Source organism: Protopterus annectens, chromosome 5.part0 (assembly GCF_019279795.1).
Source record: "Protopterus annectens isolate FY-2018-M chromosome 5.part0, PAN1.0, whole genome shotgun sequence".
NCBI lineage: Eukaryota > Metazoa > Chordata > Ceratodontiformes > Protopteridae > Protopterus > Protopterus annectens.
In genome coordinates this window covers 158,738,485-158,810,573 of record NC_056735.1, presented here as the reverse complement: position 1 = coordinate 158,810,573, position 72,089 = coordinate 158,738,485, and positions in this window count along the sequence as shown.

The window sequence follows — 72,089 nt, the reverse complement described above, 5'->3', positions numbered from 1 at the left end:
GTCAGGAAAATTCTGTGACTAGGACTAGCAGTTCCAGTTTCCAACTGGGTAATAATATGGTGATGCACTACACCACTGACTCAAATGAAATTGAAAAAATTATCTGTAAAAATTGGATATTATTACAAGCGTGTGGTAATACTTCTCGGTTATTCAATACTAGGCCAACGTTTATATATAGAAACATGACAAATTTTAAAGGACTACTGGAAAGTACAGGAAATAGCGGTGGTATTCCATTAACTAGAAGATGTGAACACTGTTCTTATTTTAAGTTTATTAACATGGAAAAGAATGGTGAAGTGCTGAGGAAAATAAAAGTATGAAACAGACAAAAATTGCTGAATTGCAATGCACAAAGGATTATTTATTTAGCAACCTGTTGCACATGCGATGCATTTTATATTGGAAAAACTATTAATTCAGTGTACAATATAAGACCATTGTGTAGTGTAAGGGAAAGATCACTGCAGTAACTAAGAATGTTGTGAAAACTACAAGGATATATTAGTTGTTAATTGAACCCTCTCTCTCATCCCTACCATATGTGCATAATAACCCAATGACACTCCTCAACTGGTAAGTGTACACTCCAAACTTTTGTTGGGACATATGTCTTAATGGTTTGTAAATATTCACGTTTGTTTCTATGCATGTGCCATGTTAAAATACACCCATATTGGTGGCCTGTTGCTATCAATGAAACCTGCATGCTCCTGTAATGGCCACTGTTGTTCCATATATGCATGTGTTCTGCTTGCTCTGCAACTGTGTTAAATCTGGTGTGTCAGGTTAATGGGAATATCTATGCATGCTGTTATAACTAATCCTGAATGCTGTTGACTGTTACTAACCCATATCTGTCATAAACCTGTGACAACACAGCTCGTATGGGAAGGCCAGTCCCAGTGGACCCACCTGTCCCACCACAGCTGGCCATGGCACCAGGCACCAGCACATCTGGGGCCCAGCCTGAGACCTCCTCCTCCCTAGACCCTGCGCCACCTTTGGGAAGAAATGCTGCAGGGGATGGGGCTTGCCCCCCCTCAGAGTGGGTGCGGAGGGGAACCTGTCACCCGTCAACATATCTGGGCCATGGTGCATAGGGAGCTTGATCTGGAGTATTGACAGCGGCTATGCCAGCTTGAGGGCCAAGTGGCACTATTAGAGGGTGAGCCTGCCCCTCCTGCACAGCCCCCAGCACAGCCACCTTTGGGGCCTTGAAGGTGTAGTGGTGACTGCCCATTGGTGGGATCCTCAGTCCCACTGTTTCCAGTTGGGGGCTCATGGGCTTGCGACTTCCAAACATCCCTCCCCATCCAAGGTGTTTACCCCCCACATGTGTCATATACCAGCCATGAATGCATCTTGTGTGTCTTGTCTGTTAACCTACCCACCCTACCTCCCCAAATATACATACTACCTCTCCCCAACATCCCACTGGGCCATCACCTACCAACATCCCACTCTCACCTGAAAAAATAAAAAGGGCAATTTGTTCCCACGAAATAATCTCACCCCATACATAGCTGTCCATTTTGCACATGTGTCTACTGGACACATGTAATCTGGTCTAATTGGCATCACAATTAATATATGTTGTCCTCACCTCCCTCCCAGGGGTTTGAGGGTCCAAATTTATCTGCAAATTTAGTGTATATGCACAGCTGTTGCTGTAGAAGAAATGGGCAGCTATGCACATTTCCTATACCCCTCCTGCACATGCCTAGCTATTTTCCCTTCTGTCTTTCCCTCTTTGTGCCCTGTTTTTCACCACTTTCCTATCAACCCCTTTTTCTTTTCTTTTAAAAAAATTAGCATGGGGTAAGGGGCAGTAAGCACTTTTAAGCAGAGGTAAGCGGGTTTGCGCAGATTTGCACGGGGGTAAGCTATGCCTGCACAGGTTGAAAAATTCGAAGCTAACTGACTGTAAGAAAACATAAGTGGCGGTTAGCAGTGCTTACCATTGTGCAAATCTGTGCAAACCCACTTATAACTGCTTATAAGTGCCTTAATCACTCTGTAGCCAACGTCCCTTGTTCTGCCCAGCAACAAAAAGAACTGCCTCGTCAAGGCTCGAACCCAGGACCCTGCACTCCATACACAAAGTGATTTACCACTAAACCATAGCAGATATACATAACCTGATGTTTTCACAAACATATCATCCAGCACAATCAGTCAACAGTACATGAAATGTAGTAATATCATACAACACAACCTCTTAATGCAAGAATTCTAGACAAAGTGTGCCAAAATGCGGGTACAAGTAGGGATATATTTCAATCATGGCTCTAATACACCTAAAATGTTGCTAGTTACACAGTTATATGTATAAGAACACATATTTTGAAGGAGATGAAGTCTGAATAACAAAAGTGTTGGCACTAGTTACTGCCTACAGTCCTGAGATCATCCATTTCAGTTGCCAAGAGAATGAGGTACAGGCCAAAAATATGAGCCGAACATGCATGGACGTATGGCCAGATAAATATCTGGAAATGTAGACAGATAGACAGCTATATATATATATATATATATATATATATATATATATATATATATATGCCACATAGGAACAAAATCCTGAACCACTCACTACAACATAACAGACCATATGCACTGTTAATGGGGATGGGGGCTCAAATGAGGGATACCTGGTAATTAGTGCTATGTTACCCCCCACAGCCCTAATGGATATGCTGTGCAATCCAATATTCAGCACATGCGGTTCTTAACTAAAGGACCCTCTACAATACAGCCACAGTGCTTTAACAGTAAGCCAATTCACCTGTAAATCTCAGAGCAATATCTGTAACATATCATGCAGAAAAGTCATTCTACCGTAGGGAGTGTACAATGTGGAAGGAGTACACATTACAATGGTTCAGATATGCACACACATCTATACACTGACAAATATGTTCAGGTATTTATATATATATATATATATATATATATATATATATATATATATATATAGATATATAATATATATATATATATATATATATATATATATATATATATATATATATATATATATATATATATATATATATATATATATATATATATATATATATATATATATATATATATATATATATATATGTATATATATATATATATATATATATATATATATATATATATATATATATATAGGTACATACACATATACACAGACAAAAGGTATCAGTCGCCATACATATGTAGAAGTAGCGTGGAAGTACCAGGTGCAAAGTATATCCCTCAGCCACAAGCCCTGTAACTGGTACATGTGAAATGTGTAGTGTGGCAACCATTCCCACAAATGAGAATTCTTACATTAAACATATACCCACTCACAATTCAAAGGACATGACACAACACGCAGGTATGCATACACAGAAAACCTTTATTTGTGTACTATACAATAATGTATGCCATTACTTACAGCACATAAAGTCAGGTTTTCTGTATGCATACACAGAAAACCTTTATTTGTGTACTATACAATAATGTATGCCATTACTTACAGCACATAAAGTCTGAAATATGTAATCAGTGATGAATGCAAGGCCCACACAAAGCAGTAGATGCAAGCAATGTGGATATATAACATACTATGCTGTCCAGGCCAAGTCCTTCAATTAGTACAACAGTAGACAAAGGATTTGCCTTCAAGATAGGTAACAATCAACAATTACTGATGTAGTTCAGCAGCCTCCAATTACACCCTGTAGTCAAGCCCTAGGGGGAAATGTATTAGTTGTGGTAATGTTAATGTATCTGTCACATGTATGGACCCTGACCAACATATTTTGTGGGAGTCCACGATATGACTGGGATGATAGCAGGAATGCTAGCAGTAAATAACGATAGGCCATTACCCAACAACCTCTAGCTGTATCACAGCAGGAGAAAGCCTGCCATATATGTGGAGGACACAGGGAGGAACACAGGGCCATACTTGCAATATTGCTGTTACACATTCTGGAAATTGCTAGTGTTACAGAATTTGTTGCAGCATACCCTTATGCAGGAATAAGACATCAGAAACACAAATGGATATAGCCATGTACTGACAGCACACAACATACAGACTGCCAGTGATATACCTAGGACAAGACCTGTGTAGTGCACAGACCAAACCAAACAGACAATCCACTGGCCATCATGTGGATAGGCCCACAGTTGAGAGCTATGCAGACAGACTGCATTCCATCCTAAACTACTATGTACATACAAACACTGCAAGACCAGCAATATACAATGCACATAACAACACTACTCACTCTGTCTGTAGGTCTGGAACCTCATACAAATGTGTAATTGGCCTGTGTCTGCAATTCCTGTTGTAAAAGGTATTGCAACCTGCTGTCTGTAACACTGCTGTCCACATACAAGAAGGATGTCCTCCATACTGGAAAGGTTAAGGGACAACGCCCACATGAGTCAGTGTTTTATAGTACTGGGTTGCCATGACAGTGGTTATCTGAAGTACTACACAGCAGGCTTCATGAAGTTAGCAACTGTTGCACACTGATTGGTGCAGAGCCCATCACCTGATCATGTGCATCACTTACAAAAGCCATGCTGCAATCCATTCAAACCAGCTCAATCACTCTAGTAGAGAGAGAGAAAGAGAGACACACACAGAAAAATAAAAAAAAGAAAAAAACCTTAAACAACAACAAGCTGTCACAGCTGTCAGAAAAAAAAAATGGCAGGTATGCAAAACATATATGTATGTAATTGAATGTAGTATGTGGTATAGAATAATAGGATATATGATGTGGAATGATTTATATGTGCTATCTGGGACATACCCACCAACCGTTTCAGATCAGCAATGAATGACAAAGATTTAAGCCATAATATGTGTGTTTGGTATGCTAGTGTGGGCAATAGCTGGTGGTGGAAGTCCTGCCTTCATGATAGACACATGGGTGTCAAAGCACACCATTTGCAGGACAGTTATGTTAATGTGTAATGCAGCATGCACAAATGTCATAGGTGTATAATAGGCTTACCAGCAATCTCTCACCATCTATACCATCCTAATGTTAGTCTGTGTTCATATGTGACACCTAGCTGTGTTGCAGTAAGGCAGAACAGTGCAGCTGTGAATGAAAGACAGTTACAGAATGTGGACCAGATGTCTGTATGCACCCCAAATATAGATAAATATCTGTGTGATATATAATTAGACAAGTATGTCTACAGATATACAGACACTCATATAGATATGCGTATATAAACAACCCACAAGATATATATAAATATATATATATATATATATATATATATATATATATATATATATATATATATATATATATATGTGTGTGTGTGTGTGTGTGTGTGTGTGTGTATAGTGGCACTGACAATGGCATGCAGGTGAAATAGTCTGTAACAGGCCAGCAAAGATAGTGTCCCCACAGGGAGCATGGCTACAAACACATAGCACCAAGCATGGCACAAACACATAGCACAAAGCTTGGTACAATACAACATATGTCCCAATGGTAGGTAAGCAGCCAACATACCAATTGCATTCTGTGAACGGTTTGCTGTAGCTGATATGGTGGGGGAAGACAAAGATATGTATTAAGAACTATGGTAACCCTGCTGTATGAGTTGCTCAGACCTGTTTCCATCTTTATGTCTTCCAGGAATGATGCCCCACACCCATTTGCCAGCTTACAGTGCTGCTGAAACAGAAGTCATCATTGAATATTTCGTACAGCACTATGAGCAGCTGTTTGGCTGGACAGCCCATGATCATCAGTAGAGGACCGCCCTGTGGACAGAACTAGTCCACAGGGTCAGTGATGTCAGTCTGCATAACCGCAGCTATGGCAGGTCCGGCATCATTGCAGCGACCTGCTTCGACATGTACGTTGGTGTGCAGCTGCTGTACAGGGGGACCACCTCACAATGGGGGGTCAAGCCACCCATCCACCCCTCACCCATGTGGAGGAGTTTCTCAGAAGCCTTATGGCACCTGCCAGCCTGCAGCACCAACTGGCAAGGCACATTGTGGAGGTGGGTGCCACCGACACACTGGCTGAGGAGCATGCAGGTAAGGCCCCAGGGCATTTCAGTACACCACTCCTATGTATGCATCTACATCTGTACAGGTGCAAATCTGAGATGTCATATACATAGTCTGTTGCTGTGTAGTAGTAATAAACAGATGGGCATAAGCTGTAGTATTGTGGACTCTTACTGTAGATGTAACGTAATGCTGCACTCACCCTTTATGAATGCTCAGCTGTGGCCACTGACAACAACTTTCTCACACTGTTATGTAGGTCCCTCCAGGATACCACCACAGCAGCAGCCTGTAGCTGGTGAGTATGGTTCATGTTCATGCATGACAATACACTGTGTATGTAATGGCTATGGGATATTCATTGCACACATCTAACTCACCTACCCATACTGCATGCTGTACATGTTCACGTTTTGTTGTGAAATGCACTGTGTCTCAGTAGAGACCATGCTGGGGTATTGGGAGGGTACAACAGACACATGCAAGATAACTAACATTCTCATTGTGCAATGTGTATACAGGGATGAGAAGTATGGCAGGACACATGGCCTACAGTAGGGACATGTGTGAAACAACACCCTCATGGCTGGATCTGCACACAATCAGGTTATGTAACTGTGGCAGACATAACCCTGACCCCACAGCAATAGTGACAGCAGTGTGTGCACTCCAAGGGATGTGCATATGAGTAGACCTTGCAACCATGCAGAGTTCTGGGACATGTGTAGGGCACCCCCCACAGCCATGGTAAGGTCTGGTGGTTGTCAGTGTAATAGTCCTGTACTGGTCATACATGCACTGCTGATGTTGTGATCTGTAAAGCAAACATCAGGCATTCACAAATGATATCTGTTCACATATCAACCCAGGTATGAGGTGCTGTAACACATAGGGGCTGTGAGCATTGGAGCTGACATTACTGACACAGTACTACATATGGAGCAATGGTTTGTACACCTGTGAGGTATGGTGCACAGTACAAGGCAGGGTGCAGAACAGGTTCACAATAACACTTTGTACATGGGTGCAGTGTTAACAAGGGGAAGGGCCATCACGTACCAACACAGCCCATGCATCACACACATGTATACTACCACTAGCATCAGGTCACTATAGTTGCACTGCATGCTGTTGAGCACCAGATGTAATGCATGCTGACAGAAGTGTAATGGGAGGACTGTATGTACAAAAGGTGTGCAACCCCACATGTAGGTGTGTGTGTGGGGGGGGTATGTGTGTGTTGATTGTGTCTGTAAGTGCAATCTAGTGGAGTGGAGTGGAGTGTGGTCAATGCACGTCAGATGTATGTGTACATGTGTGTCTGTTTGTGTGGGTGTTCATGTATGCACAGACAATAGTGGGATTGATTGCATGGCAGTACTTCTCCTTGGGATTGTGCTGTACATGTACATGTAGTGACACATGAGAAACCAGGACAACCTGTCTGATGTGTGAACACAGGACAGCTGATAGCATAACAAGGTCTGTAGCACAGAACATGGATTGGGAGGGAAAGTACATACCAGGTATACGCATCATATTGCTAGCAGCAGATAGATAACCGACTACCCATGTATGCAGCACTGCTAATGCAATGGGAAATTACCAGACCACATCAGTGAGTGTATCTAGGTATTACTGTTGTCCACATGATGGGTTGATTATGCAGCAGATGGGGCATGGACTGATCAAGACTGTAGTATGACACTCTGGTGTGTGACATATGTAGTGAATGTAGCAGCCCCAACCATATAGGGGCCATGTACACCATGACTGGACATACACAGGGTAATACTGGATGACGGCAGTGAGGCCATGTACAACCTACTCCTCCAAAGTCATAACAGGTCATGTGTTGTGATCTCACATGCAGGCATGGAGAGGAATAATATGTTAATGGGTAGTATTAATGAGAGTATGTTAGCAAGTGCCATGCAGGATAGGGAACATACGTAACTGAATGTGGGACTGTCTGTAAACCCAGGGAAAGCGAGGTAGTAAGGTGGACTGCCAGTGTGTGTGGGTGTACATGTCTGAGTGTGTGTGTGTGTGTGTGTGTGTGTGTGTGTGTGTGTGTGTGTGTGTGTGTGTGTGTGTGTGTGTGTGTGTGTGTGTGTGTGTGTGTGTGTGACTGTGTGCGTGTGTGACTGTGTGTGTGTGAGACTGTGACTGTGTGTGTGACTGTGACTGTGTGTGTGTGTAAATGTGTGTACTGTTATGCAATGCTGTACAGGTCTTAAAGTGTGTGTTTGTTTCCCCCACAGGTGGTGAGGTCAGTCAGGGTCCCTCCTGCATGCAAACTGAGGTAGGTGTCCGTACAGACACTGATGATGGTACTGTTCTGGCACAGGTGGGGTTGCCAGAGGCCAAAACTGCTCCATTATGTGTTGTCATCCTCCTAGCTACCCAAGCCTGCACACAGTTACAGTGCCCCTAAAAACCCCATCACACATAGTCATAGCAGAGGGATAGTTGGCGGTTGGTGCCAGTGACCAGGAAAGTGTGGTGTCCATGCCAACTGTGTCGGGTCAAAGTCAGCATAGCCATATTTCTGGCAGGGCACTACACCGGCAGATGTACTGTGGTGCTTGTGGGAGGGCCACTGGTCATCCTGCCCCTGGCAGAGGTGCCACAACTGGTACCAACAGGACCATATTTCAGACTGTAATGGAGGCACAGGCACATATGGACATGTACACCAGACAGGGCCTGAGGCTGCAGAGGGTTGCTTTCTCATCTGTAACTGGCAATCTCCATGACCTTGCTGCTGCCTTCTGTGAACAGACTGAGGTCATGGATAGATGTTGGGATGAGATGGTGGGTCTCCTTGACCATGGTATCTGCATGCTTGAACGTGTGGTGGGAGTGGTGCGACAGCTGCGTGGACATTGGCCAGAAACACCAGCAGCTGGTGGTCAACGTGGATGTGCCAGGACACCAAGCCACTCCCATAGTGGCAGTACCAGCCCCAGCACACCACTGGGGGTGCTGTCCACACCACAACACAGCAGGTCATCTGCACGTGGCCTTGGCCAGTCCCAGGTGGGACATGGTTCCAGCGGACACCTGTCATCATCAGGGGAGAGTAGCACCTCAAGGTCTGTACCTGCACATGCCCCTGGCAGACACAGTCAGTGTGTCCATGGCCGCAGGCACTGAACTGCACACCCTGCCAGGTATGGTCTGCAACTGTCCAAGCACACCTGTATAGGGCAGCCACATGACAGGACTGTGTGCATGCATACCAACACACTATGCAACCACACCTAGGGTGACCCCATACTGACACATACCACATCACCATGCCCCAATCAATGAACCAACCCCTCACCCACACACATGGTAACACATGTATGGACCACCCTTGGCCTCTGGCAAACCAGCAACACACTCTGTGCATATGGTGATACCTTTGCCACATCCCTGTCATCCATAACATCGATGCAGGGACAGGTTAATATGGTTCTGATGCACACAGTGACTGTTATAGAGTGCTGCAATGTACTGAAGTGTAAGATGTTGTCAGGGGTAATGTGTAATGCATACATGTCAGGTAGTGTAGCAATGCAGCTATGATGCATTTCAGCTGTCAGTAACACTGACTGTTATCTACATAATGTTATCTATTTGTGTTGTAGGTGTACATGTTTCGGCAGGAGGATGGTCTGCAGTCATATTTCACAAGGGTATAGCACTGTGGTGACATCATGGTGACTGCCCAAGGGTGGGGACCTCAGACCCACTGTTACAACGAGGGGGCTTGTGGGCTTCTGATATCTCAACACCCCCTCCCCATCAAGGTGTTTACCCCCCACAAGTGTCATATACCTCCCCTGTATGTTTCTTGTGTGTCATGTCTGTTAACCTACCCAACCTACCTCCCCAAATATACCTACGACCCCTCCCCAATATCCCACTCCCACCTGAAAAGAACATGAAGGGCAATCTGTTCCCACAAAACAATCTCGCCCCATACAGGGCTGTCCATTTCGCACACATGTCCACTAGACATTTGTATTCTGGTCTAATTGGCATCACAATTAATTTATGTTGTCCTCACCCCTCTCCCAGGGATTTGAGGGTCCAAATCTACCTCCAAATTCAGTGTATATGCACAGCTGTTGCTGTAGAAGAAATGGGCAGCTATGGACCTTTCCTACACCTTTCCTGCACATGCCTAGCTATTTTCCCTACTGTCGTACTCTCTTTGTGCCCCTTTTTCATCACTTTCTTATCAACCCTTTTTTCTTTTCTTTTAAAAAGGTTAGCGTGGGGGTAAATGGGAGTAGGCACTTTAAAGCAGTTGTAAGCAGGTTTGTGCAGGTATGAGTGGAGCTAAGCACTGCCTGCACAGGTTAAGCAATTTAGAAGCTAACTGAGTATAAGAAACTGTAACCAGGATTTAGCAGTGATCACCTCCCTGCAAACCCGCTTACCACTGCTTAAAAGTGCCTTAATCACTCTGTATGCAACAGGCCATGTTCTGGCCAGGAACAAAATAAACTGCCTCTGTAAGGCTCGTACTCAGGACCCTGCACACCATACACAAAGTGATTTACCACTAAACCATGGCAGATATACATAACCCTGATGTTTTCAAAAACATATCATCCAGCCCAGTCATTCAACAGTACAGAGAATTTATTCTAACATATAGATGTATGTGTGTGAGTTGTTGTGTCTTTTGGCTTTTCCCGGTTAGGGGTCACCACAGCGGACCTCCGGTCCGCTAATGATTGGTAGTTGATTTTTATGTGCCAAGTTACCAGCCCTGATGCACAACCTTCAACGAAGGTACGCCCATTCACGCATGTCTCCATGCAGAAAACGCTCTAGCTGAGAATCGAACTGGACAGCGTCTTACTGTGCGGCGACAACGCTACCACAGCACCACCACCGCGGGTAGATGTATGTGTGTGAGTAAATATATTAATGTCTAAACAGGTACAACATATTGCTATATGCAGATATATGTATATATATGTATATATATATATATATATATATATATATATATATATATATAGAGAGAGAGAGAGAGAGAGATATGTATATATATATATATATATATATATATATATATATATATATATATATATATATATGTATATATATATATATATATATATATATATATATATATATATATATATATATAGATATATATATATATATATATATATATATATATATATATATACATATGCATATACATATGCATATACATATAGAAATATATATGAACATATATATTTCTATGCTGTCAGCCTGGGGTGACATGCTCAACAAGCCACGATGCTTCGCTAGGGACGGCTTGCACCTGCCACCCCTGGGCTTTCAGATATTGGCAAAGGCTCTTGCTTCCCCCATAGTGCCATTTTTAGGCAAGGCTCAAAAGACAAACCCACCTCCATAGGTATCACAAGGGATAAGAAACTAAGAGTAATGCTACTCAATGCCAGAAGTCTAAACCTCAAGATGCACACACTTGAAACTCTCCTTAGCATGGAGAACATCGATATCTGTGCAGTAACAGAAACCTGGTTCAAGGCTCCCGAGAGCACCCCAGCACTAACAGGTTATACCTCATACCATGCTTTTTGGCCCCAAAACTTGGACCAAACCACAAAAGGAGGGGGAGTATCAATATTCGTCAAAGATACCCACACCTCCAGGTTGGTGGCACAGCACAAAGCATCAGAGACTATCCATGTGCAACTAACAGTGGGTAAAACTACCTTCCAGTTTATAGCCTGCTACAGACCACCCTCCCAAACCCAGGAACCCCACTCGGCCTTCTTGAGAACACTGGAAAATATGAAGGTCTCTCCAAACACCATTATGTTGGGCGACTACAACTACCCAAACATAGACTGGGAGCATTACTCTAGCTCCAACACCCTAGCCCAAAAGTTCCTAGAATTTATAAACTCAAATGTTAGGGAACAACTTGTTACCACTCCCACAAGAGGGGAAAACATACTGGACCTGATCATCACCAACATGGGGACTCTATGCTCCAGACCAGAAGTGTATCCCTCACTGGTAAGATCAGACCATAAACTAATCTCACTGGATATTCACTTCCTGACCCCACCCCCTGATCAGAAAACCACAGTGAAAAACTTCTGTAAAGCAAATTTCACACTCCTCAAAACCGAGGTGGAATCCTTCAAAGCCCCCGAGCCTGTGGAAAATACGGCCCAGGCTGCAGTATCCTTTATAAACGTATTCTATGAACACCTTCAGGAATGCATGGATCATGCAATCCCAAATAAAACCAAGACCCAATCCTCCAAAGGCAGACGTCCTGTCTGGTGGACCCCAGCCATAAACAAACTATACAATAGAAGGAGGAAGCTACTACATGATAGAGCAAAATCCCAAAAAGGGAAGGCATCTCTGATCAGTATTAGCAAAAAGCTATGGGCACTCATAAAATCGTCTAAGGCCAGCTTCGAGAGAAAAATTGCACAGGACACTAAGGATAATCACAAGGCTTTCTTTAGTTATGTTAGGAACCTGGGTGGGAATTCCCAGATATGCTCAGAATTACTCCAAAATGACAAAAAATACATCGAACCCACAGACATTGTCAACATCTTAGCTGACAGGTTCAGTGCAAACTTCTCCCCCCCTCCCTACCAAAAGGGCAAATATCTATCCCAGCAGAGTGCTGCCCCCCTGACATCTCAGATGCTCAGGTAAGAGCCGCCCTCTCCAAAGCAAAAAACACAGCATCAATGGGACCAGACGGTGTCCCGGGCTGCGTCCTACATGAACTTCAAGAAGAGCTAAACCCAAACATAAAATTACTGTTCAATCTCAGCCTTACTACAGGATATGTACCCAAAGAGTGGCGTACAGAAACAGTGGTCCCTCTCCACAAAGGTGGTGCCTCAACGGATCCTGGAAACTATCGCCCCATAAGCCTGACTATCTTGGTCTGCAAAGCTATGGAAAGGATCATCATGGACCTCATAAATAAAGATATTGGGGACCTACAGACACTAGATCCTACCCAGTTCGGCTTTGTTAAGGGCAGATCCTGCCTCTTAAACCTGGTCAATTTCTTTGAAACAGTCACCAAGGCCATTGACGAGGGGAAGGTGGTCCACACAGCCTATCTGGACCTCGCAAAAGCCTTCAATACAATACCCCACTCGGACATTATAGATAAGCTCACCAGCTTAAATATAAACCCCTATGTCACTAGATAGGTTGCAAACTGGCTCAAGGATAGAACCCACATGGTTAGAACTGCTGGAGCCATGTCAGACTCCAAACCAGTTACAAGTGGCGTCCCACAAGGCTCAGTCCTGGGACCTCTCTTGTTCGGTATATATTTCTCGGAGGTACAGGCCAACACGGAAGGACTGTGGCTGACCAAGTTCACAGATCACTGCAAACTGGGTGCCATAATCGACTCTCCAGCTGACACAAGCATCCTCCAAAAGGGCCTCATAGAAACAGACAACTGGTGGCAGAGCCATGGCCTCAAGCTAAACGCCAAAAAGTGTATAGTCATCCCCTTTGGCAAAAACAAAGTGCCCACAAATTACCACATAGGTGGTAATCCATTAAGTACAGAAGAAGTAATTAGGGACCTGGGGACCCAAGTTGATAGCAATCTCTCATTTGACAACCACGTGGCCAAAGTGGTTAGAAAAACATTTTATATAGCCCACCTAATCATGAAGGGATTCACATCTAGATCAGGGGAGGTCATTGTGCCTCTTTACTCATCCCTTATCAGGCCCATAATTGAGTACAATGCCCCTTTTGGGATGTACCTTACCAGACACCTGCAGCAACTGAAAAGACCCCAAAAGTACCTCACCAAGAGGATCAAAGTGCTCAAACAGATGCCATATGCTGCCCGTTTAAAGAAACTCCAGCTCTACTCAGTGGCATACCGCCTGCTCAGAGGCGATCTGTGCCTGACGTATAAAGCCATGTCCGACCCAGAATTAATGGACATGCTGTACCTCAGAAAATCCAAATCCCATCGAGCTACATGCTCGAGAGACGTGAACCTCAGCACTGAAATAAATAGGACATGCTGGAGGGACAGATTCATAACCCAGAGGCTCCCTTCACTCTGGAATAAAATCCCAGTCCAGGTTAGGCAGAGTCCCTCATTGACTCTCTTCAAGAGGAATCTTGATGAGTGGATGGGAGATCGTAGGTTTACCCCGGGTATCACGTCTGTGTCACTGTTAGACAGAGGCACAGTATACTAACCTCGAAAAAGGGCATAGCAAAATTAATTTAAAATGGGTGGTGAAAGCCAAACACACTCTGGCTAGGCTTATAAATACCCTAGGGCAGATAGTCTAGTATGAACCTATGAACCTATGAACCTATATATATGCAAATGCCTACATCTATGGATATATATGACTACATCTACATGTGTAAATATATACAGCAGATCATATATATGTCAGCAGACATATACATATACATATACATATATAGGTGTATATGGACAGACATCTGGAGATAATGGGGAAATGACGAAAACATATATGCCCTCATGCAACGTTAATGGGGTTGAGAGGCCCCACACAATATATGTCTGGTACTAATAGGTATACTCCCCCCAGCCAAGCACGCCCCCCCTGTAATACAGTACCAAGTGTTGCAGATCCCATAACCAGGGCCACACATGATATGGCCATCCCTAGGATACATATACACAGACACATATATTCAGATACAGGTATATATATATATATATATATATATATATATATATATATATATATATATATATATATATATATATATATATATATATATATATATATATATATATATATATATATATATATATATATATATATATATATATATATATATATATATATATATATATATATATATATATCCATACAGATATGTATACTGTCAATGTGGATGTTAACAACCATGTAGATGGGTATAACATGTACATACTGGTATACATTTGCCCCCATAGGTTATGCATTCATACACCCCTGTCTGTCCTGACACATAATAACAGCTGGTACAGAGGTTCCATAGCCACATACTACCCACTAGTTAGTGACATACATCTGAACAGCATCCCACTGCTTTGTCTGACATACATGACTGTCATGGTGGCCTGGCAGAAGTACATCTGTCAAGTATCTGGGCTTGACATCTCACTGGATAAGTACAGTAAGCTGCTAGACATGTAACAAAGCACAGTGCAAGCTACAGGCAGACTGACTCAACATTGGGGTACATCTCTCATGTAGGAATACACATGTACCTGCATAGAAAGCAGGATCTACAGGCATGTCACATCACAGAGTAACAGACACCTGTGTGAAAGTGCATAACCACAGCCAATGTGAACACAGCCACAGCCACATATGGTAAGCTAGCGTACTATTAAAGTACATGGACTATCTGATCTACACCATCCTCATATGAGCCACTCACACAAGAACCCTACATATACTGAGCCGCTAGACAGTGTGGTCTGATGCCTGTCTGTGGTATGGGACATGTGTGTATTCGCCCCTACAAACATGTAAGCTGATAGGGTGACATACAGTGGAGCAGCATGTAACATTAGATAGAACAGGACCAAGAACAATGACATGTACCACGGTCTCTACACAGGCCAAGGTACATATTCACTATACACACAGTGTCGACAGTTACCAGACTTACACATACCTCAGTACTGTACACACAACCACAGAATGCCCAGGCTATGTCCTCAAATATAACCCCTACAATACATAACATGTGTAGCAGTCTGATATCTCACTGGCTTGTTATCAGATATGCTGTCAATAAATATGGTGTACAGAACATATGCACCCCCTACTGCATGACATATGTACAAAGGTTCAGATAGTTGTGGCTGGAGGCACAAACACAAGGTTAATATTGACATGTCACTGTGATACCCTCATACATTTACTGTCGTAACAGGGTTTGTTGCACCATATGTCCTAAGAGGGATATGATGTCAGTAACTCTCCTGACTGTCACCATCTACTGACTGCAATCCTCACACTACCTTCTGCAGTTGAGGTGCTCTGTGGGTAACACAAGGAACACAAGGCACCGCACACTGCCCAGTCTGCACATGACCCCACAGATGGGGATTCCCCATAAACATAGCACTGATATGACAATCATTAAAACATGTAGGACAGCCATATCCACACACACCCTGTTAAACCAATATTACCCCAACTGCAGTATAGCAGCACTTACAGTCTGTAGTCAGGATAGGCACATCTTCTTCCTGTGTGTTGGCCTGTTTCCACAGTGTATGTTGTCAGAGGTAATTCCCCAATCCATATGTGATGCTGTTTGCCAAACAACAGATCTAGTTCCTGCTCACAGTGAATGAAATGGCCCAACACCAACATATGTTCCTAGAAATTGGGGTGTGTTCCATGCAATTGGCTATGGGAATGTTACCACAGCTGTTCCACATGCAATCAGGTAGAAGAGGGCTGTAATTCGTGCAGAGGTCATCAGCTGATTATGAGCTTAACTGACAATACATATGCTGCTGCCTAAGCAAAGCAGGTGTAAGTCTCCACATCCACCAGAGAGGGTGTGAGAGAGGCAGACAGAGGCAAAGATAAGTCAGGGTGGGTTAGGAGAGTAAAAGGTAAGCATGTTTGTGTCACACACCTACCAGTCCAGGGTATCAAACCCATGACTGACTATGTACTGATATCACATCTGTCATCCCTGCACAGTGGATATTGTGATATATACTAGGGACACCATATAAGAGATTTGCAAAACCCACTCAACATTGAGTCCAGTTGTTACAGACTCACAACCACCTCCACATAGGACACAAATGACAAACATTGACACATTAACACATACACACACACACACACACACACACACACACACACACACACACACACACACACACACACACACACACACACACACACACCTGTCACATCTAGGATTAGACCTCCTACCTAACTAGTTATTACACTTGCAGCACTACGCAATTATAGAACGCACCACTGAGATTACTGGAGTACTCTTTCCCCAAAGGTTTATTTCACAGTGAGTGACATCAGCAGGATTCCCAAAGTAGAGCATTTGAATTGTATTGAGTGTGACTAACCTAAATTACCTTAAGTAGTCTGTATACATTAACTGCTGTTCTGGCCAGAACAAAATTAACCTGTTTTTGCAGGTCATGAACCCAGGACCCTGTACACTACAGTCACAGTAGCTAACCACTAAGCCATCACAGCAATACATGAGACTGAGGTTTCACCAAAGTAATCCCACCATGGGCTAATCAAACCGAACTTGTGAAAGGAATGTATATAAAGTTGCCCGTAAAACACCTCTCCAAAGTCAACGTCATGCTACTCAAGGCAGAAGTGACAATGTTTGTGACACCCATGGAGACAGGAGCTGACAGTTCAACTGATGAATCCTGCACTAAGGCACTGTATGAGCACATCCACTTGTGCATGATTTCTGACATCCCACATAGAGCCATGAAGCTCTCCTCCAAAATAAGCAGGGCAGTCTGGAGGTCTCCAGCCATGAACAGAGTATACAACAGAAGGCAGACACTGTGGAAGGAAAATGGATAATCCAAGGATGCAAACAACTCCCTTACCAGCCCCAGTAGGAAGGTGAGATCCCTCATGGAATCCTCCAAAGCAGGTTATGTAACTAAAATTGCCAAAGATTCCACAGACAACCACACAGCATTCTACATTTATGTCCAGAATCTAACTGGCAATGCTCAGAAGTGCTCTGGGCTACAACAGAATGGCATTACATAGACTGCTCCCACGGAATTTGCCAATATCCTGGCAGATTGATTTAGTGCCACATTCAACCCCCTCTCATGCCCAAAAAGCCCATGTCAATATGAAATGAATTCCAATGCCCAGTAATCACGGCCACACAGGTAGAAACCACACTATCCACAGCTAAGAATACAGCATGCATGGGACCAGATGACATCCTGGGCTGTGTATTACATGAACTACAAAATGAAATGGCAACTCACCTAACTGTCATGTGTAATCATAGCCTCACATCAGGCCTGCTGCTCATTGAGTGGTGCACAGCTGCAGTTATCCCACTACACAAGGGGGGACCCACCTTGGATCCCGGGAACTACAGTCACATCAATCTGATGAGCCTGATCTGCATGGCCATGGAATGCATTATCATGGAATCTTTGAACGCAGATATTGGCAATCTGCAAACACTGGACTCCACACAGATTGGGCTCATAGAGGGCCAGTCTTCTCTCCTGAAACTGATTGGCTGCTTTGACTCAGTCTGCATAGCTGTTGAAGTGGGTAAGGTGGTCCACAAAGCCTATGTGGACCTCGCCAAGCCCTTCAACACCATCCCCCAGTATGGAAGCATAGATTAACGTACTAATCCGGCCATACAGCCCTATGCCACTCGATGATTTGCCACATGGCTTACTGACAGAATCCAAACTGCAGATGTAACTGACTCCAAATCCAGCTCCAGATAGGTGACAAGTGGAGTACCTCAGGGTTCAGTCCTGGGACCACTGTTGTTTGGCAGCTGCATCTCTGAAGTACAAGCCAACAGTACGGGACTTTGGCTAACAAAGGTAACAGATGACTGCAAAATGCGAGTCATTATGAGCCTGACTGTACTGCATGATATGTTACTGATACCAGCCTGACATCATACAGGTGGGATGGAGTACTGTTAACATCTTGTGCCCTTGTCCTGTAAGGTCCTGGTTATGGGATCTGCAACAGTTGGTAGTGTATTGCAGGACAGATGTGTTTGGCTGTGGGGGAGGAATACCTATTCATGCATGACATATGTTGTTCATGCCTGTCAACACCATTAATGGTGTATGTGGACATATATGTTTCTGCTATGTTCCCACTTTATCTACAGATGTATGTCCATACATACCTATATATATATATATATCTGCTTACATATATGTATGTATATATATATATATATATATATATATATATATATATATATATATATATATATAGATATATATATATCTTCTTTCGGCTTCTCCCAGTTAGGGGTCGCTACAGCGGATCACCTGTCCACTCACGATTGGCAGCAGAGTTTTACAGTGTCGAGCTGCCAGCCCAACCTTCGATGGAAGAGAAACATGCACACACACTCATGCCTAGGACCAATTTAGAGTGTCCAGTCCACCTACCGTATGTCTTTGGGATGTGGGAGGAAACCAGGGCACCCAGAGGAACTCCACGTGACCACAGACAGAGAGGACATGCAGACTCCACACAGAAGGCACCCCAGCCAAGAACTGAACCGGAGATACTCTTGCTGTAAGGCAGCAACGCTAGCTGCTGCACCACCGTGGCCGCTATATATATATATATATATATATATATATATATATATATATGTATATATATATATATATATATATATATATATATATATATCTGTATATATATATATATATATATATATATATATATATATATGTTCATAGGTAGGTACTAGGCTATTGGCTCTAGGGCCTATATAAGCCTAGCCAAAGGTACCCTGGCTTTCGCCACCCAATAAAATTATTTTCCTGTGCCACTGTTGAGCAAAGCCACAGAAGTGATCCCCGGGGTGAATTTCCTATCTCCCATCCAATCATCAAGATTTTTCTTGAAGAGCCCTAATGAGGAGCTTTGTTTGATATAGATAGGTAGTTTGTTCCAGAGTATGGGAAGTCTCTGGGGCAGGAATCTATCCCTCCAGCAAGTTCTGTTTATTATGGTGATAAGGTTTAGGTCCCTAGACCGTGTAGCTTGTAGGGATTGGGATTTCTTTAAGTGGAGCATGTCTAAAAGCTCTGGGTTTGACATAGCTTTGTGTGTTAGGCAGAGATCGCCTCTGAGTAGGTGATATGCAACGGAGTAAAGCTGCAGTTTTTTGAGATGGTCTGCATAGGGCATCTGTTTGAGACTGGTAATCCTCTTTGTGAGGTATTTCTGTGGCCTTTCCAGTTGTTGTAGATGTCTTGTGAGGTACATACCAAAAGGGGCATTGTACTCTATAATAGGTCTAATGAGTGATGAGTAGAGGGGAACAATGACCTCTTTTTTTTCTGGATGAGAAACCTTTTGTGATGAGGTGTGCCACATAGAAGGATTTCCTGACTACTGTGGCGATGTGATTATCAAAAGAGAGACTACTGTCCACCTGTGTCCCAAGGTCTCTTAACACACTTTCAGTGTTAAGTAGACTACCACCTATGTGGTAGTTCATGGGTACTGAATTTTTACCAAAAGGGATGACAATGCACTTTTTGGCATTGAGCTTGAGGCCATGGCTTTGACACCAGGCATCTGTCTCAGCGAGGCCCTTTTGTAGGATGTCCACATCTTTTGGAGTTTTGAGTATGGCTCCTAGTTTGCAGTCATCTGCGAACTTCGTTAGCCAAAGACCTTCTGTGTTGGCCTGTACTTCAGAGAAGTAGATAGCAAACAGGAGAGGTTCCAGGACTGAACCCTGTGGTACTCCACTTGTCACTGGTCTGAAGTTGGATTTGGAGTCTGCTACTTTCACAGTGTGGGTTCTGTCAGTGAGCCAGTTGGCAACCCATCTTGTGACATAGGGATTTATACCTAGTTTAGTGAGTTTATCTATAATTCCAGAGATCTAGATAAGCTGTGTGAACCACCTTACCCTCATCTACAGCTTTGGTGACTGCTATCATGTTTAGGAGACATGATCTGCCTTTTACAAACCCAAACTGGGTGGGGTCCTGAGTTTGGAGATTACCAATGTCATTGTTTATAAGTTCCATAATGATACGTTCCATAGCCTTGCAGACCAGGCTCGTTAGGCTAATGGGGCGGTAGTTTCCGGGGTCTGTGGTGGCTCCCCCTTTGTGGAGTGGGATAAATGTTGCTGTGCGCCATTCAGTGGGCACATAGCCTGAGGTGAGGCTGTGATTGAACATGGTACTTAGGTGGTGTGCCAGTTCATTCTGTAGTTCATGTAGAACACAGTCTGGGATGTCATCAGGTCCCATGGATGCTGTGTTCTTGGCTTTGGATAGTGTGCTTCTTACCTGTGCAGCTGTGATTACAGGAACTTTGCATTCTTCTGGTATAGAGATGGGCCCTTTAGGGGATGACAGAGGGGTAAAGTTAGCACTGAAACTATCTGCCAGGATGTTGGCAATGTCAGTTGGTTCTGTATATTTAGTGCCATTGTGCTGTAACTCAGAGCAGATCTGAGTGTTGCCATTGAGATTCTTGACATAGCTACTTTGTGATTCCTTTAGAGTCAGTGGCGATTTTGTTTTCATAACAAGCTTTGGAGGATTTTATGAGGGATCTCAGCTTCTTACTGAGGCTGACCAGGGAGTTTCTCCAATCATGGGATTTTCCTCTTTTTTGCAACAGTTTCTTTCTTCTGTTGTAGAGTTTGTTTGTGGCAGGAGACCACCAGATTGGCTTCCTTTTTTGGAGGATAGCATCTTGGTTCTGTTAGGGATTGCATGATCCATGCACTCATGTAAGTGCTTATAAAGTGCATTTGTGTAGGATTCAGCAGTCGTACCTCTATTGTCCATCAGCATGGGTGTCGTGAAGTTTGCCACTTCTGTCTTAAGAAGTGTGAAGTTGGCTTTGGAGAAATTTTTTTTACTGTGGTTTTCCTAATGGGGGGTAGGGGAGGGATGTGGATGTCTAGGGTGATTAGCTTGTGGTCGGATTTGACCAATGAGGAATTGACCTTTGGTGTGGAGCACCAGTTGCCCATGTTGGTAATAACCAGGTCTAGGATATTGCTGCCCCTGGTGGGGGCTTGGATAAGTTGATCCATGGCATTGGAATTTATGAATTCCAGAAAACGTTGAGCACAAGAGTTGGTACATGAGTAGTTTTCCCAGTTAATGGTGCGGTAGTTGAAATCGCCCATTATTAGGGTGTTAGGTTGTACCATGATATTCACCAGTGTATTAAGAAATGAGGAGTGGGAATCCTGGGGCATGGTGGGCGATCTGTAGAAGCTACAATTTGGATTGCGGTCTTGCCCAGAGTTAGTTGCACTTGGATAATTTCGGATGTATTATGCTGAGCAACTAGCCTGGAGGTGTGGAAATCCTTAATGAATATGGACACACCTCCATCTTTAGTGTTTCGGTCCAGGTTAGGTGGCCGAAAGGTGTGGCATGAATTATAGCCTGGTAATGCAGGGGTACTCTCTGGAGCCTTGAACCAGGTCTCTGTCACTGCACAGATGTCAATGTTCTCCATTTTAAGGAATGCCTCGAGTGAGTGCATTTTGAGGCTTAGACTTTTAGCATTGACCTCAGATTCTTCTTGCCTATACCTGTTAGGGTGGTGAATTTGTCATTTGAACCTTGCCTAAAAGAGGCACTATAGGGGTGGCTAGAGCCTTAGCCAGTATGCATCGTGGTTTGTTGATCATGTCATCCCAGGCATATATATATATATATATATATATATATATATATATATATATATATATATATATATATATATATATATATATATATATATATATATAAGATGGCTTAGAGGGCATGGTCCTGGGTTTGAGCCTAGCAGAGGTTGTTTATTTTTGTTGCTGGGCAGTACAAGGACAGATGAATACAGAGTGATTAAGGCACTTTAATGCAGTTGTAAGTGGGTATGCATGGGTTTGTATGGAGGTAAGCAGTGCTTTTCATACTCTCAGTTAGTTTCTAAATTGCTTAACCTGTGTAGGCAATGCTTAGCTCCAAGCAAACCCGTGCAAGCCTGCTTACAACTGATTTAAAGTGCCTTAATCCCTCTGTATCCAAAGGGCTATGTTCTGGCCAGCAACAAAATAAACAGCTCTTGCAAGGCTCACACCAAGTACCCTGCACACACTAGCCAAAGTAATGTACAACTAAGTCATGACAGATACACAGAACTTCAGTGTTGTCAGAAAAATATCATCCAGTCCTGTCATGCAACAGTACAGAGAATGTATACCAACACCTAGATGTCTGTGTTTGTAACTACATTAAAATCCAAACAGATACAACATATCTATCTATCTATATATATATATATATATATATATATATCTATCTATCTATCTATCTATATATATATATATATATATATATATATATATACATTTTGTTCTTCTAACTCTATATACATATATATCACTATATATGCACATATATACATGCATATGCCTAATTCGACATATATATGTGTCTACCCATATATGTCTACAGATACACAGCACGTTACATATGTGTACGCAGATATATATCTATGTAGGTATATACAGACATAGTTATATATTTGTTAGCAGATATATATATATATATATATATCTATATAGGTATATATGGCCATACATCTGTAGATAACAATGCAGATTAACAAATACACATATGTCCACATGCACAGTTAATGGGGGTTGAAAGTCCCCACACATTATACGTGTTGTACAAATAGGCATCCCCCCCACACCCAACCACATGCACCTTGCAATACACTACCAAGTACAGTCTGCCTTCCATAGGACATGTAATATGTGGAAGCCATCAACATCCCCAGGATACAGATACACCGACACAGATATGCAGATACACACACACACACACACACACACACACACACACACACACACACACACACACACACATATATATATATATGTGTGTGTGTCTGTGTATATACATACATATATATATATATATATATATATATATATATATATATATATATATATATTATATATACATGTGACTACACATACACATGCAGATATATGTACAGTAAGATACATATGTAGGAGGTGCACACAGTATGGAACAGCCACTATGCCTACAGTTAACACCTGAACAACTGGACACTGTATGGGCCACCCATACAAATGTCAGTCATTGCCTGCAACATATACCCATAGAAAGGTCATAGGAAAGACACCACACACAGGTTTGCAGAAATAAGAATCCATTAACTGTGTACTATAACAGTTCTATATGCCATGTCATATAGCTGTTCAGACACTGACAACAATATAAACAGAGTACTGCAACTGTGAAACAGTTGCACTAATACAGTAGTCTGGAAAGGTTCACAGCTGCTGCTGTCCAGGCCAAGCCCTTCAAATTGTACAATAGTGGAGATAGACTGTGCCACAGGATACTAAACAATCAACAGTATATACTGCAGGTGTGTAGTTCAGCAGCTTCTATCCACACTCTGTACAAACTCAGTAGGAGGTAAAGACGTTTTGTGGTCAAATGGGTTGTAACTGGTACATAACAAGGCATACCTGACACCATCATGAGCACACTGACAAACAGAACAGTCTGTATGGCAGGGGGCAGTAGGCTTGCAGTAACCTAAGTAATGTAAGTAATGTCAATATAGCTGAAGTATACAATACTGTTCATCCCGATAGCTTGTGGCAGCTCACCCCTGATACCCCACATTTTGTAACAGCCTAGGTCATTTATGGTGCTCCCCACCATGACTCAATAATACAGGCCGATATACCACTGTTACATACACTAGCCTCTGGAGTGCATAAGGGCATACATGTATTGTGTGGGTGATGCCCACACATATATGGCCCCAGCTCCACTGTATGTGTGAGGTATATGTGGGGGATACAATAGCAGTGGACTAATGGCAGCAATGGCAGTGTGATATACTGACAGCCAACTACAGAACAACAGCCAATAGCATGACATATGTGCAAAGCTTGGTATGTGGATGGAGGACAGAGGCTGGAATACAGGCACATATGTGGAACACTGTTGCCATTCACTAAGCAAGGTGCTGGTGTTACAGGATAGTCTGCAACATACCCTTAGTCAGGGGGTTGCGGTTAGAAACAGAAATGGATGTAGCTATGTACTGATAACACGCAACACACACATCTGTCAGTGTAATATCTGACACAGGACCTGTGTAGCGGATGGACAACACATGATAGACATACTTCTTGTCCAGCAAGAGGATAGGCCCCTCAGTAGTGAGCTATGCAGACAGACTACATTCCAAGGTACACTAGTATGTACACACACACACCCTGTAACACCAGTACTATGCAAAGCATAACCCAACTCTACTCACAGTCTCTCTGTAGTTCCTGATCTCCTACAGATATGTGGCTGCATTGAGTGTGCAGGTTCTCCTGTGAGAGTTATTGCTACCTGCTGTCTGTAACACTGATGCTCACACACAGGAAAGATATCCATCACACTGGAAATGTAAAGGGACCATGCCCACATGCTGTTGGGATATATATATATAGTGAGTTGTTGTCATGACAGTGGTAATTGGAAGGAGTACACATGTGTAATTATATATATATATATATATATATATATATATATATATTTATATATATATATATATATATATATATATATATATATATATATATATATATATATATATATATATATATGTATATAGCTGTTTGGATAAGTATATGTATATGTATATATATATATATATATATATATATATATATTTACACCATATGTCCTGGACATGGAGTGTAGCCCTACCCCAGCCCCTATAGTCCCACAGTCACAGTGCAAGGGGATGTCAGGTATGTATAGCAGGTATATTACTAGACTATTGTAACTGTCATTGGGATTGTCTTCACAGACATGGTGTGTGTGGAAGGTGACATCTGCTTACAACATGTGTGCCATTAGCTACTGACAGACATCCTAAGGAAATCATTGTAAAGTACTGCCACTAGCATGTATTTCCCCTGTGGAATGCAGCAGAGATATTGACCAATATATGTGGAATTCCGGACACACCCTGTACAGTCCAGAGGTATACACATAATCCCTTAGTGCACAACATGTGTATCAGGCCTGACAGTATGGATGTAGACAGCCATGTAGATGGGTATAACACATAACGACTGGTATACATTTGACACCATCGATTTTGGATTCACACACTCCTGTCTGGCCTGACACATAATGCCTGCTAGTACATGGGTGCCATGGACACATACAACCCACTAGATATTGGCATACATCTTTACAGCATCCCACTGCTCTGTCTGACATACATGACTTTTAAGGGAGTCCCGACAGCAGTACATCTGGCAAGTATCTGCACATGACATCTCACTGGGTAAGTTCACTAAGCTGCTAGGCATGTAACAATGCACTGTGCAGGCTACAGGCAGACTCGCTCAACACTGGCCTACATCTTGCATGGGGGAATGCACATGTACCTGCATATATAGCAGGCTTAATGACCGTGTCACAGCACAGGGTGAGATACACCTGTGTGACAGTGCATAACCACAACCAATGTGAACACAGCCACAGCCGCATATGGTAAGCTAGCATAATATTACAGTATATGGACTATCTGTTCTACACCATCCTCATATGTGCCACTCACAGAATGACCCTACATATACTGGGCTGCTACACAGTTTGGTCTGATGGTTGTCTGTGGTATGGGACATGTGTGTGTATATGGCCCTACAAACATGTATGGCAAAACTGGTACCATACAGTGGAGCAGCATGTAACATCAGATAGAAGGGGAGCTAGAACAATGACATCTACCACAGTCTGTACACAGGTTAAAGTATAAATTAACAATACACACACTGCTGACATTCACCATCACTACACAGACCTCAGTACTGTACAATCATCCACAGAATGTCCAGGTTATGTCATGAAATATAACCCCTACTGTACATGACATGTGTAGCAATCTGAAATATCACTGGTTTGTTATCAGATATGATGTCACTATTTATGGTATAGAGCACATATGCACCACTTCATGCATGACATATGTACAAAGGTTGACAGAGGTGTGTCTGACAGCACATGCACAGGGCCAGTATAGACATGTTGCTGGGATAACCTCATATATTTATCATTGTAACAGGGTTTGTTGCAACATATGTCCTATGAGGGATATGAAGTCAGTTACTATCATGGCCTTCACCATCTACAGACTGCAATCCTCACACTACCTTCTGCATTCCACAGATAGATGCACTGTGGCTAACACATGAATCCAAAGGCACAGCACTGCCCAGTCTGCAGATGACCCTGCAGACTGGGATCCCTCATATACATGGAACTGACATGACAGGTATTGTGACATGTATGACAGGCATATCCAGACAAACACTGTTAAATTAACATTACTCTACATGCAGTATCGCATCACTTACAGTCTGTAGTCAGGTCAAGCACACCCCCCCTGTTTGTTGCCCTCTTTCCAAAGTGTATGCTGTTAGACGTAAACCCCCAATCCATCTGAGATGCTGTTTGCAAAACAACAGATCTACTTCCTGCTCACAGTGACTGAAAAGGGCCAACACCACCATGTTGTTCCTAGGTATTGGAGTGTGTTTCCATGCAATTGATTATGGGAATGTTACCACAGCTGTTCCACATGCAATCAGCTAGGGGAGGGTTATAATTCATGCAGAGGCCATCAGCTGATCACAAGCATCACTTAAAATACACACGCTGCTGCCTAAGCAAAGCAGGTGTGGGTCTCCACATCCACCAGAGAGGGAGTGGGGAAGGCAGACAGAGGCAAATACATGTCAGGGTGGGGTGGGAGAGTAAAACAGAATCATGTTTGTGTCACACACCTACCAGCACAGGGTATCAAACCTCTGACAACTATGTAGTGCTATCATAGTTCAATGCAGTTATTGGATCCACCACATGGGTTACCTGCTGTGGAGCACTCAGAAAATATATGTGATGGTGAGTGACATCTGCAACAGGGATACAGTAGATATACAGTAGGTGACATACACGTGCCTGTTTGTATGAACAGCTGCCAGCATCAACATAGGCATGCTCACACAGGGACACACACACATTGACACACTTGGGAGGGCCAGGAGTGCAACTCATCACTAGTGGGATTGCCACAGCACATTGATGTGCAGGTATCATGGGCACCACACAGGTCATACGGAGGTCGTATGGGCAAAGACTATGATGAGGTGTCAGACATCAGGCAACATGCTTCAGTATGCCCTGGGGGGTTGTAGTGAGTGTGGATGTGGTCATACGCACTATACAACACACACACAAACACACAGGGTGCCAGTTCTGATATGCATGGGTGCATGTCTGCACGGTTGTATGGTAGTCAACTGTGCCAGCAGGCTGTACAAGGGTAGGGGATGGGTATACCTTGGCATCAGGCCACATGACAATGGTCTGCATTGTGTCTCAGGCCTGTAGTTTCTGCATTTGCCCACACAGGTGGGTATTGCATCCTCCATCCAATCACCTGGGTGACTATTGTGTGTGGCCAATGCTGTGCATCACTTGCCATGTATATTTTCCTTACTCCATGACATGGATGGTATCTGTGATGTGCACACCTCCCACATGCATGTACAATGACATGTGAAACTGTACCTGGGATGTCTGGTCCATGTTGTGAACACAGATTATCACTGGATGTGCCAGTCTTGCCCACTTGTGGCGGGAACTGATAATGGGCAGCAAGTTTACCCTGCACCTACATTGATATCATGCTAACAGCATTCCCTGATGTCAGTGTCATCTGTCCCTATAGGGCACGTTGTCAGGCATGGTTTGTCTGTTGGGAGTCACATATGAAGGCACCACGGATGGTGCAGGTGTTCATTTGGGAACATGGTGGAGGTGCACTGTCTGCATGTACATGCATATTGGACAGATGGGCAGGGTGACATGCCCTCTGTAGCACACTGCTATCACTGCATAGTTACTGTCAGTGGCCAATATGCAGTGTACTACCCACATATTGGTTGTTGCCTAGGCATGTGTGTGTGTATGACACATGAGTTGTGTGTGTGCTCTGGGTAATAGTGGGGTTGCTAACTGTGATTGGCTGGCCTTGATGTCACATGTCTGGGTATGTCTTTGCACCCCAGCCTCTCAGCTAATTTACATCTGTTATCCCTGTATGGTTGACATTGTGATATATAGTAGGGCCACCATAAAAGAACTGAGCAAACCCCCCTCCACATTACCCACACACTCTCAACCACCTCTACACAGATTACAAGTTAGAAATACACACCTGTCATGTTTGGGAGTAGAACCCCTACCTAACTAGTTTATTACACTACAGCACTACACAGTTATAGTACACACCACAGGCATTATTTGAGCATTGTTTCCCCAAAGGTGTATTTCACAATGAATGACATCAGCAGGATTACCAAAGTAGGGCATTTCAACTGTATTGTGAATGACTAGCATAAAATGCATTGCTCCCTACACAGACAGTGAGACACACAAAACATCCACAACTGCTATGTGTGAGCATAGAACCCTCCGACTAAGGCCTATATCACACTACAGCATAGAGCAGTTATAGGTCGCACCACAGGGATTACTAAAGCGCTTTCTCCCCAAAGTTGTATTTCACAATGAATGACATTAGCAGGATTGCCACAGTAGTGCATTTGAAATGTACTGCAAGTGAGTAGCCTATAATGCATTGCTTCATACACAGACATTAAAACACACACAAAACATCCAAAACTGCCACAGGTGGAGATGGAACCCTACCACAGTTTTAAATCACACTACAGTAGTATGCAGTTAAAGGACGCGCTACAGAGATTACTGAGCTACAACCTTCCCAGAGGTGTATTTCTAGGTGGGTGACATTGGCAGCCTTGCCAAAGTTGAGTATTTGAATTCTAAGGAGTGTGAGTACGCTAAAAAGCATTGTCCTCTACTCAGTCAGAGACAGACAGACAGATTCACACATACACAGTTACCAAGTCTGAGGTTGGAACATCTACCTAACTACATTATCACACTACAGCTGTACGCAGTTACAGGATGCACTACGGAGATTACTGGGTTGCACTCTTCCCAGAGGTGTATGTCTAGGTGAGTGACATCAGCAGCCTTGCTCAGTTTGATTATATGTATTGTACGAAGTGTGAGTAGCCTAAAAATCATTGCTCTCTACTCAGTCAGGCACACACACACACACACACACACACACACACACACACACAAACACAGTTGCCAACTCTGGGGTTAGAACACCTATCTAACTACTTTATCACACTACAGCAGTACACAGTTACAGGACACACTACAGAGATTATTAGGCTGTAACTTTCTCAGAGGTGTATTTTTAGGTGAGTGACATCAGAAGCCTTGCCAAAGTTGAGTATATCAATTGTACAGAGTGTGAGTAGCCTAAAAAGCATTGCTCTCTACTCAGTCAAACACACACACAAAGTTGCCAGGTCTGGGGTTAAAACACCTACCTAACTATTTTATCACACTACAGCAGTACACAGTTACAGGACACACTACAGAGATTACTGGGCTCTTATTTTCCCAGAGGTGTATTTCTAGGTACAGTCATGTTGCACAGCTGGCACGAGCACCACATAGTCTGTCATGCTGACAGATACTGGTGGCTAGTATCTGCAGTGAGTGACATCTGCACCTCATGTGTTTGGGGCCCTTTGGCTGTGTGCTTGGTGGGACAGGCCTGGATGGTTCCTTGTCACAGTCACCCTCTTCCACACATCTATGTCCGTCTACTTTTGGCTTATTATAGTGTGTTGTCCTTACATATATGTCTGTATTCCTATCCACTGTGTGTGCAAGGCAGGAGTGGTGCATACTGACATGTGTCTGCACTAAGAACTGCAACTGCCAGATATGTCTGGTCCACTGGTGTTCACAGACATGGCCTTCATGTGTTTAAGTGTGTGAGCATGTCCAGTATGACATTTCAGTATGTTGTTGACTGAAATTGCCTTCATTCCTCTAGGTGTGTGAGCATGCCCAGTATGGCCATCTGGATTGCATGTGTGGATCAAGTCCAGGTAGTTTGTACTGCAGTGCTGACCTTTGTCTTGTACACCGACAGGTAGCATGCTGTGTCTGCAGGGTATCCATCGGTCATTTAGCATTTACTGTTGCTACATTTCTGCATAGCGGGGGGTTGGGTACTCCATTTCAGTCTGTAGTCTTACCTATTGTACTGGCTAGAGGCATACCAGTGTACTACAGATCTTAGCTTTAACTACCTACATATTAGTTTCTGACTTCCTAGCCTTCACATCTTACATCCAACTGCCTGGCCTGCTGTAGTCTGTCTGTGTAGGCCTGGGGGGGGGAGTATTTACACATAGGGCTCATTCAGACGCCATAGTACAGCATTTGTTTGTGTTTGTCTACACCTATCCTGCTGGCTGTAACTGATGTTGGATATGTAACCCCCCCCCCCAACTGGCATGTGTGAGTCACTTACCTTGTGGGTGTCCCAGTACTGAGGGTGGTGCTGCATGGCTGCCTATGTTGGATGCACATAGTGCACTTCCTATACATGGTTGAGCACAGGTAGTGTCATGTTTGTCATCTTTTTTACTGTATGTGTGAGTCGGAGAGAGGTGTCATTTCCTGGGTCCCTACTGTGTCAGTGCATGTGCTATGTGTTGCCTCTTTGCCAAGGCCAGGGCATACTGGGCATGCCTTCTTCTGCCTACTGGGGCAGGCTCAGGTTGTTCCTCCTCCGAGTCACTCTGTGCCTGTGCAGGCCTTGGCAATGGTGGGGGGCTGTGTGGCCCTGCCCCATGCTGTTCCTGCTGCAGCTGTTTCCGCAGGATCATATTGTGTAGCATGGCACATGCAAGGACAATTTGGGTAGATGTAGTTGGTGAGTACTGCAAGGCTCCACCAGATGTGTCCAGATACCGGAACCATGACTTGAGCATCCCAAACACATGCTCTATTATGATTTGTGTTTGTGCATGTGCCTCATTATGGAGTTCTTGTTCGGGTGTGTGTGCATTTCTGATGGGTGTCATCAGCCATGGCTCCAGCGCATATCCAGCATCCCCCACTAGGTGACCATGTGGGATGTCCCCATTTGCAAATCTCTGGTACAGCTGCATCAGATTCCAGATGTGGGAATCATGGTAGCTTCCAGGGCAGCCAGCACACACATTCATTATTATGCCCTGGGCATCGCACATGACCTGGCAGTTGATGGAGGGGAAGCCCTTGCAGTTGATGTAGACCCTACCCTGCTCACCAGGTGGTGCTTTGATGCATATGTGCGTGCTGTCTATTGCACCCACTACCTCAAGGTATTCTGCTATTTGGTGAAAGAGATGCATATTACTGGCCAACGCCTCACGGGTGACGGGGAAATATACGTGCTCACCGACATGTGCTGACATGGCATCCAGGAACTGGTAGAGTACCCTGGATGCTGATGCCTGCGATATCCCCATCATATCCCCAGTTGGCCTTTGGAAGCTACCTGTAGCTAGTATTCTTAGGCCTACACATACCTTGGTATCCACTGGGATGGGTTCCCCTCTGTTAGTTCTGTGTGTGAGGCGTGGCCGGCACAGCTCAACAATTTGCTGTAGAAAGTCCCTGTCCACCCTATAGTGCTCCACTATCTTCAACTCATGTAGCCCTTGGTAGGTAACCCTTTGTCTGTACACTCTTCTCCATCTCCTCACTGTGGGTTGCTCAGCAACATTCTCATCCTCACCACCATCAGCCTCTTGCACATGCTGACTTATGATAGCAAAAGCAGCCCCTAACATTTTTTCTCTTGCTTTCGTTTTATAAAGTTTCCCCATTCGTATACACCGGTGGTGCAGAGTATTTGGGAAAAAACAAGGGGGAAAGGTGTTTGCATAATTTATAGTGGTGGGCTGGGCTGGGCTGGTCTGCTGCCTGTGTGATTGGCTGATTCTGATACATTTCACCTGTCAGCTAAGCTATTTCTCCTTGGTTGCCTTCCTACTGCTATTTTCCCCTCCTATTGCCTTCCTGTTTAGGCCTGTGTGCGTGCCGGGCAAACAGAGTGCTCAAATGTGCACAGATCTGCTATTTCCTGGTTTAACTTCTATTTTCTTCCTGTAACACCCAACGCGCTGCGCACACACCTGCTTACATTTTGTAAAGATTGCTAGGCAGGTTTAGACACACCCCTAGTTTAGCTGTGCTACGCTAGGAGCAATCCTGAGCCACAGGACTCCAATCCACTTACAGTATGCCTGACACACCCACCCATGATGTCACCTATATCCTAGTCTTGCACCCAGCTATTCATACTCTTACACTGATGGGACCTGTTTCACATGCTGGGGAAAACTGGGATTCACTATCCTTTCCCTCATTTGCATAGGATTGCCTGCTAATGCATAGTTATTTGTCTCACACTGAGCCTCCCCCCTTAGCAAACACTACTCACTGGCCATGTTGTCTTCTGTCTGCCATTGACTTGCATGGCAGAATACTGATTTTAGTTAGAATGCCCATTTTAAGTTTATTTTCTTACCCCCCCCCCCCCGATCCCTTTTGCAGGCCGCTGCCCTATGCTTAAACAGCCAAGATCGGCGAAAAAAAAAAAAAAGTTGTTTTTTCATTTTCTTTATTGTTTGCAATGCCAATGGCCTTATACTTGGCCATTGGCATGCTTGCTCAGTGATATGCAGCCTTTATTTAGAGCTGTCATAGCTCCGTTTTTGATTTTGCAAAAATGTACTTGGTTACTAACCGAGTACATTTCTGCAGATTGCACTAGTCTTGCATGGACCATTGCAAGCTTCCTGGATTGCAAAATCACCTCATTTGCATGGATTTCTCCTGCAAATGACATGATCTGCATACCAGGGCTTAGTCCATGCAGGATTAGTGCTGGATCGCACGGCAGACATATTACCTGCATGAGCTCCTGCACTCATTTTGCACTACATGCAAGCTTTTGGGAATCCAGAGGAGTACGTTTTCATGTGTTTTAGTAACATTTTAAATACATTTTAAATGTGTTGTAAAAGTGCTTTAAGACCAGCATGCTGAAAGCAAATGTATTGACTTACAGGAAGGGCATGTAATTACTGGCTCTGCTATTTAATTGTTAATTTGATTGAGTAACTTGGTTCTGAAGATGTCTGTTATGTCAGATGAAAGAGCTTAACTGATACTTGTGGATTTTATCTCTGTGGATTAAAAAGTGATTGCTGTGCTGCTAACTGACTGACTTGGTTTCTCCTGTTATTTGCTGAATTTTACCTGGTTGAGCACTGTGTGGATTTCAGTTTGTAGTTACTTGTTGTGGTTTATCCTTGGTGCTCTGTGATGTCAGCTGGCAGTTCACAAAAGTTGTTTCCTGATACGCCCTTGAACATACAAATGGATGGTGCTGGAAACTTGACTTTATTAATACAACAGTTAATGCAGTCAGTGTCCCTTCTTAACAACAATATTAAAGAACTGATCGGGAAACAGAATGGGTCAACCGATAGTGAGGAAGGGACTAGTGGTGGAAATGATACATGGAGTGAGGCTAGTGTAAATGCTATTAATGGGCGGAAAACTTCTAAATCAGATGCCGCCCATGTTAACAATTCTAAAAAAAGTTTGGATAAAAGTAGTAGGGGAAACTACAGGCGATTACACTTCTGTGTCTAGAATTCATGCTTGGTTTGACAACTTTGAGTGTGATATTCATCCTGCTTCTGTTTTTAATGAGACTGGTAACTGTATGAACATTCATGAGCAAATATTTCAACTTGAAAAATCTGTGTACCAGTTTAAATGTGTTCAGTTGGTCAACTACTTTCTTGAGGAGAGTGTTCGCAGACAACATGTGCCGAAAGGCTTGCGTCTGTGGAAATATCCTCAGGGGGTGGAGGTCAATTCTGTTTTACATATGGAACTAGTTGATCTTTTTGATCAGACTGGGCTTGAGTTAATGAAACTGCTCATTAAAGATAATGAGAAATGGATGGGGCAGTATAAGCACGATATTGATGGACTGGTCAACTCTATCACCTCTGATGTTCAATTTCTGGATTATAAAGCCAAATTCAGTCAAGTGTTTCAGATTACTGAACAAAAATTGGTGAATGTAAGGGTCTGGAAAGATAAGAAATTCAGGAGGTATGACATCAAATATAGGAGGAAAACAATGTATCCACCACCTAGGAGAAGGAGCACCGATGAGAAAGATGTGGATAGTGGAGACCGGGTAGAACAAACTGAGTTGGAAGGGGGGGTGCCTTTTAGGCTCAGAAGCCCCCAGATGGTCAGAGAGACTGGCGGGGCAATACCATAACAACAACAGGGACAAGGACAATGGATACCAGAAGAACAACAACAGGAATTATAACAATTATCAGAAGTCCAACAGGTGGACTTAAATGTTGCAGTTGATATATTCAACACACTTGATTCATATTCAGGTACTGTTGACATTACAACTTTTTTTAATTTTAACATCTATAATTTTTCCTCTTTGACTATTGGGCCAGAACATCATAATTTGTTGCTTAAGGGGTTTAATTTTATCCCTGGGAACAAGGCTCATGTGGAGGATATTATTTTGGACCATAAAATGTTTGGTCGAAAGTTGAATTTAAACATTATGTTTGACAATGCTAATCTGAATAATGGTGAAACTAATAACTTTAAGTGAAATAGTACATTCAATCCACCACAAAATAGTTTGGTTTATATATATGAAAGACAGTGTGAGAGGGATATTAGAAGTACTTTGGACAAAAAGACAAATAGATATTATAATTTAACAAAGGAAGAATATTTATTGTTAAATGATTTAAAAAATAATAAAAGTGTTCGCTATATGAAACCTGACAAAGGCGGTGGCCTTGTAATAATGGGGGTTTATTATTATTGTGGCCGTATGACTGAATTATTGAGTGACATAGAAGTCTATGAACAAGTTTTGCTCAATGAAATTAACTTGGCATACAGGTCTATTAAGATTGTTTTAGATGAACTACTGTTATTTGATCAGATTCCTAGGTCACTGTATGAATATTTGCATGTGGAAAAACCTACAGTTTCAAATATTTTTGGGATACCTAAGATTCATACTAATGTAGGAAACCCACCGATGCATCCAATTGTTTCTGGCAAGGGCTCAGTTACTGAGCCACTTGCCAAGTATGTGGATGGTAGGTTGAAGCACATTTTTGAATCATTTCCACATGTGCTTAAGGACTCTTGGGACTTGTTGAATAAGTTACAACCAGTTATTATACCTCAACACTCTTTACTGGTTACATGTGATGTACACAGTTTGTACACTGTAATACCACAGGATGTGAGTTTAACTTGGTTTAAAGATATAATATCATAATTTAGTAGACTAGATATGAGTGAACAAGAAACGGTTGTTTCTTTTATAGATATAGTATTGTATAACAATTTTATAAGTTTTGAAGGTGAATTTTACAGACAAAACCAGGGCAAAGCAATGGGTGCAGCCTGCGCCCCATTATTTGCAAATGCAGTGATGTTATGGTGGGAATTGCATTTATTGTTTAAAACACCTTTATTTAAATATTGTCTCACATATCATAGATATCTGGATGATTTCCTTTTTATTTGGACAGGTACTAATGAACAATTGAACAATTGAACATGTTTGTAGATTTTATGCAGAAAAGTACTGAATTTCTGGAATTTTCGTATGAATTGAGTAATGACACTATTAATTACCTAGATATTAATATAACTGAGAACAGGGAAGGTTCATTGGTCACAAAAGTTTTTAGGAAACCTACTTACTGCAATACATTTCTACATTTTTCGAGTTGTCATCCTATGTATGAAAAGAAAGGTATTGTGAAGAGTCAGTTGATTTGTGTTTCTAGGCTTAAATCAGAGAATTCGGAATGTTTAAGGGAATTCTCAGTTTTAAGAGAAATGTTCAAAGAAAGAGGGTACCCAAGTGACTTGTTGGATAAAATCATTATTGAGGTCTGAGCAGGCAGGCAGAACAAATTTGCACCCATCGTTAAGTTTGGTTTTAGCTGTCAGGAAAATTCTGTTACTAGGACTAGAAGTTCTAGTTTCCAGCTGGGTAATAATATGGTAATGCACTACACCATTGACTCTAAGGAAATTGAAAAAAATATTTGTAAAAATTGGATATTTTTACAAGCAGGGTGTGTTATTTGTCGGTTATTCAATACAACGTTTACATATAGAAACATGACAAATTTAAAGGACTACTGGAAAGTACAGGAAATAGAGGTGGTATTCCATTAACTAGAATATGCAAACACTGTTTTGTTGTAAGTTTATTAACATGGAAAAGAATGATGAAGTACATAGGAAAATAAAAGTATGGAACAGACAAAAACTGTTGAATTGCAATGCACAAAGGATTATTTATTTAGCTACCTGTTGCACATGCAATGCATTTTATATTGGAAAAACTATTAATTCATTGAAGCAAGGAATTTATTAGCATGTGTACAGTATAAAGAAAAAGGATAGTAAAATTGCTCTAGCTAGACATTCTGTATATTGTATTGGTTTTAAAAAATTTAATTTTTTGATTTTGGAACAATTCTCAATGGAAGATGTCTCTGGGGACTGGGAAAATAGATTTCTGCATAAAGAAATGAAATGGCAGCTTAAATTTGATGCTACCTATCCGCCAGGACTAAATGAGAGTATTTCAATTGTTAGTGAGTTAAAAAGAAGGGCACAACAAGTTTAATGTTTTCTTTTTAGCAATAATATGTTTTCATGTGTTTTAGGAACATTTTAAATACATTTCAAATGTGTTGTAAAAGTGCTTAAGACCAGCATACTGAAAGGAAATGTATTGGCTTACAGGAAGAGCATGTAAGCACCGACTCTGCTATTTAATTGTAACTTGGTTCTGAAGATGTTTGTTATGTCAGATGAAAGCACTTAACCATTACTTGTGGATTTTATCTCTGTGGATTAAAAGGTGTTTGCTATGCTGCTAACTGACTGACTTGGTTTCTCCTATTATATGCTTGATTTTACCTGGTTGAGCACTGTGTGGATTTCAATTTTTAGAAACTTAAAAACAAAACAAATATTACTCATGTTTATGTAGAGGGGCAAGACCCCCACCCTCCTACTTTTATATTCTCACTCTGATATAGCACTACAGTGGGGATAAGGGAATATTCCCTTATCCCCACTGTACAACGATCTCAACAACGGCCATTCCCCAAGTTTTTCAGCACACTTTCACAAAAGTGCTTTTTTGGTGAAAAGCACTTTCGTGAAAGTGTGCTCAGCTGTTTCACATTTGTTGAAATGGCCGTTTGATGAACAGTACGGATCCCATATATATATATATATATATATATATATATATATATATATATATATATATATATATATATATATATATATGTATGTATGTATATATATACATATAATGTGTGTATATGTGTGTGGAGATGCAGGAATGTCCACACCTACACACGGAATGCTAGGTTTATCCGCACCTACACACACAATTGTTGTCTGATGGTAAAAGACCATGGCCACATAATGACATAATCCACCCAACCACAGAACCCTGTGACTGTGGAATGTCATCCTGTAGACAGAAAATGGTGACCAAGTGGTGTAATGTGCAATGGCTGCAACACAGGACTTAGACAGGCCGTATTGTCACTAGCCAATTATCCACCAAGCAAACTGCAACCAGCCAGAAAATGGTGATATTGATAACTGTATACGGTTTACTATTGAAATGTCAAACGGCACTACATCGACTGTACTATAGTCGAACATGGAAGTTCGAAAATAGTAATGTCGACGACAAAAAAACAATCTAGGACTGTGTTTTAACATGGGTCGAGGTATGGGAGATGTTTGTAGTTCTGAATAATACTGAACACCTACCTCGACCCATGTTAAAACCATTCCTAGATTGTTTTTTTGACGTCGACATTACTATTTTCGAACTTCCGTGTTCGAATATAGTACAGTCGACGTAGTGCTGTTCGACATTTTAATAGTAAACCCTGTATACACATAGCAAGAGTTTTACCAGGTACCCCACTGCTATGGCACTAAATACAATGACATCATAAAGCAGGTGCATTCTGCAGGCCACACAGGCTGTGCAAGACAAAGCTACCTTGTGTAGCCCACAAGTACTGGGGCTACAACCACATGTACTCCAGGTATAACTGGTGGCATGTGCAATTAACACTGTGAGATGTAGTGTATAATAGTAGGTAAGTAGGGGTTATAATCTCACAACAACCACCGTGTGTGTGTGTGTGTGTGTGTGTGTGTGTGTGTGTGTGTGTGTGTGTGTGTGTGTGTGTGTGTGTGTGTGTGTGTGTGTGTGTGTGTGTGTGTGTGTGTGTGTGTGTGTGTGTGTAAATATATTCCTTTGCAGCAGTGTGCCTTTCTCGCCTATATGCGTGCAGTGGTTATACATTTTAAGGCCCTGAGACTAGTTGCTGGCATTAAATAGCCCATATCTAACTAGACATAAATGCTATCTGCCATCACCTACATTTGTAGATACAGAACACCCAGGTGACACTTATCAAGGGTAGCATGCCTTGTCATGGGGTATGCATTCAGGATTACACTGTGTGCCCCCATTGTCCCTGAGACACTGATCTACACAAATGTACCTTAGGTAGCCACGCACATATACAGCTGTACCTTGGTGATGTCATCTTCCTGCTGAGCTTGCATGCCATCCTGGGCCACTGTATCACCACCAAGTCTCCACAGCGTAGCCACTCAGACCCCTGGAACAGAAACATACACAGTTCTGAGAAACACCTGTCATTTTGCAGCTCTACCACCAATCTAACATCATGCAACAAAGGTACAAGCACTTTGATGTGTACTTTTGACACATGCCAGCATACAGCAGCTGTCATGGCATAACACTACCGCACTATAAAATGTCATGTAATGTAATATAGTCACCCTGTGCATCAGACACATATTTGCATGTCCCTGTATCAATGATATGGATGGCAGGGATGCGGTACAGGTATTATAAGATGCACAGGGTGTGGTGTGGTGTTGCCAGAGGCCTAGGCTGTGCCAAACAGTTGACATCATGTGTGTGAGTCAGGAGGGGGTGCTGGTCAGCTGGGTGATGGAGAGGTGCGTGTGTGTCTGTTGGTGACCTGCATGTGACAGTGATTTTGAGTGTGTACATGTACACAGTCAAGCCAGAGGCTAGGCCTACATATGGGTATGTGGACAGCTGTGGATCGTACATGGCAGAGTGGACAGTTCACCACCTCTGGCCACAAATGCGGGAACTGGCTCTGCCAGGATTGGCAGTGGCACCACCATGCCCAGGGTCAGATACGGTGCTAGGTGCTGATGGTGACTGGTGTCTGCTGGGCCTGTGTCCCTCATGGACTACCCAAGACCACATGCCCATGGCCTGTCACATTGTGGTGTGTACAGCACCCTCCCTTCTGTAGTGCTGGAGGTACTGCCACTATGGGAGCTTGAGTGTGCATAGCTACTTGGACTTTTAGTGGATGTTGTTGCTGACCTATATCCACATGTCTGATGCCCTACTCCCACCAGATGTTCCAGCATAGACAATGTATGGTCAAGGGCTGACAATGTCTCACCCCACCATCTGTCCACTGCATCAGTGAAATGATCCATGGCATCACCGATGTGGTGGAGGGAATCACGAATGTCAGACTATGCTGCATTCATGATCCTTAGCATCCATCTGGTGTTGTGTTTGAAATGTGCCTGTGCCACCACGATGGACCAAAGCATGCGTCGAGTGACCTGTGATGTGACAACTGTGATAGGGGTGGATGGGCAGCAATCCTCCTTTGAGGACCTCTGTCAATCTGCCTGAAGCTCTCTGGATATGACTAGTGTCTATATTCACTGATGCCATTGTTGCCACTCTCTCCTGTTCAATGTCACCACACTCCGACTCTCCAATATCTGTGGCCACAGGGGACTGGGTATGTGTGAGCATACTGACTGTGTGTGGGGACAATGGGGGAGGAAGTGGAATATTAACCCATGGGATAGATTCAGCCATAACAACCCCACCTGTGCCTCACTATGTCCACCATCATCATCAGAGTCTGATGAGATACTGACATCGGGTTGTGAGAGGGTCACACTCCAACCCCCACAATCACCTGTGAGAAGGAAGACAAAATAAGTACATTACTACCTGCACTATTATGTATGATGATCCACACACACACACATAGAGGTGAGGAGCCACAACTGCATTACACATACCACATCTTATTTCTGATCCCATGCATGAAACACAAGCAGACTGCAACATACACAAACAAGATAGGCCCTTTCTAATATACACTGCAGCTACATCCAGTTCATGTTGCCATTACTGTACACCTGTGAGATAAGCAATACGTTAGTATATGTGATAGACCTGCACCTAAAAAACAGTACACCTGTCTTGAGCATACTATTGCCTCCTGTATAGCAGACTGCATAGAACTTCTCAAAAATAAGTGCAAATGTGTTACTGCTCCTGCAAATACACAACTGTAATTACCGATTCAATACACTTCAGTTAACCTCTCTGAAACTGAACATACAGGTTTTGTACTCTGGCTAAGCATATCAGCTGTGTCTACAGCAAAATGGCAACCCTTACCATTCTTAGGGTATATATGATCCATATAACAACAATATTACACTCACTGGGTAAAAGACCTTGGACTCTGGCCACACCTGATGTACTTATGGAAATGTGAGGGAGAGGTATTGTCAGCAATACCAAATGTAGCAGTGTTACAGGATAATATGTGCATATATCAACTTGTACAGTAGGTAATGTGATACTGCCTACATTACTGCAATTTTGAGTATGTGTGCACAACTGTGCATTAAAACTAAACCCCCAGTGCAGATAGACCTGACACCCATGTACTGGTATGCAGAGGGTGCCACAATGGCTGATACAGTATTTCAGTGATGAACACAGGAGGCTTACCTGGATGCTCCTCTGCTGTGGATGCTGTGGCACCCACCTTCATGATGTATGGGATGATGGATGCTTGGGAGTTGATGGTTGATCCCAGATTCACCAGGAATTCCTCTGTGGCTGAGAGTGGTTGTTCTGCAGCAGGCCCTCCACCGGTGGCAACATGGTCCCTGGCCTCAGCAATAGCCCTTTGCCATGCAGCATTGACCATATCTGTTGCCCGGTGTCAGACTTGCTCATAGGTTCTGTCCTGCAACCCTACTTTGTTGACTGCTGAAGTGAGGTAAGCCCACAGTGCTGCACATTGTTCATGATGCTGGCGACTTCTGGACAGCAGAATGTCGTGATGCAGTCTGAGGCCATCCAGGATAACATTATTTTTAGCGGGTGAAAATGGTGGGTGCCTCCATCTAGACATCCTTTCTGAAAGAGAAGAAAAAGAGAACACATCACAGGACCAGATACATTGCCATCCACTATGTACAGACCCTGCACATTCACTTTGGCCTTCACTATCCAATGCTACCTTCCACATCATACCCCGCAGTCAATCAACACACTATGTATGTGGCTATCAGAAACATAGTAGCAATACCGGTTATGTCCCTGTGTGCCATAACAAAGTGTGCTTTATGTCTCCACACCCATCAGTGCTGTCTACTGTGGTCTGTCCCCTATGGGCAGTGTCCCAGTATCATGTCATACAGCCACTGTCAAACAAATAAGTGTGTGTTATTACAAGTATATGGAGACAGTCCGGCAACATCAGTGTGCCACAATGACAGACAGCAATGCAAATGTGATGTAGGGTATCTTCCCTGTAGGCGTCCTACTTCTCCAGTACACAGATGTTTGTGGAATGTGTATGTGCACCTGGTATATGTGGTCTTTTTGTCATAAACATGTGGATGTCTGGAAAACAGTTGGACAATAATTGATAGTTGTTCTCAGAATGCAGGGAATCTGGCTGTCACATGTCAGAACCTTCAAATAACAGTTATGCTACAGTAATATCTGTGTATTCATACCCTTACTTTGTATGACCACCATGTGCAGTCTGTCACTGAGGTTGGGCATGTGTCCCCCCCACTAATAATGGATATGACCTGAATTCCTGCTGTAGGGGTTGCCAGGTATGCTAGCCATAGCTCTCAAGCAATTAGGTACGAATGTTGAGAAAACAGTGACCTAGCCAGAATATATCAGGAACAGTCAGGGACACATTTACAATGCCTGTACTATTAGTAGTCAATGAATTACTCTATCTTGTCTATTTGACTATAGATTGCAAATTAATCTGAACTCACTATTCCTGTGTGACATTCACAGACTGTGATCTGACAGCTGTACTTACTGTCAGTATGTCTAACATATAATCCAGTAGCATTCGTACAGGAGCCGACCATTGTAGGAGGGAGTGAGAGGGCCACGGCTCTGATTTAAGTAACAGCAGGCACAATTGAGAGGCATGCCTATAGCTGTTGGACAGCAGAGTATCACCAACATGTCATTCCCAAAAATGTACTATAGGCCTACTATTGTAATACTAATTCCCCATAACTGCATCCTCCCATCTGTGTCCCAATATATGGGGACTTGTATTACATACCTGGTAAAGTGATGTAATCCTTTTATGAACAAATCCTCAAGAAAAATGCTTCTAAATCACAGTCTGTCTTGGTAAAGCAAGTTACAGACCTGTTTTCCATAGGCAACTGCTTGCCTTTTGTAGGTAATGCTCATTAACAGGTAATTGCCTGTGCATCAATCCATGGCTCAGATTTGCTAATTAAATCCAGAACAGCTGGGTTTCACGTTCATTAGCCAATGGCATGGCACAACAGTGCAATATTTATGGCCTTCATGTAGGCCTTGGCTCCTTTCTTAGTCTGTGAGATGGACATTAGTGAGGTGTGGAGACTACAGCATCGCAGAAGGTAGGTACAAATACTGTCCACTGTTGAGGTTTATGAGGTTTGTACACAGTTTCGCATGCTATATTTGGCCATTGTCAAATGACTTTATGGAGGTCATTGTCCCACTCTACACATCCCTCATTAGACCCATTATAGAATACAACGGCCCCATTTGGTATGTACCTCTCAAGACATCTGCAACAACTGGAAAGGCCGCAGAAATACCTCACTAAAAGAATCACAGGCCTAAAGCAGATGCCATATGCTGACCGCCTTAAAAACTCTAGCTATACTCTGTCGCATATCGTCTACTCCGAGGCGATCTCTGCTTAACATACAAGGCCTTGTCAAACCCAGAGCTATTGGACATGCTCCACTTAAAAAAATCCCAATCCCTCAGAGCCACACGCTCCAGGGATCTAAACCTTGTCATCACAATAAACAAAACATGCTAGAGGGATAGGTTCCTGACCCAGAGACTCCCCAGACTCTGGAATAGACTGCCCATACATGTCAAGCAGAGCAACTCTTTGGCCCTCTTCAAAAGGAACCTTGATGACTGGATGGGAGAAAGGAAATTCACCCCAGGGATCACGTCAGTCACCCTGCTAGACAGGGGTCCAGGGAAGTAAATAGTGTGGGAAGAAATAGATGGATAGGCTTGTATAGGCCCTAGGGCTGATAGCCTAGTACCAACCTATGAACCTGTGAACCTATGATTATCTGGCAGTTCAGTGTTAAACATTGTGGGTTGAGGTCGGTAAGGGGGAAAAGACATGAGTGTCAGAAGTCATACCTGTCAGAATATGAATGCTGCTGCAATAGCTGCTGGTCTAGCAGCTGTGTATGTTTGTATGGGCAGACTGTGACACATGTCCCTGTCACTTGACCTTTGCCCCCCACCCCTTTATGCATGGGTGTTGTGTGGATCCCTTGTTCTAGGGGGCTGTGAGGTATGGTAGGTCTATAGCAGATATATTAACATACAGCTGCATATGTTGTAGGCTGCAGCTTCTGCTTTTTGCCTAGGACTCATAGTGAGGAGTGTGAACATGTTGGAGGACAGCAAGCTTTATGTATCACTGAGGGAGCAGTGTCAGCTTTGTTGTTACAGCAGAGCCAGGGTGATGGTACCTATAACAGTCCAGTCGAGGCATGTGCTTAAGGTACATCTGTTATGTAACAGTGCCAATCAGAGAGTAGTAGGTTACATATAGGTAGGCTATATGAATACATGCAGTGTGTTCCTACCTACAGACCTTTGATTTACTAACATGGGTAGCAGTTAATTCAGTGGCAACAACCTGTTTTGCTTAAAATTGCATGACTCAGCAATTATTTGCTGTATTCATAAGAATGTAATTGAAGTGCAACACACTGGATTCAAACCCAGGCCTGTGGGTGGAAAAATGTACTATATGCATGACATTTAACAGACTGAACTACTGAGTCACTGCTGTCATAGCCGTATTTGCAAATATATATGTGTATGTATGCAATCTGTGACACAGGAATTGCATTAGCATGTGTTTTCTGATGGGTATGAGGTGTGACACTCAAACATCTGTCATGATTTTCTAACCTCAATCTTTAATGACTTGCCAGTACTTTAGCAGACAGATATGTTTTTGTGAAACCATGCCAAAACTAAAGGGCACAGCTATGGACATTCTGCAACAGTCTGTACAGTTGACAGCTATAGCTGCTATCCCAGGCCTCACATACATCCATTATTATTTATTTGGCTGTGTACTGGTGTAGTCTCTGCATCACAGTGCCAAGTACACTGCCAATTTCCACAAGTATATGTAATTGCAGTGTGTCAATGGTAATCAAGATATGTTGGTGGAAACACCTGCTTTAATTCAGAGCTGAGATGGCCTAGTGGGCTAATGCACTGCGCTGTAATTGACAGGGGCCTGAGTTTGAGATGTGGCAGGGATGATCATTTTGCAGATGTGTCAACACTGTCAGAAACAGATAAGATGATTAATGCACTTTTAAGCAGTTTTAAGTGGGTTTGAGCGGGTTTGCCACAGCGTGCTGCACCACTTAGCTCTGCTTAATCCCGTGCTATAAATAAAAAAAAAAAAAGAAAAGAAAAACGGGGTGATAGGAAAGTGGTTTAATGGTTTCAAGCAGGGAAAAAAACATACTGACAGGCAGGTAGGCATGTGCAGGACAGGTGCAGGAAAGGACCATAGCTCTCCATTTCTTGTACAGCAACAGCTGTGCAGGTTTTACAGAATTTGGAATTTGGAGACTCACACCCCAGAGAGAGGGTAGAGGGCAGCATAACTGTGTCCATTAATTAATGTAATAATTACTTGTGTCCAGTGGACGTGTGCAAAATGGAGGGCTATGTATAGGGCAAGTTTTTTGTGGGACAGGAACCCTTTTTTTATAAGGAGAGAGTGGAATGTTGGGGAAAGGATATACCTTAGTGTAGGGAGGTAGGTTGGGTAGGAGAGGTTGCATTTGTGGACAGACAAGACAGCATACAAGGGCAGTGTGTGAAACATCAGGGGGTAAACACCTTGGACAGGGAGGATGTTGTGGAATCAGAGGTCCATGTGACCCCAGATGGCAGCAGTGTGACTGAGCTCCTCACCCTTGGGCAATCAACACTGCTCCTTTACTGCTCCAAAGGTGGCTGTGCTGGAGGCTGCCAGGTTCCTCCAAGTTGTGAAGTCTGTCCTCAGTCCAGTGCAGATGTTGCTCATACCTATGATGAACTATCCTGAGCACCATCACCAGTAGCTGATCATGGGTGACAACCCCCACTATCCCCACTCCCAAGGAGGGACAGGCCCCACCCCCTGAAGCAGTTCCACCCGTAGGTGGTGCAGGGCCATTGGAGGGGGTACCACCAGCTTGGGTGGACCTGGTGCCACGGCTGGCTGAGGTAGGGTAGGCAGATCACCAGGAACCGGCTGACCCAATCGAGCTGTGGTGTTGAGGAATTTCAATGAGTATAGGTCAGTAATGAAAAAACATTTAGTTATAACAGCATGCCCGAACATTGTAAATAACCCTGTAACACAACATTGCATAGTATATGGAACACAACAATAAGTAAGATAACAGTCAGTATAGTAACAGCATGCCAGTAACAGTTATGGTATAAGGCCAACAACATAGGTAATTCAACAAGATATGTTAGTATGCAACCATTGTAATACATAGCAACAATAAAACACGAGGCCCAACATAACGTTTACGGATCAACATATGTTAATAGTAAATGATAACCAATGTATAACAATAATAAATTATGATGAAGATGGGGGAGGTGAGAGACATACAGTCCATTAATATCAGTATAGGCTATATAGTTTTCAACAGTACTGTAATATACTCTACAGGTTTGCCCTTCCTTTATGTGTAGCAGTGCCCTATAGCTGCTGTAGCACGTACATATCTTTCAAGCTATCTGCATGGGACAGTATGGGCCAAGTAGTAACACCTACAGGTACAGAAATACAGAGAAAATTTACATGTCAGGTGGACCTATATAACTACCAAGGTGTACTGTTGACTAATGTAGTGTGACTGTGCTATTGACATAATCATGTTGATGATAGATCTGTGACAGAGGGATTAGGCAGCAGTGATTACAGTCTGTGACACTGTGACATTTGAGAGACATGTATTGTAGACAGTACAGACAGTATACAACTATCATGCTGTCCTTGGCAAGCATGGGGTTAGACCATCAGCAAACGTTCACAAACACATCAGGCATACAGCCATACCAAGATTACACATTTTATTTAATGTATTAACTTTTATCAATATTGTACTTGTTGCCTTTATTTTATGAAGTCTTATCACATTCATGGTCAATGCTGTTTACGCTCTGTTACATCTGAACACAGAAATTATTATCCCATAATAAGGGCTACCGCATCCATTTACTTGTAATTCCTGTGGGGAGAACATCTGTTAACAATACATAACTGATTCAGTAATATTTACTAGTACCTGTCACTGGATTCGAACCCTGGTCTGTGTGTGACAAAATGTACGTCACACACAGCATTTAACAAATACAATACTGATTCACTGCTGACTATTGCCTGACTAATATTTGCTTAGAGCTCATCTGGAAACTAGGACCTGGTATTAGTAGCACATATTTATACAAGACTGCAGTGACACTTGAACACACATGCATGAGATTCATGCATGACAGAGATAAAAGGTAAAATGCACATTAATACACAGAATGCAGCTGTACACAATAAAGTTTTAGTGGGTGGAAATATCTGTGACACTTACAAACCATATCAGAGTATTCAGTTGGCTACCTGACCCATATATAGTTGCAGATAGCATATTTGCAGTCTACAGCTATTACAGTTTCATACTTGCCTGCAGCACCATACCTCAGAGCAGGAATGCATATAGCTGAAATGCAATGGTTAACAGAAGACAATCCTGATATACACAATCTACATTGTGTGTTCCTGGTATTGCTTCAGATGTTAGTGCAGAATAAATGTCATTATGTATATATCTTGTAATACAGTTGTAAATCTAAAATGCAGCATAACAATCTTCCTTAGCTAACCTTCAGTCACTTAATGGTATACTTTGTGTTTGTATTTCAGAGCAGATATCATACTTGATTTCATGAACAATAGCCCTACTTACACATATTGCACAACACAGCTTTATTGGGGTGCCTTCATGCAGTTATTGGTATATTTTCAAGTCTTTATTTCACAAACGTTTATATAATGCAGGTGTTGCAATACAGCTGTAATTTCGCAATTATTGCAATACAAACTTTATTTCATTATTATCAGGTTTCATGCTTTAATCTTTATTGCATTATACTTTGCAGTAGTCAATTATTGCAGTACAGGCATACATCCACATTCATTGCAATACACAAAGCTGTACTGTATGCACCTATTAGTACTCAATGAATTACTCTATCTTGTGTATTGACTATAGATTGCAAATTAATCTGAACTCACCACACTCACAGCACAACCTGGCCAGGAGCCCTGCATGGGCCTCTAGGTTGTGAGCGCTCTCCTCTGCAGCTGTAGAGAGAGAAGCACCCCATTATATGTACCTATCACACATTCAGATTAGCTATTGGTAAAATGATGCTAGCAGTACTTACAAACATGTGGGGCAGTCCCATCCTGAGCATCCTGGACCCAGTTGTCCAGAAGTCCCCTCTTCCACCACTTCAGATCATCATAATGGTGATGGACTTGCTCACATGTGAAAGGGATATCTGTTTCACTGGTGAAATTGTATGCCACCCGGTCTCAGGCCTCCAACTTGTACTCTGATCCCTGGAATTGGTCCTACAGCAGCCAGTGTTCATGGTCTTTCACGAGGAGTCTAACCATGATCTTGGTCTCCAGAATGCCCCAACCCTGTGCCCAGAAGCACGGGCCCTCTCCAACACCTGCCATAGTTCCTGCACAGTTCAAACTCAAACAGAATATGCTCTATTCCCACCTAGTGAGCATTATAAAGCCTGTTTTCCCATCCTTACACACCATTGGGCCATTTTTTAAACTGCGGCGCATTGCTTAGCCCAGAGCAAACCAGCTTAACTGAACTGAGCAGTGCTTAAACTGGCAATGCTCAGCAATTCTTAGTAGTGCACAAACCAGCTAAGTGCAGCCAAGTGGTGCTAAAACTGAAATTGTTTTAGCAGTGCTTATCTTGCTTAGCATGGCTTAGCAAAGCTTAGCTGAGTGCAACACATCATGATTTAAAAATAATTGGCATAATTTATATTTAGCAAATGATTGCTTAATTTCCCTTTCTTGTATTCAAAGCCTGTACCTACTGCACATAAGGCCATGTCTCTAACCACTTGACTACGTGGATACGGGGAATGCTGCTATACTTTTACATATACCTCTGAGCCAAGTTTATGCACCACTAAGCAGTGCACAAACCCACTAAGTTATGCTTAAAGTTAACCTTTGAATTATAAATTAATTCCATCTGGTTTCTATTTTTAGATGTCTGGCACGTGTAGGTTGCTGCATGCCACACAGTACCTCACAAACATTAAAAATAAAATAATTATTACATTGCATTTATTGCTATCAGGCACTTGGTCAATGCAGGGGGTGTTACTCATCTACGGACACAGTTAGTGACACACTCCCTACACTATTTCAATACCATCTCCCCCAGCTCTCCCCTCAGTAAAGCACCTTCATTAATATGCATGGAATGCTAACGAGGGGGATCCACATACATGGACATGGTACCTTTCATGTAGGCTCTACACTATGCCTACATGGATTTCATTACATCTGGGGGCCTGTTTATTTTTTCCAGAAGTCCTTCACCTTTTTTTCAAGAAATATACACTTTCAAATATTCCCTAACATTCCACTTAAATCAAAAACACATATTCACTCTTCCTTCATTTTATTTTATTAAGTTGGCAGCATCCCCATGCATCAGTCAGTATACAATGTCCCTCAGTTTGCTTTTTTACCTAGTTAAAGTTCTACTTTTTAATTTTGTTTCTTTAATTTCTGCACCTAAATGGTTCTATGTAAAACTGTTCTGATACTTCATTATAAATTGTTTTCCTGTCAGTATATTCCACTTAGTGAATCTTCCATCATTTTATCTTTTTAAATATTTTGGTGCATTTTCCAGCTACTATATTTTATTAGGTAATGATTTAATATTCTGAGACTCATTCATATGAATCCTGAAGAGAGAGAGATTGAATGAATTTTCCCTTTTTGTCTGAGGTATGGTGCTCTCTGAGTTAGACGATATAACTTTGGGGGGGTGGGGAGCTTGCTCTCCCTGTAAAAAATGACTTTAATGGAGAGAAATGATGTTTGATGTTCACTGTTCTGCTATATTTTTGGACATTTTGTCATCATGCATATGAATCTATGAATTAAAGTAGGAACCTTTTTTGTACCACTGAATTCCTTATTAGATCCTATCTAGTAATCTTAACACTGTCTACAACAAATTTATCTCAAATGTTCCAGAAAATAACATATAAGGCATAAATCAGCACCCATCCTGCTTGTCCCTAGACAGTATGCCTCTTTTTTTGGATTTGTCCTGTTTCCTCAACCCCCCCCACCCTCACACAGACACATATACATATACACTCACATTAACCCTTTGTTTAGAACTTCTGGAGTTGTATAAATTCTAGTTAGATGAACGTCATTAATTGTCACACTTTCTTTATTAAATTAACCTTTATACTAATGATATATGGCATTTTCCTAGCTTATTGAGGGTCTACACTGCTCAGACTTAGAACATGGGTTGTAATTGTACAGCTCTTGTTAATCTTAATATATAAATAGTTTAATTACTCCCCATTTCTTGCAGCTTCATTTTGCTTCCACCTTTTAAGACTGCAGTTCCTTCAAACATAATGTTTTTCAAAATTTTGTAAAACAGAGTTAGAAATGATAAATCTGCAGCTACCATGTGATATATATCAAGATCCTTATTATCTTATATTTTATTCTATTTTTGCATACATTACATACAAACAATGCTGGCACTGGATTTTTTTGAATTTGCACCCGTTTATTACATTACTGATGCCTTGTGCAATGCTGTGCAAAACCAGACTCCATTTTTATTCCTAATCCCAATTCCCACCCAACCCACAGGTCTCTGCTTATATACCTACTGAACACCTATTTCCTTACTTAACTCATTCCCTCCAATGGAGCTCTGAACGTTTGCACTGTAACATCCAATGGGCAGAGCCTAAGCTTTTTGGTAAAATGTATATTCTTACATTTCAAACAAATGTTCATATCTCTAGAACCATAGGGATTACTAAAGAACTGTAAATGGCAAATGTTTCAGCACACATTATTATATAGTAGTAGTATTCTTTAGGTTCAAGTTTTAAACTGCTTTTTATAAGTAACATTAAACAGAGTAACTATTAAGTTTGTAATAGTTTATAAATAACTTACAGCAACTTACCTTGGCAGCAACTAAAGTTACCCACATACTATTGACAGTATTTGGTTCATCCAGTTTAGAGCTTTCAGGTAACATATTTAAAAAGAATGACATTTATGACAATATAAATAAATGTTACATGATCAATAATTAATATCTCTCTACCTGCACTAGACAGAGGTCAAATATCAACACAATTGTGTTTGCTACTGTGTATGCTTTAAGATGAAATTTTTTGTACTTTTTATGTAGCATGCTTTTGAAATTATTAATGCAAATATGAACAAGTAATATTTGACACCTTTAGATGTCAGTAGGATGTAACTGTAGAAATACCTACAGGCGTCATTTGGTTGTAATCAGTTAACTACAGCACATATTTATTCCACTGACCAGCCTATCCTATCACTGTTCAATGATCTCTTAATGCTATACTTAACTGCGCAATGCTAGTCGCCTCTTCTACAGTTTAACCTCCTCTAAGGTCAACACAAAGTAGTCCACCTAACAATATTATTTGACTCTACCTGACATCACATTATTCTTTATAAAATGAAGACAGATAGTTTTACATGTTGAATACATTTAGATCAATTTCACATACTTTTAAAAGTTATCCCCCCCCCATTTTACTAATCTTTCTATATGTATGTTCTGATTCACCACCCTACCATACCCCTCAGCCATCACATTTTCATGTTAGACATACTTTAGCTCAAGCATTTCTAAATACAACTGTATTGTTACTTTCTCAGCAAAAATGCTCTTTTGTTTTAACTACCACTAGCTTTCACAGAACCTGCACAGTAAATAAAAATATGAGTTCAGTCCCCTTTTATTACAAAAGATAAGAGAACAAGGTATTCCTTTCTTTACTGCACAATATCCTCCAACTATAAAAATAAATATAATAAACTCCAACTATTCTCTGTCTCATATCGCCTACTTAGAGGCGATCTCTGCTTGACTTACAAAGTCATGTCTGACTCAGCTCTGTTACAAATGTTACATCTAAAGAAATCCTAATCCCTCTGCACTACACGCTCTAGAGATTTCAACCTCATTACCACAATCAACAGAACAACTAGAGGGACAGGTTCATAACCCAGAGACTGCCCATGCTATGGAATAGACTTCCCATACATGTCAAGCAGAGCACCTCACTGGCCCTCTTCAAAAGAAATCTTGATGAGTGGATGGAAAATAGAAAATTCACACCAGGGATCACTCCAGTGGCTTTACTCGACAGAGGTACTGGGAACTAAGGTCGGGTGGCACAATGTCAGGGTAATCCTATGGGCTAGGCTTGTAAAGGCTCCAGGGCCATTAGCCTAGGACAAACCTATGAACCTATGAATACTAACTTTACTTCACTTCTCCTTTCTTCTATCTCCTAGTCATTTACCAGCAGTTAAGGCGGATAGATATTACCGCTAACTGGATCTCCTTTTGTGTCACAGAAGGGGCTAGGTCTTTATCACCACTCCTATACTTACTCTATCAGTTACTCCCTCTCTTAACTTTTTCATTTAGTCATCCACCTTTTCTTCTGCTGATATAGGTATACATTATCCAAACTCGAGACATAACTAAGAGTTTTAGTTACCTTCTAGGAATCCTTTTAAGTAAAAGTGTGGAACAGCATCTTTTAACTAAACTACATCACTATATAAGCCTATGGCCTCAGCAAATTTCCTATGCTTCTCTCTTATTTCTCTATACTTTTTTAATCCCAATTTGCATGACTTATTTTATATTTTTTTCCTTAGCACAGCATCATCTTTTGGTGACATGCTCTATTATTTTCATTCATTCCTACTATTCCTGGGACAGTCACACGTAGTCATTACCCCTATCACTTCACTTAACAGGTTCACAGGAGCTTATTAGGCTAATGGATTATGGGCCTTTACAAGCCTAGCTAGTATAACCCAATGGTATCCAATATATGGCCCCCAGGGTAAGAGGATGGCATGGATTTGTGCCTGTGCATTGAGTATCTCACAGATTTCCCCTATCCATAAAGAACACAGGCACTACCCCAGGTGTGAATCTGTGATTCCCATCCCTTGATCCAAATTACATTTAAAGAGGGCCAGGGGAGGGCTCTGCTTACTGTGAATAGGAAGCCTGTTGCAAAGAAGGGACAATCTCTGAGAAACATATTTGTCTCTCCAGCATGTTTTGTTTGAGTCGCTAACTAAGTTTAGATCCCTAGATTGGGTGATCTTCATGCTGTTTGACTTGTGGATGTGGAGCAGCTCCATCAGGGCTGGATTTGTGAAAGCCTTATAGGTCAGGCATAGGTCGCCCCTTAATAGCAGGTAGGAGACAGAGTAAAGGAATATATCTTTCAGTCTATCTGCAAAGTTCATGTTGTTTAAACCCTGCATTTTCTTTATGAGTAACCTCTTAGGTCACTCCAGCTGCTATAAGTGCATAGTCAAGTACATGACACATTGTGCATTGTACTCAATTATTGGTCTCATGAGGGTGGAATTCATCAGGACTATAATTTCCTTGGATCTAGTTGCCATACCTTTACTTATAATTTGTGCCACATAAAAGGACTTCCTCACTACAGTGGACACATGGCGGCCAAAATTCAGTCTACTATATATTTATGTACCTAGATCTCTTACCTCTGAGTCTATTCTTCGGGGTGTGCTATTGATGTTGTAATTTGATGGGGTATCTGACTTCCCATATGGTATGATAATGCATTTTTTGCATTTAGTTTTAGGCTCATTGTTCTGGTACCAATCATTTCTCTGATCTAGACCCCCCTTAAGGGATATTTATATCATTGGGTGATTCAGTGATTGCTCCCAGCTTGCAGTTGTTGGCAAACTTTATCATGCAGAGGTCTTCCACATTAGCCTTGAATTCAGAGAAGTGTATTCCAAACAGGAGTGGTCCCAGCTCTGAGCCCTGGGGCACACCAGTAGTAACGAGCCTCTTGCTGGATTTGAATTCACCCACTTTAACCATGTGTCCTGTTTGTGAGACAACTGGTTATCCATCTGGTGACAAAGGGATTTATGCTAAGTTTTGTGAGTTTATTTATAATACCCAAGTGAGGAATTGTGTCAAATGCCTTGGCCAGATTGAGGTAGGTGGTATGTACTCTTTTACCATTATCTATGGCCTTAGTGACTTTCTCAAATAAATCCACCAGATTCAGTAGGCATGACTTGCCCTTGAAAAAGCTGAATTGGGTCAGATCCAGTGTTTAGAGTTTTCCTATGTCATTATTTATCAGGTCCATGATTCTTCTTGCCATGGCCTTACATAGAAGACTAGTAAAATTTATGGGTCTGTAATTTCCCAGGTCAGTAGATGGTTGCCCTTTATGCAGAGGGTGTTGCTGTCCTCCACTCTATAGAGACAAAGCCATTCCAAAGGCTGTGGTTAAACAGAGATCCTAATAGGCCTGATAAGTATTGATTTAAGCTGTTTAAGAGGTATCCTGACATATCGTCAGGCCTCATTGAAGCAGTGATTTAGCTTTAGAAAGTGCAGTGGCAACCTATTCTTTGGCGATAATTGGCAGTGGAGTGGTGGAAGGTAATTCTTGGGGGAAAACTATGAATGAAGAGGAGGTGAAATTTGAGCTGAATTTGTGAGAAAGCAGATTTGGTATATCTTCCAGGTGAGTATGGGTCATACCAGTTGTAATTAATTCCACAAATTGTTGAATGTTGCCTTTAAGATTGCAGACATGACTGAAAATGCCTTATGGTTATTTTAAGTTTTGGAGACTATTGTTAATTCAAAGTCTGCTTTCAGAAACTTGACCAATCCATGATATGCAACTTTAGAATAATAAGGGACTTTTTGCTCTGTTGTGCTCATTCCTTCTTACTTTTTGACAGGATTTTCTTTCTTTTGTTGTACAACCTATTAATACCAGGGGACTTCCAGGGTGGCTTATTTTTGTAGTTTAATCTGGGTTTATTTTGATCTGGTATTGCTGTTTCTATATAGTTGTTTATATGATCATACTGGGATTTTGTGTATGTCTCTATATACTGGATTTGGAGGAGCTTGGAGAGTAGTCCCTTAATATGGGGTAATTTACCTTAGAGAATTTCTTAAAGTTTTTTTGGGTTAGGTGGGGGACCACTTTCTACCTTTATTTCAAGGGAGACTGTTTTGCATTCTTTGTTTTATTTATTTATTTTATGTTACATTTGTTGACCGGGCTAGTCTGGCTGGATACATGTCCATTTTCAGCAGAGGCCAGAGGAGAAAAGCTCCACTATATACTAGTAAATAAGATAAAAAAACCAGCACAGTAAGATACAAATTATATGCATCTAGAGAACAATTCCTTTGTAGCATAGTAACAGTACAGAAGCACTTTAACAAAAATATAAAATAAAGTGAGGATTCCTACTCTCATATTCTATGCAAAAGCAGGAGTAGAAACATTGAAAGAAAGTGAAAATAGTAAGTCACACGACAGTTGTACAATATTTACAGTATTAACAATTAGGATAAATATTTTGTGTACAATATTTACAGGATTAACAATTATGATAAATATTTTGTGCCAGGGCACAAGTTTTAAGAAATAGATTTGCACAGCAGGGAGCAACATGTAGGTTTAAATAAGAGGAGAGATGACAGGTTGCAGTAGTGTAACAAGTAAAAGAGAAAATGACGTTATAGGAAAAGTAATAATTCTAATGTTACCAGTGAGGATATCACACTGTGGGGGTGCAGCATTCTCCCATATTGGTGAGTACCAGATCTAGGATATTTGTGCCCCTAGTGGGAGTGCATACTAGTTGTTCCAGGGCAATTTAATTTGCAAAGTCAAGAAATCTTTGGACCTGCATGTTAGTGGCTGTGTAATCTTCCAATTAATGGAGGGGTAGTTAAAATTACCCATTGAATATAGTATAAGGTTGTATGGTGAGTGATTCCGGTAACTTAAGGTATGATGTATGGGTTTCCTGGTTCATGGTGGGGGACCTATTGCTGGCAAGACTATAGTAATGGATTTTTCCCATGGGTAGTTGGACATGGAGTAGTTCAAGCATGTCATTTTGTTTGATCAGCCTTGAGGGGTGCTTATCCTTTATGTAGTACAGTATCAGTTCAAAGGGAAGTACAAAGCTACTGCCTCACACAGTTTCCCTGGTCTGTGTAGGGAAGAAAAGGGATTGAGTCACAGACTTTACTTATTCTATATTTGAATGAAAAGGAATTCAGTTTTGTAAGCTTTTACATTTTGCAGCCTTTTATCCTCTCTTCTATCTTCTATCTGTTACATCATTAATTTTGATTCATACGTCTATCATGACCCAATATTTTCATTATGCTTAAGTCCCCTCATTCATTGTCTTGGTCTTTACCCTTGTTTCGTATTTCTCTCTTCCATATACTACATATATATTTTTCCCTTTCTCATAAAAGAAGCAAGGCATCCATGCTCTCAAAGCCTCTCCTATCATTATCTTTATACACTATAAAACTAAATTAACTACCTATATACAAAGTTTAATATTGTCTATTACTTCCTTGATCCATTCTCATTCCTTTTCCCATAATTCCCCAATCCTGCAAATAACCTCAGCATATGTCATCCTTATCAAAGACTCTCATCTTTTTCCACACTCATCTTGACATCTGGTAGTGCCTATACTATCTGGTAATAACTAAATCTAGATCCATTCAGTCAGTAGTCCTTGACTTTAAAGGTCCAAATAGTTCTTGTGTCACTAACACAAAACTGCTAATTCTTTCTGACATTAATGTTTGGAGCATTAACAACAAACTGAACCTTTTGGAATACTGGTTTTCAAAAGATAATCCTGACATTCTTACAGTTATTGAGATCTGGCCATAAAGGGTCTTTACTCTCAGGCAACTTTCTTTACTACATTTTCAGAAACTATCACCTTAGCTCAAAGAGGGGTAGCACTCTGTTATTATGAAAGGAGCCTTTCTAACAAATGTAATTGCTTTCTCTGTACCTGTATAGTCCTTGTTGAACCAGTGTCCAAATGGGTCTCCACTAGCATTAATCTGAGTATTAAACCCTACACTGCCTCAGTATATCAGATTCTGTCTTCATTCATGCTTCACTGTTCTGTATACTTGTTTGATATCTTTTCTCACATTCCTCTCAAAATAATTGTATTACCTTGGGTGATCTAAACTTTAAATGAAACAGCTCTTTCCCTCCAGTACAACTCTTTTGAATGTGTACCTTTAACTCCCAGTGAGTGTGGCTTAAGCCTTTAAAAAATGAAGTTATCACCTTACAGTCCTAACAAATACTTATTGACATAGGTCAAATATCAATATAGTTGTGTTTGTCATCATGTATGCTTCAAGATAAAATATTCTGATACCTTGTGTGTAGCATGGTTTTGGAAGTATTAATGCAAATATGAACAAGCAATATTTGACGCCTAGAGGAGCTGTAGGAGGAAACTGCAGAAACACCTGGAGGCATCACTCGGATGTAATGAGTTAAGTACAAGCTGTAGTAACTCCTTGATTTTCATAAGCTAGAAATCCTTTACAGTTTATTTACTGATATCTCCCTGTATCCTTCCAAACTGTGTCACTAGACACTGTCCTACTCCCTCTGACTGAACTTTCAAAAAGACCAAAGGTCCAATATATTGTTATAAACTGTAGCACTTTCCCTGCAAGCAGAGCAAACTTCCCATTATATTGATTCGGAATACTAACTGGAGTATATTTACCTTATTCAGTAACACTATAAAAGCACTTAAATTCTTTAACAGTAGACTTCATTCAATGTCACATGACATTTACCTTATACAAAACATGGACAACATGATAAGCTAATGACCATGGCTGACTTCCAGACCCAATGAATTAATGCATCTCAAATAAATATTGCCATTCTAGAGGGCTACTACAATCTTTGGTGCCACACATCTTTCAATTCTCTAAAAGGCAGGTGCGTGCATGAATGGTGCGCCTTCTTTGAAGGTTGGGCATTGGGCTGACAACTTGGCACTATAAAAATCCACTGCCAATCATTAGTGGACACCAGAGTTCCGCTGTGACAACCTCTAACCGGGAAAAGCCGAAAGACTATCATTTTTTTTTTTCTCGGTTCTGAAGAAATGTCCAGGAACAAAAGTGCTCAACTGAGAATTTGTTTAATAAATTAGCAGCTGTCATTCTGTCACAGCATAACCTGTAAAGGAACCTACACTGTGTTCTATACGCACACACACACACACACACACACACACACACACACACACACACACACACACACACACACACACACACACTCTCTCTCACGCACACACACACACACACACACACACACACACACGCACGCACGCGTGCGCACACACACTCGCATGCGCGCGAGCACACACGCACGCACGCACACACACACACAGTTTTGCCCTAGCATTGCTGGTGCTGCTGCTTTGAAGAATCTTGAGAATGTTTAAATATGCATGCTTGTAGTGATAGTTTACTGGCAACAACAAGCAAGAAAAAAAAGTTTATGTGTTTGGCCCACCCCACAACAAGCACCTTTTGTTTATGTACATCGATGGATAGACCATTTATAAGTAATATTACAGTTCCATCACTTATATTATGTCTAGATCTTGTATGTCTTTTGCTACTGGGGTTAGCATAGCCATAGCATTCTTTTTGTTTTGTTGCTGCATTTGTTCCTCTGTTGATCTCAGCTACGTTGGTTAGATAACTCCCCCATTCCATTTCTACTTACATACATTGAAGGTATTTTTGCACTTCTCTGTGTCCTCCATGATTTGGATGTTGAATCTCTGTCTAATTTGTAATGTTCTATACATGCATGGATTGGCTATCTCTGACATGGGAGGTGTGCCTTGCTTCACTTACTTCCCACCCCCACTCTCTACGGCTCTGCCTACATATATACTGTTCTCCTCATTCATATTCCACACAAAAATGAAGCATGCAGACATACTTAAGTATTGTTGTTGCGATTTGTATCTGTAAACACATTCCATATTGCTCATACTAGGACAATAAGAAGTGTAACTTACTCATTCTTTATTTTTTTTTCTTAGCTCCTTTTATTTCTACCTCTGCTTTCAAATAGCATTTGTTCCATGTAGCATTTAGCACATTTCTAACGCAAGCAGTAGAAAAAAATCCAAGCCAGGAGACATTGATAACAGTTTGCAATCTTACTATCAAGCGATGAGCAGCATTGGCATGGAGTTAAGTACTTACAGAGAGAAAATAAGAAAAAAAGCACAAAAATACACACCTCAAAATTCTATCCAGAGCTTAAATGATGTACTTACCTCTTCTGATTTCTTATATTTTCTAATTGTCCTCTTCTTCTACCTCTTAAACTTTGATTTGATGCACTCTTCTCCAAACCCTCCTCTTTACTATATACATGTGTATTTTACTTTAAATATATTACTATTAAATGCATTGAAAATAGTTTGGAAAACATCCAACTAGAAGCACCAGCAGAATCTGACAATCTGCACTCCAAGTTTACTTACTAGACTAATGATTAGATACAAATTCCCCTAAAGCTTATTTACAACCTTCACATCTCTCAAAAGGTTATGCCTTATGGGGAAAGCAGTTATTGTCAAGCATATTCCTACAAAATCAAAACAAGCTGGTTTTGCTCACAATTGGGACGGGTGAGGAAAAGATTATTTATAATCTGCTACCTGACTAACTGCAGCTCTTTCAAGCAACATGGTTATAGGCCAGGTCAAGGCACAATTATGGTCTTTAGTCTTTGAGTTATGACATGCTTCTGAAGATGGACAGTCTTTACAGACTTAACTAAAGCCATTTTATTTAAGTTTTAATTGCATTTATTTATTTATTTACTTATTTATTCACTCGTTCATTTAATAATTTACTCATTCATTCATTTATTATTGTGATAGCCAGGTAAGTAACCTAGACTGACAACCCAACAAATAAAAGCAGACTTAGGAATACAGATATTGTTAGAAGAATACAGCAAGTAGCAGAGCATAAGCACCACCAATATACAGCACCGGTGAAAAATGCGTCACTTTTATTTCGTATGTATGTAGAACTTATCTGCAGTGAGGGGGTGACCTCAAGGGATATTAGCTACTAAGAAGTCTAACATGTAAAGAGGTACAGCAATGGGAGTTCCCATAATTTGGAGTAGTGCATACTGTATGTTGTCAAAACGATATTCATATAGTTTTGACAGATGAAAATAGGTAATATATTATTTAGTTGAAAAACATTTTCATTATTTACTTGATATGTGACTTATGGTTATAATTATATGCATGGCAGAATATAAAGGCAAATATATTGTTAGAGTTTAACTCTGTGAATTATATGAAGTAATTTAATCAAACTGCCAGCATTATGTTTGAAGTGTGTATGCTGCAGTCTTAGCAGGAGTAGAGCAGATATATCCTGTAAAAAAGAGGGTTGGGAGGGTAGCCTAATGGTCAGGGTATTTGCCTTACAAGCACACAGTGCAGGGTTTGAGTCTCACAAGAGATAATAGGCTCTAAAGGGCAATTAGCATAATATGAATCTATGCTGAATGTCAGTTAATATGGTGTCTTGACTAGCCAGCATCCATGAACCAATTGCATTTCTATTTGCTTCCTAGATGAAATTTTAGTTTTTTTTTTTAAATTGGATTTTATCAATTCAGTGATTTACAAAATGTTTTCATGCATTGCATTCCAACAGAGAGGTACTGTCTTTGGGAAAGATTTCAAAGTACTGGCCAGATTGTATGTGGGGCCCCCTAAATATATAGCATCAGATGCTACTAAAGAATATGTTTGCTCCCTTTCAAGTCATCGATTTCTAAGAGTGGACAGTAGTTGTTATGTAACCATTTTAGGTAAAAATGGCAGCCATTGACATTTGGAAACTCTGGTACAGTGGTATCCCTGTGGTTGGAAAGATGAATAACTCTGATAATTTCACTTTCTGTAGTATGGAGTAAATCAGAGTCTTGGTGAGAGACTATGGAAATAGCATACTGTAACCTGGAAATGGTGAGCAGCAATACATTGACTCCTACAGTTCACCTGACATCTATATCATTAAGATGGATACTCTATAAGAAACCATTTGGGGAATCAGTACCTTCTTGACTATTATTTCTGTGTGAGAAGTGAAGAAAGGATTAGAATCAAGTGTGATGCCTAAATATTTCTATGATGTAGTTATTGTGTTTACAGAATGTGATTCTGTTGTATTGTTCAGACTTTGACGGATACCAAAGAGCATTATATTAGTTTTTGCTACAATAATTATCACTTTATTTGCTTTATACCAATTCAATAGTATCATGATGTCTTCTGTCAGTACCTTGGAGATGGGCTGCAAGTATTTGCCAGATATGTCAAAAGCAATGCCACTGACATAAAGAAGACAGCTTATATTACAGAGATCCCAAGGCATGTCATTGATCATTTATTTATCCTTTGTTGGCCACATTTATCCCACTAGGATAGTGGTCTCTTTTCACTAGAGACCTGAGCTGGATCTATACTACTAGAGAAAATTTGGCCAGGGCATCAGAGAACATCTCCTGCTCTATTTGACAGGTGACATGGGATCTCTTGCATCCACCTGAGCTACCACCAACTCAAGCAGACAAGACTTCAGTTTAACTTTTCATGTGAAGGATGATGCACTCAGGAATACAGTTCACCCTAATACTACTGTGTATTGTCAACAATTTAACCAACTGGAGTGGGCATAGAACACACAGCCTACTGGTGTTACAGTGCTGATTGACAGTGTGGTAACAGTTGCTCCACTGGCATTGCAAATAAGAATTAAAAATAAGAGTGGGTCTAACAGCAGACTTTGGGGTACTCTCATGGACACAGAGCTTGTCTATGTTACGGTATTGTGACCCACTACTCTTAATGTTCTATCAGACAGAAAGTTTTTAAAACATATATTTCTTTCAATACCGAAACCATCCAAGAGAGTCATGAGTGTTGAAGAAAGCAGGAGTGTGGTACTGAATCACGAGAGTTGGTGACAGTTAACACGATACCCTGAACCCATGTAGAAAAAATGGGAAAAGGGGGCTGATGATGACGATTATGATCCAGGAGGGTACTTTTTCTAGTGGTATGGTATGGTATGGTCCTTTTCTTCAAAGGCAAGTTTAATTTCTAGCAAAATAGCACTGATAAGCAGTATCTTCTTACTGCAGTAAATTTGTCTTGTGAGACAGTATATAGTGGTAAGCATTCAATAATTATGGAGAAAGCAATGCTGTTTAAATATTAAAATTACATACCTGAAAATGTCATCTAAATTTGGCTATAAATTACCCTTTATAGAATTTTAGCTAGAGGACAAATGTTTATGCTGACCAAAACTTGACTGCATTTGAAGGTGGGGAGACTTTACTTGGTAGAATAATCAAAGAATGAATAAAGCTGTATAAGATTGAGAAGGCCATTACTGTAAGGCTATAAAGCTGTATAGGATAGAGTAGGCCATTATTGTAAGGCTGTAAATGTAAGTGGTGCACTACAAATATGGCCACTACATATTAGGACTGTGGGTGGATCGTGGAAAATTTATGCTTATAGGTACAGCTGAGTTTATCTAAAATGCAATGGATTTGTGATGTAGTGAGTATTCTGAAGTTGAATGCTTGGCTATTCTAGGTATGTATGCAGGACAGTGGGAAAATTCATCACCTGTATGCTGTTGAATATGGGTGCTATGGCAGTGGGTAGGAAACATTATGTTTAATTTTGTTAATCAAATTGTTATCAAGCACAGAAGCAGCTGAAAAGTTTAGAAGCACCTTGTTGGTGATTATGTTTCTTACTGTTTGCCAGAATTATTTGAGTTGGCCAAGATGCTTCTTCTGCACATCCCTGGCATAGTTTTCCTCTAGGATTCTAAAACTTTATTACCTTTGGCAGGGTCTGTCTTCTAGTCTTCCCATGCACTGTCTCTAGCTTTAATATGTTTTCTCGAGGCATATAGTAACCTTGGTCTGATCTTTTTGGGTGGAAATAACCTAAATGTTTGAAAAAAGATTAAAGAAGGTAACTAATGTAGATAGGTGGTCTGTGCAGCTTTAAAGTGTACTCTAATCTGTCATATGCAGCTCCATAAAGAAAATAATATCAGATCTGTCATGGACATTCTTAGTATGTAACATTTCTGGAGGTAATTTTTTAACATTAAGTAACCAGTAAATATTAATATGATGACAGTCAATCAGTCTGTTAGGGAGTATCTAAACAGTATGCAGGATATCCACTTTCACTGTAACAATGCAACCTAACAGGGAGGAACCTTGCAGGTCATGCCTTTCTACACAACAGTCATATCTCAGATAGGATTAGTCATTCTGCCTCCACCTGGTTTATGAACTACTGATATGTCCATTAAAATCAAAGTAAGTTTCTTAACCTTCAATACATCTCCTTTATCCAAGAGTACTCCTTAAGATTCTATTTTAGCCTCCTCTATTTTGTATATTCATGAATAGCTATGTTTAAAGCAACCAACACTTATAAGAATTATTTGTGCTGAGCACATGATTTAATTTAGATTGCTTCCCGTACATACTCTAATAAAGTGTCCAACTACAACAGTACCTTCTTCAGCTATAGTAATGGTTGATACAGAATAAGAACTAATTTTGAACTTAGCTAAAAGAAAAACTAAGATATTTGGTACTAGGTAAAATTCAATAACCCCACTTCCTTGCATATAAAAGACTATAAGAACTAACCTTTAAATAATTAGGAATACACATTGACAAAATGAAATCCAGGGTAAAATGCCCATTCTCTTGTCTTTTTCTTTCCTGTAAGGCAAGTGCTGCAACAGAAAAAAATATATATTATTGCCCCTTTTTTGGTGTGGCTTACCCTTGTTTTCTTCTGTCTCTAATAAAAATTTGAAAATCTTACATTTTGTGAAATACATCATGGCGACTTATTCCTTCATCTCCAGAAAACGAGCACCACTGCATCAGTCTTGGGGAAACCAATATGCCTCCCAGTACAACAAATGGTTGCCTTCTTTTTGATTCTCTCATATGTAAAATGATACCTACCCCATGCCTTGTAGCTAAACTTACTACAAGGATACCCAATCAGAATCTTAGAACAAACTCCCTCTCTCCCCTTCTTTCCATATTCCTCTCCCAGAGTTACATTATACAAATCACAGCTTTTCTGTTTTCAGTTTAAAACTTTTTATAACCACTTTCATCCACACTCAAAAGTTTAAGAATGAACCCATGTTTCCACCAAATTACAGTGCACATGCTTATTATAGTTTATTACTTACAACACATATGATTGGTTAAATACTTTATGATAGTTCATGAAATTCTCATTTCCTCCAGTCTCATTCTTTTTACCAGGTTTATCCACCCCTACTTATAAGGTTTTATTTTGTTCTCTTCACATTTGCTTACACAACTTTATTTTGTTCAATTTATGTATCTGATTTTCTTTATTTGTAGCTCACCTCTTCTTTCTTTTTATCATACATACACATGATTTTACTCATTCTATTTTATCTCAGTAATCACTTAAATACTATGGATGTATATATTTTTCTGAATGTCTTCAAGATGCATGTCTGAAACTGGTCCTTAGCGTTAGTGCTCTATCCCAGTAAACAAAGCCAAATAAATAATTAATAATAAAAGGAATGCACGGATTTTAGTGTTGCACGCTTTTTTCTGAAGAGACACCCCTACCAGTGTGAGAGAGCAACACACACATACACACAGACAAGCTCACACAAATATATGCACATATGTATATCTGAATAAACACACACACACACACACACACACACACACACACACACACACACACACACACACACACACACACACACACACACACACGTGGGAATATGCATATGTACATTCATCAACCGTACAAAGCATTATTTCAGCAGCTTTCTATGTCTTTGGGAGTACACAGCTATGTATGAAACAGTGGCAGAACAGACAAATATGCTGACTGAAGTGAAAAGACTATGTGGATATATAAAAGAAGTGAAGGAACTGTGTGGATTTAAAAATAAATATGTGATTATTATGTCCTACAGTAGACTGACAATACTGAGAAAAGTAAAAGGAGAGTAAATGTTTTTGTTTTGTCTGTTATTTTTCTACCAATATTTTAACTGCCCCATTATATTCTGTACTAATAGTGTTTACTAATAAGTTCAGCTATAAATTACTGTTATTCAGGTTTAATTTACCAGTACTTTTCATAGCATTTTACAAACTGGGCTGTGAACTTCATGGAAAAGGATGAGTTAAGCTTACTGAATATTTATGTTACATTCTTGATGATACTCAAGGACTTGGCAAAGCAGGATGTTTTGGGTCAGGTGGTGGATTTTCTATAACTGAACAATTTATAAACAGAGCAGACAACTGTAAAAACAGAGCAGAAAGGCCTGATGACATTCCATCGCATCATGTCTGAGTCCCCATAAAGAATTATTGACTGCTACTGTTCTGAAATGAAGCCAGTTTGCATTTGCATATCATATTACTACCGCTTCTCTTTCAGAAGCTGCAGCTGAAGATCAGATTTATGGGGAAATGTTCTCGGTACTCGATTAAATGGAAACCAGATGGCCAGGTGAACAGATTTATGAATCCAGAAATATTTAAGCTTACTGATTAATCTTGGGTCCTTACCTCATGGTGTAAATAAAGGGAATCTTATAATCAAAATGTTTTCTCAGCCATAAGATCAAGCAAGCAACCCCTTTCATTTTAGAGTGGTTTAAAGAAAAAAAATAGCAGTCTGTGAAGGAAGAGCATCACGTATTGGATGGCTTTCAAATTGTACCAGCTTTCTTTTATATATGCAATCTGAGACACATTTTATAAAAATGGAAAGTGCAATATGAGCTATGACCTGCAATAGATGATGTTGGGAGTGGCTAATCTGTCTTTATGCAGGGCAAAACACTTTTGTGTAGTGAAATGAATTAAAACATGAAAGAAAATGGTGACTTTGCTTTTATGCAATGTCTATTTAAAGTTATGATGTCAAAGTATAAGAATCAGAATACAAAACAAGGCAGTAATGGAGACAACTTAGATAACTGTTTAAGTATAATGCAGAATAAAGTGAAATACAAACAGAGGGAGCATGACCAAAAGGGCTTACTCTAAAATTTCAGTTCTTGGAAGTCCTGAGCTTATCTGTGTAAGTGAAAAAAGTGACACTAATGTAGGTATTGCGTGTTTAGGCAGGAAGAAAATAAAGAGAAGTATTATGGGAAGAAAATATCTAGCACTAATACATTTTCTTGACAATCACTGAGGAAGGACAAAAGAAGCTGCAATAAAAACGCCGGAGTATTGTTGCATGCATAAGGAAACTAATTCAAAGGCATTGTAAAGGGTTTGCAAGTTAAAAATTACTAGAAAAAGAACTAAATGAGTTTTCAGCCAAGAACACTAAGAGAGGCATGGGATACACTGGCTACACCTAGAGAAGCCCTGCTTTTCAACACTTCTGTTTAGAAACAGTCGCAGAAGGGCGGGTAATTGTGTAAAATCATTAAACCAGTAGCAGTAAGTAAAATTATGGAAGGAAACTTAACCATAACATTAGATGTTCGAATGATTACTGCAAGAGTAACCTAAGCTATATGGGTTATATCCTGCTAAGGATATAACAGCTGGCTATTATATCCTTAACAGGATATAACCTATATAGCTTAGAATCATGTCAGCAAATATGCCTAATACATCAGAGATGTAATTGGAGGTTGCAGTCAGGTGATTTTTCTTTTATTGCGATCTTCCTCCAACCACATCTCCATTGAATTAAGCGCGTTGGTTAGAGCTGGATATCGTAACTGTGAGCAGTGAGCACTGAAAGTCTACTGACTCTAATAACTCTAACTTTTGACCAGATTTCAGACCAAGGGACTTTGCAGAAGAGTGTGCATAGAAACTGCCAGTGCAAGCCAGTGACTCTGCATTGAGGTAATAAAATATTTTCTACTACAAGAAGTATTGGCATACCTCTCAACCTCTTATAACAGATTTTGCATTAGCAATAATTTTTACAGGATGTTAGCCATTAGTTTCAATCTTCAGCACCCCATGATTTGCCAGTGATTTGCTAGAAAACCACAACTGTATGAGAAACAGTTGAAAAATAAATATGGGTAAAAAATCTGGACATTCTGCAGTGTGATGGCAGTGTAGTTCTCAAGGTGCCAAAGCGGCACAGTTGAGATAGTATTTTGCTTGGTGTGATGGTGTAATGGCTGCATTGCTGCACGCTGGGACAACAGGAGGTGTTCCCACTGTAACAGTGTGCATGTGTGTATATCTGTTATTTTTCTGTCAGTTTGTGTGAGTCCATGCATGCATAAAAATAGAAGAGACTGTGTGTGTGAGAGATAGACAAAAGGTAAAAGCAATCTTGTGTGAGTGAATATGTGTATGAAAGCAGAAGAGACTGTGTGTGGGTGTGTGTGTGTGTGTGTGTGTGTGTGTGTGTGTGTGTGTGTGTGTGTGTGTGTGTGTGTGTGTGTGTGAGAGAGAGAGAGAGAGAGAGAGAGAGTGAAGAGTGAGAGTGAACGAGTGATCCCCTGTCAGTAGTTAAGACGTTTGTGTATACCCCTCAACCTCTTACATATTTTAACCAGTTAGTTAGCAAGTAAGCAAGTAAAATATAAACAAACGTGTAATTTCATGACACTGCACTAGTAGAAATGGTAATGTTCTTTTCCTTTTGATTTAAGGAGTACTTAAACCAACTCATAACCCTAGATTTAATACATTCTGTGTAGGCATAATGTAGAGCCTACATAGAATGTATAGTGTCCATGTACACAGTTCCCTCTCATCAGCATACCATTCATATTAATCGTGGCATGTTGCTGAGGGGGAGCCATGGGACATGGTTATTGAATTAGTGTAGGGAGTGAGGTGCTAACTGTGTCTGCAGATGAGTAATACACTCCCTGCATTGTCCAATTGGAGTATAGCAACTTAATTCAATTTTAAACATTTTTGTATAAAGCATGTTTGCACAGCGAGGAGCACAGCAGTGCTAAGCAGCTCCAAGACACCAGACATCTAAAAATAGAAACCAGATGTCTTCAATTATTTATCTAGAGTCAAGTTTAAGCATAGCTGAGAAGGTTTGCAGGGTGTGCCATGGTGCTCAGCACTGTGTAAAGGTAGCTCAGATGTACATGTAAAGGTATAGCACAATTCCTGATATCCACAAAGCTGAATGGGTAGAGTTACGGACTCATGTCCAGTAGGTGGAAGGTTTGAATACATGGGAGGGCAAGTTAACATTTTTCTTCAAAATATAAATTATGCAAATAATTTTTAAATACTGGGCTGTTGCACTCAGCTAAGCTCTGCTAAGACATACTAAGCCCTGCTAAGCACCAGATAAACACAATAACAGCTGAAATGCTTATGCACTGCTTGGCTGGTTTGCGCACTGCTAAGCATATGGGTTTTAGAACAGCTCAGCAGATGCTGATTTGTGTGGTGCTAAGTGATACACCACATTTTTAAATATTGCCCAATGGAGTGTAAGGGTGGGAAAGTAAGCTATATTAAGCTCAATAGGTGGGAATACAACATAATCTGTTGGAGTTTGAACTGTGCAGTAACTATGGCTGGCACTGGAGAGGGTGCACACTTCCAGGTGCAGTGGTGGTATTCAGGAGTCCAGGGTCATGGTTTGGCTCCTGGTAAAAAAATATGATGACCGGCTGCTGCAGGGTCCATTCCAGGGCTCAGAATGTAAGGCGGAGGCCTAGGACTGGCTGGCAAGTGAACTCAGCAGTGTGACAAGTATCCCCCACACAGATGAGCAGGTTCTTCACCAGTATAATGACCTAAAGCGTAGGAAGGGGGATATTTTGGACACCTGGGTCTGAGAAACTCGGGCAGGGAATGCACCATGAGTTTGTAAGTAGTTTTACCTTTGTTTCACCAATACCTAATCTGAATGTCTGATAGACAGATATGCATAATGGTGTGTTTCTCCCCCTACAGCTGCAGAGGAGAGAGCTCTCAATTTTGAGGCACATGCTGGACACTTGGCTAGGTTGTGCTGTGAGTGTGGTGAGTACAGATATATTCTGTAATCTATAGTTATATAAGCAAGAAAGAGTAAAGCATTAACTGCCATTAGGTATATACAGTAAAGATTGTATTGCAATGTGGACATAGACCAGTACTTCAGTAACTGACTACTGCTGACTGTAGTGCAATAAGCAGCTAAGAGTAAAGCATTAACTTTGATAAAGTAAATGAAATAAAGTTTCTACTGCAAAAACTGTGGAATTACAGCTGTATTGCAACACCTGCATTACAACTGCTGTACAATAAAAATGTGAAAGTATAACAAATACTGCATAAAGGTACCTCTAATAAAGCTGTGTTGTACAATATGTATGGAATTAGGGCTGTTTTGTATATAATAAATTATAACAACTGTTCTGCAACAATAACACAAAACAATGCCAGTGTCTGCCTCAAAGTATATCTAATAAAGAGTGTTGTGCAATAAGTGTAGATTCAGAGGTGCTTTACAAGAAATTAATTATGACACCTGTCCTGTAATAACATATGAATCACAAGCAATAACACCCAAGGTCTATTGTGTATATTAGGATTGTCTTGTTTTAACCATTGGATTCAGGCTGAGAGGTACGGTGCTGCAGGCAAGTATAACATTATAATAGTTGTAGACTGCAAATATATTGTCTGCAAATGTATATGGGGGAGGTAGCCAACCCAATAATCTGATATGGTTTGTAGACTTCTCAGGTATTTCAACCTACTAACGTTCTATGTAGTAATGTATAAGTTACCTAGTATTTCTGTCATGCCTGAATTTTATGCCTGTGTGTGTTCAACTGTCACTGCAGTCTACTAGAAAACTGTGTCACTATTACCATGTCATATATTGGTTCCAGGTGAGCTCTAGGCAAATATCAGTCATTAAGTAAGCAGCAGTGACTCAGTAGCTCAGTTTGTTAAATGCTCTATCTGAAGTGCATTTTGCCACACACAGACCAGGGTATGAGTCCAGTGCTCTGTAGCAGTATATATTACAGTATCAGTCACAAAATTATTCTCTCCACAGGAACTACACCAAAATGGCTGAGCTAATCCATAGTCTGGGTAAATAATTGTGTGCTTGGATGGCACAGACTGTTAAAATCATTACCAGGTATGTGAATATGCAGCATAAAATAAAGGAAATCAATGTAATGCTAATAAAATAACATCAAAGGAAATAAAATGTGTAATCATTGGTACGGCTGAATGCCTGGAGTGTCTCTTAATGGTTGCTGCAGTCAATTAATACATTTGATGCAGATGTCCTCTGTAGTCACTGCTATTGGGTTCTATCCCCATGCCTGTCAAGCAAGGCATGATAGTAGTATAGTTTTTGTACTGTACACATACACGTCTCTCAAGTGTCACACTGTTCTGGAATGTAATTAGTAGTGTGTAATCCCTTTGTCACACATTTACCATTGACATGAGTGTCTAGCCAGGAATGTATGACTACATCAGCCCACAGCTGGCATTGGAGAGGGTGCACTTCTGGGTGCACACTTGTCCACCTTGGTAGTTATATAGGTCCACCTAATGTGCAAGTGTTCTGTGTAGTTCACTACCCACAGTTGTTACAGATTGGCCCATACTGCCCCAGGCAGATAGCTTGAGAGGTATGAATGTGCTACAGCAGCTATAGTCCACTTGTAAACATAAAGAAAAGACAGAACTTTAGGGTAGAGAGCAGTACTGTTCCCCACAAAATAGACTATAAAGGTATTAATGGACTGTTTATTTCTCTCTTTCTCACCACCCGTTATCTTAATTTATTTATTATTGTTATCCATTGGCATGGTTTACTATTAACATTTGCTGTTACATTACACTTTATTTTGAGACATGTGTTTTATTATTATTATTATGTATTATAATGGTTGCATATTAACATATCTTGTTGAATTACCTATTATGTTGGCCTTATGCAGCAACTGTTACTGGCATGCTGTTAATATAGTGACTTTTATATTATTTATTGTTGTTTTCCATATAATATGCATTGAAATGTGATTGGGTTGTTTCCAGTGTTCTGGCATGCTGTTATTACTAATAAAATGTTTTTTGCATAACTAACCTATACACATTGATATACTTCTATCACCATAGCATGACAGGGTAGGCCAGTTCCTGCTGATTCAGCTACCCCACCTCAGTCTGCCATGGCACTGATTACCAATGTGTCTGGGTCCCAGGATGATGGTGCCCACTCTGCTGGACCTGCACCACTTTTGGGTGGAACCACCTCAGGAGATGGGGCC